General features: G+C 40.4%; 1 pseudogene; it reads left to right on the forward strand.

The window, feature by feature from the left end:
- Window positions 1–21,152: 21,152 nt before the first annotated feature.
- On the forward strand, window positions 21,153–57,361 carry LOC148041221 (transcription factor TGA2-like; annotated as a pseudogene).
- The last annotated feature ends 14,728 nt before the right edge of the window (window positions 57,362–72,089 follow it).

Genomic DNA, 72,089 nt, shown 5'->3' on the forward strand with positions numbered 1-72,089 from the left:
TTTTTAGATTGTGAGGTACTACCGATAGTCATATTGAAGTTTGAAGAACAAGAATCATAACGTGGCTGTCTACACGGAAGTTCTCCCACTTAGCGGTTGGCTAAACGGTTCCTTAATTTGGGATCATGGATTATTTAGCAAGAAGCACATGTATCTCTTTACTCTGGTTACATATGTCTATGACGGCTTTGAAAAGGTTGAAGCAGAAGGTATTGAACATAATGTTTTAACTTGTGTGTACGATCAACAACTGGTATTTTTGGGAGAGTCGTTACGGTGGTGTTTTCTGCAACTTGCCGCAGCTCATTGAGCTGGTGCTTGTGCAATTAAATTGCATAATAGTATTCATCTGTTCAAAAATTGAAAAGGCTTTTTCTTTAGCTCAAAAGCACACTGAGGTCAAGTAAGATGAAATATTGGTGTTTATGCAAGCAAATTGGAGTGCTATCATCTAGATGCAGCTTTCTAGATGGTGTGGTGATCAATTTTGCATCAATAATAGAGAGCCAGAAAACTTGCGCCAAATAAGAAGACTAGCAGCAGACACAGACATATGAAGGGGAGGGTAGCAGCCTTATAAGAGCAGTAGATAACATCCATCAGCAGCATACACATATATAATACAATGTATCACTGTCTATATATAGCGTCCCACAGGTCCCCTCTATATATTCCTATCATGTGTGCTCAGTTGACACACTTACGGGGTTCCACTTTCAGTGTCTCGTGTCTCTCTTTGCCTCTCTCTTCATCCATTCCTCGTCTCCCTCGCGCACTGTTCAACACAGGACCTACCCACTGGCTAACATAGACTCAACATTGGCATGGATGCCTCTAATTGATGCTATCAACTTCAATTGAGTGGAGCTCAAGTAGCGACAATACTCCATGGGAATTATAGTTAAAGGATGATGCATTTGTCTCATAGCAAGATTTGAAGATAATAGGGTTTTGATTGTAGTGTAGAGAATTCATTATGTGCACATTGAATTTGTCTCATGTAAGGAGTCATCATAAAGCCTTATTGCCAGTTTAGTGTTGATTTTACTTTGAATCTCTTTACAAGGAGTTTGGTAAAGCAACAAATCTTTGCACTTCTAAGTATACATTGCCTATGTCATCTTTCTTCCTTCATTCTTTCTAACTATGAGTGCTAATGTCTATGAGTGTAAATTTTATATATCAAGCTGGAATACAATTTGTGGAACTGTCTAAGCCAAGTAAGCATAAGTCTCATGCTAAGGAGTTGTATCTAGTGCTCTATGTGAAGAGTCTTACTCTGAAATGGAATTTGGAAGTTCTAAGTGATAGAAGCCAAGGTTCTCACAAAAAAGTCCTCTACTAGGATTGATGCAAGTTGAATTGATGTGTGTCTTCCTAGAGACAGAGTTCTCTTGAAAGTGAAATGCTAAGAGAAGAGTCAAATTACAAGCCAATCACCGAGAGTATTTCCTATGTATATTGAGTTTTGGCTTATAGGATCTGACATGGTACATAATCTGGTGTTTATCTAGCTTTATGATCTTATTTTTCATAGGTACCAACTTCTACCTTACTGTGCCTCCTTCATGAGACCATGTGTCTTTCTGACCATTGTGTGCACAACACATCGACACATTGTCACACAAAGCCTTTCAGAATTTTTATGGAGCGTTCCAAGTTCAACACCCATCTAGTGTATGGATCATTCCTAAAATCTTCACTTCATCCACAAGATATATTAAGAGGTGAGTCTATATCATAAGCATACTCATGGGTAAGTACTTCTCAAAGAGATATACTATCTAGGCTGCTCCTTGCCTTATGGATGTAATCAATGATGTCTTGATCTCCTTTTGCAAGATCCATTGCATTAAATCTGATAACTTATAACTTTCCACTAAAGTGAGACACTTATGATCACAATCAGTAGTATAAACTACCATAAATCTAATGCATTAAGAACTATAGATTGACATAGAGTAATGCAATATTGGACGTACTTACTATTACGGCCCAAAAAAAATTGGCATATCTTATGCTAATCATGGGATTTTAGTCATGTTAGTTGGTCATCTTCAAAAAATGTGGATTTGAGAGAGTGCATCATACCCATTGGCGTATTAATAGATTTGATCCTTTAATTCAGCATGCACTCCTCTTTAGTGGATTGGACCAAGGGAGTATAAGATAGTTGCACATGACCATTAGAGCTCAATTGTGGCCAAAGTGCCTCTATCTTTCCTACCTCCTTCAAATCCATTCATGTCCCTAGAGTATTTTGCTTTTCTACAATATGGTTCATCATCAATTTGTCAATATTCTTGAAAATATATATGGGATCCATTGATATCTAAATGGGTCCAATATGCAAACTCATAGAAAACTGAAAATTGTTGTTTAGAGTTCCTTCACACTCAAAGATTGTTCATAATTAGGATCCTTTGCATCTAGGTTTGGAGTCCCTTCAAGATCATTTGAACTTAAGATCCTTTGAACTTGTTGTTAGAGTTTCTTTGCACCTAGGTTTAGAGTTTGTTCATAGTAAAAGACCATTCACACTTAGGATCATTCACTTATAGGACTAGTGTTCCTTTGCCACCTAGGTTTAGAGTTTCTTTGCACTAAAAGAGCATTCAATCACAAGAAGGACAGATTGGCGAAATCGTGCGCATCCCGATCGCTGTAAACAGGCTGAAAACTGCAAATTGAACTAAAAGAAGAAGAAAGAGTGATCTGGGAGATTTGTGATCAGGTGTCCTCGAGTTTTACCCCCCTTTCAGAGCCAATGGAGCTATCAGATTTGGGTTCCAAGCAGCAGAGAAAGAGCTGATTTTTCTGATCCACCTTTTTGGTCTACAAAGGAGCTCGAGGAGAACTAATGCTTGGAGATTGCTTCTGAGTAGAGCAAAGATTCCAGGTTCTTTCAATACATATTGTTTCAATTCATTGTGATTTTTTTTTGTCGTGTTTACCACTTGGGTATTCTCTATCTTCTCTTCCATCTCCTATCTCTACTTCCTTCTACTTCTGATCCCCGGTGGATTTGACATTTCGATAAAAATCCCTCCGACAATGGGTAACATAGACAAAGAGAGATGAGGCCATGAATTTTTTGAGAATGAAGTAGACTCCTTCTATGGTGACCTATCTATAGACCTTCTAGTATACAATGTAGAGTTGTGCGAGGAGATTGACATGGGGCCATAGGCCGGGTCATATTTGCATCCTCTTACTCTACCTAGATATTTATATTCATTATTCTAACATCATTTTATGTCTGTACAAGTTACCTTTCATGACACTTAGAGAGCACGATGAGTCGAGGGATAAGCAATGAGGATTTGCAGGAGATATTCACACGTATGTTTCTGGATCAGATGGCTTGATTTAGAGATATGGTAGACCAAGAGTTACCTTGGACATCATTAGGTCATTCTATGAGATCTACTTTGGTATGCTCTGATGCTTCAGTTTCAACAAGGCCGTCGCTCTAGACTGGCCCCGAATGGAGAGACTAGTTCTCGGAGGGTGCTACAAAGTTGTAGATATTGTGAGCTCACAATCGGTTCCAAAGAGGAGTGCTACTCCTTCCTCTCATATAGGTTCTAGAGAGAGTTTCTTAGGTGGGTATTGTGGAGGCATCGATGTGATGCCTTCATCTCATCAATCTGGTGGATACTTGTCACCTCCAAGATTTGTCGCACCTGTAGAGACATCTACTCCAGTGACTCTGGGTTTTACTCTTTCGTCCATATATGTGGCACCCCTATGGGTGCTACTTCAAAAGATACTACCCCTTGTAGATAAGACAAAAATACAAGGGTCTCCTAGTTATACCTAGGAGTGCGATCGCAGGTGGGAGAGGACACACCTTAGATGTACCCTAGTAGGGTATGGATATCTCGTAGATGACAAGACAAGTGCTGTGATCGTAAAAGATGAGAGGAGGAGGGCGATGTCTCGCATGAGAGAGTTGTGCCAACAAGTATTTAGGCACAACGTTTTGCACCATTGGAAGAATATATCATAGGGGAGCAAGGACTATATAGTGGCATCTTTGTATGAGGAGTTTCTGGTACTTACCACGATAGAGAGGTTTTTCACTAGGTGGATGATGGAGTGTATACATACATACATGTCACATAGAAACAATCGGACACATGCAACAAGGCACTCAAGAGTGGCACCTCAAAGCTAGAGTGGATAGATGCACATGATTAGCATAGACTTAGGGAGGAGGCTATAGTTTTTCCATGATGATGGTGATAGGAGCAGGAGACAACGATGACATGATTGGAGGCAGGGGTTGTGCATCATCTGGGGAGTGGTGGCCATAAGACTTATCTAGAGTAAGTTTTCTTTTGGTTTTTCTCATTTCTTTATTTGCAACATCACTAACAATCATGTTTTTTATAATTGTATTTTGTTTTCTTTGCAGCAGTCCATCACAAACTGAAATTCCACAGGTTTAGAGACAATATGTAGAGAGACACGCATTCATTGCACTCACCGATAGATTGTACGCACGCGACGAGCCAGTAAGTTAATCATCTTTCTTGTCTGTAGTCACTATTTTTAAAAAAATTGCATTATGTATGGTGGACTGATGTGTAGTTGTTCATTTTGCAAATTTTATTTGATTCTTCTTTGCGTCGGGACGAGCTTTTCGATGGTGAGGAATTGTAGCACATGCTTGGATTCGTGGAGTGCGCACCCTCTTCTTTTTTGGTCATGTGATCTGTGCAAGCATCTTCCATGTACTATTTCTTAGATTTACTTATCATCCTTTATATAAAATCGCATCTTGCGATAATTGCAAATAAAATTTCATGTTTATTTTGGCTCTTCTCTGTCTCTCTATGGTTCCATGTAATGTTATGAGTTGTCATCACTAGCCTTGTACTTATTCTATGACTTATCATTCTTGTGGGTTTAAGTAGTTTTTGTGGTTTCCTTGACGACCATTACATACCCAACATGTAATTTCTTTGCAAAATATTATACAACATATGGTGCTATATGTGTCAGGGTAGCTTGTTACCCTACCACAAATTTTTTTTCCTCAAGTTACCCTGCAATAATTTTTTCTTCCTCTGTAACTGTCCCTATTAGCATCACTCATTTTCTACATGCATCACTATTGTGGTTGCTATGTATGTCGCAAATCATTGCTATCTTTGTCGCTATTTGCATTGCAAATGGGACACAACTAGTGATAGTTTCTATGACAATTTTGTATAGACATTTATAATTTTGTGAACATTTGTGTCGCTTTGAACGTCGGTATCAAGCATGTATCTTGTAGTGAATGGGGTGCAGGACTATCCATAACCTTGTTGAAAGCTCTCACTTTTATAGTACTCTCTTGCATATCTCTCAGCCAACTCAATTGCATCTACTAGGGAAGTAGGTTTTTGAGCCATGACATTGCGGATGGGCTTTGTTCCAAACTATAAATGTACTTATGTACTTTTGAATCATCACTAATACTCTCCACATACATGGTCAAGTTCATAAACTAATTTGTGTACTCTCATGATGTAAGATTATGTTGTTCAAGAGTATACTATCATCTTGCCAACGAGTCTTTTTCCATGGGGGATGCACATACTTGAACCATGTGCATTTAAAGTCTTCCCAATCAATAAACTAATGATTCTCTTGATTGGTGAGCAAACCCTTTCAAGTGGAGAGATACAAATGTTCTGATCATCCATGCAAGGGTACATATTGAAATAAGACTCTTATTAGGAGGTCCATTCTTCCAAATCCGATAGTGATGGGAATGGCCCATTGTACTTAGTGAGAAGGATTTTGTCTCAAAGATAATTGGGGCCTTGTTGCCCACCATTGAAGCCTTGTTGTCCATATATACCATCATGGCCATACATACCATGCTATCCACACATACCATGTTGTGCATTTATCCCATGCTACCCATTATTTCCCTGTTATCCATGATGGGAATGAGCCATATAAGTTCCATTAGAGCTTCTAGGAAGAGTAGGGGAGCTTCTATCAATGGTAGGTGAGGGTGTCACTAGAGGGTTGGCTACATGGAGATGATGGGGGAGCTCAAAAGAGGCTCCTCACTAGAATGAGAGGTTTTTCTGAATTCATAGGTGGAAGGGGGACTATCCTTGGATTGGAAAATGCCATGTGGACCATATAGTTGCTTCAGGATGGGAGGTCATTGAGATTCACACTTGGACTCATTTACCTTTTCTTAGCTAATTAGAATACAAGTGTGGTGAGCTACTCTATGATTAATTGAGTCCAAGATTTTGAAAAGGCTATATTCTCAATTGCAACATCAATTTTAGACAGCATCTGGTGATGGTTGGCAACCATGTTTATTATGCCTCTCCATGCAATGAAGGTCATGCCGACATGGAGAGGAATTGAGTAGACTGTAGGAATCCATATTGGATATTTTCTCATGTATATCACCATGATAATTTGGTGCCAAGCTAGTTTCATAATTCATTGAGGCTTTGGGGTCCCTAACCTCCCTTTGGACATTCTCATGGGCCTTACTTTTGCTCTTTTGACTAGCCATTTAGTTATAGTCTATAGGCTATAGGCTCCATTGTCAATAAATGGGTCATAAATTCTAATAGAAAAATCTAACTAGTGATATTTTTGTAACATTCGGAACTTCCAAAAGCACATGTGAACTGCCTCTATAAGTCGTAAGGATAATTGAATTGGATAATGGCTTTTTTTTAAAAAAATTCCCCTTACCCCCCAGCCGACAGTTGTGCTGGAGGGGAGGGGAATAGGATGTATGAGCAAGCTCCTTGCTGGAGCTTGCTGAAGGTAGGAGGCCATGCATTATGGCCGTGTGGGGGTGGGAAGAATCCCTCCCTTAGCTATAAAAACCATGGGACATGATTGTCGAGGGGAGATGGATACACTGTTGCTGCCATAGTGGTGAGAGAGAGGGAAACGATTGTTATGCTACGGCTGAGGGACAGCAACCATGAGGGAGAGTGTGGGTGTGGAGTGAGGTGGAGGGCTACCATGAAACAAGGGGAGAACGTCGTCCGACGTCTATCGAGAGGAGGAGATTTCTAATGCTGCCGTCGAAGCCAGCTATTGTGCAATCCGTTCTACCACCAAGTCGCTGCCATAGAAAACACGTCCCCATCTGCCGCCTTTCTCCCGCCACATGGGGCTTCCACATTGTTCAGAAGCTTCTTAGGAAACTTCCAAAAGCCTCCTAAGAAGCCCCCCCTTTCTGTGGCTCTTGAAGACTACCCCCCCCCCCCCCCCCCAAATTCCCTCCTAAGGGTCTTTTACATCCTTTCTCCCCCCACAAATCCCCTCCTAAGGCCTCTTTAAGCCCCTTTTTCCCCCACACACAAATCCCCTCCTAAGGCCTCTTTAATCCCCTTTTCCCCCACACACACAAATCCCCTCCTAAGGCCTCTTTAAGCCCCTTTTCCCCCCACACACAAATCCCCTCTTAAGCCCTCTTTAAGCCCCTTTTCCCCCATACACAATCCCCTATATTCAAAAGGGTCTTCTACACCTTTTTCCCCCTTTGTTTTGTGGGTCTTCAAAAGGCCTTTCAAAGTGAATCCACCTACCCAGGACTTAAAACCCTCCTCGTGGGTTTACCCCACCCCTGCAATCCAAAGCCCTTAATCCTTTCTTGTGGGCCTTTTGCAAAAGCCCTATCATGGTTCTTATACCCCCTGGTCTCTGGAATTTTTCCACCCAATTCCGTGCGAATTCCACCTAATCCCCTTCCCGTAATGTTTCCCCACAAGTCCTCAAAGCCTTCTTGTGGATTTTTCCTCCCCTAGCCGGTTTTAAGGCCTTCTAAAGCAAATTCACAAAGGGAATTCGCGTACGAAGGAAACAGACAAGATCGTAACTCTGCACCCAAGGCGAAAAGGCTGAATTCGCAATGGCTCCTAAGAAAGCACAAGGTGCAACCGCAGGAGGATCGTCTCCTAACATTCACGTGGACATCTCACCACAAGTTTAGGTTTTTATTCCTAATTTTTATTTTACGTCGTTATAATTCAATCGTGCGTGGATGATTTTGGGAGATAGGATGCATTTTTTGTCTCAAATACTTTGGTTAATTTAAAATAATGAGCTCACCACAGAAGAGTTCGGCCACTGGTATTTTCAATAAAACGAACAAAATAAAGTAAGCAGAAGATTAATAGGCATTTCTAGCAAGTAGTTTTTGTGCATTGCAATGAATTGAAATTAGATTTATGTCCATATTTACAAAATGGAATTATGAAAGTACACTCCAATTAAGAATGAAAGGAATAAATCACATATTGCATTATTGAACATCTTTTTCAAAATGATTCCTAAAGAAAGTTACTAGCAATCGTAGGAAATTGCTAGGGTTGCATGAAGAAGATTTAACTCTAGGCAAGTAGCCTTTAAAAAAAACTTAAACCAATGAAAGGGTGTGTAAGTTCAGGATACGACAAATTCATTCGGAAATGGAAGTAGTAAAAGGCTGCATGTTTTAGCATGAATCTTGTTCGCAGGTTATAGGATGATTGATTGGAATTAAGGCTATAACCTAACCTATGCTTGATCTTAAACCAAAAATTTAGGGTTTAAAAATCAACTAATGCATAGACAATGAGTCATGTGGTTATGGAAATGATAGCATAATTATCTTCAAGAATAGACAAGTTAAATTGGCATAAACCTAAACACCTAAAACCGTGGAGTACTTGTTTAGAAAAGGGTTAATTCAATGCAACCTATCCCAAGGAATTGACTAGGGTTAGCACGGTGAAGACATTTACCTAGTCGCACGTATTGCCAAAACTGAAACTCCTCTATCCTAGATACTTGCCCATATTCATGGAATGTAGGGACAATAGGACATACTTGCGAAAAAAGATCCAGGGTTTTTTCCTAATAATCTCTCGCTTAAAAAAGATGAAACTCGGAACCCTAGGACTAAAAATATCAGCCTAATGCAATCAGGAACGGATTGTTGTATCTAATCATGGCACCGTGATTAGAAGACACCGTTGATGGATAGAATAGTCCCATAGTTTGATGTGAGACTTGTGCAACAAGTTGCAGAGTCGCATGATCTTGTGATTGGAACACAAGGGAATGGCCAATTCCTCGGAATGAGGTTGGCAAATTCTTACGCAAGTTATCTTGCAAGAGGATGAATAATCGTCCTAATATAGTATCTTTCTAGGGTAAAGATAATTTCTTGGAAGCAAAGGACCAATCAATCAATTGGAATAACATATGAACTTAAGGTATTGATCAAGTTGGGTTAATAGGGTACGCCCTAACCCAGGATATAGGGGATCTTACTAAGTTGAAATTAATCCCGGATCGAGTGCTGGATGAATTCGGAAAGAAGGATTCACTCCTTAGAAATTGGCCAACCAATAACGACCAATGGAAATGATTGTGCTTGTTACAGATTTAAGAGCACTGTTTAGCTTTATTTGATCAAAGAATTAAAGGATAAATGGACATCTAATGCTTCAGGATGAAGGCTTGAAGGGAGAGGCATCTTCAGTTACCCCCGACTGCCTACCTGACCCTAGCCAAGGGGGTTGTTAACCGCTCCCGGAAGGTGGACCGAACCCGCCGCGAGAGGTCTCTCCGTTAAGCGCTACTTGGAGCAGGAGAACGCTTGGGTGCTAGGGGGGTCTCTGGCCATATATCCCTCGCCTTCCTCCGGGCCCTGCATAAGAGGCTAATGTGACTTGGGATTGGATCTTGAGGCCTGCATACTAGACTACGGCCGGAATCTTGGATTAGTGATCCCTTTGGATTGCTGGATAGCCTGCAGGTGGATTGTGGATAAGCCTACGAGCTGGACTTTATGTATTTCAAAGATAAATATGTTTACCTATTAAAAAGGAACTTGTTTGACATTACTTTTCTTTGTCAGGTGCTATGATTACGTAAAGAAACCAGTGCTTAACGGGTTAATTAAGGAAGCTGATTGATACATGTCCAACTAAATGTGTTAGGTAATTAAATAACTAAAACAACCTGAGAAAAGTGCAGAGGATGGGCCATGGGTCTGCCGTCCTACGGATGGGTGGTTTCCATTGGCCGGGAACTTTTCTCAAATCACGATGGACAGCAAGAAGATCGTTCAAAGGACACGAACAACAAGAGTGTTGACGTAGAGTCTAAGTTATAAATGATCTCGATTTACGTTGTTTTAGGGGAACGGAATGGGACTATGCCTTATGGCAGAGAGGTTGAGCTTCGCACCCCTCTTGTTTCCCATTCTCCTTGAACCAAGTGTAGCGTGAATCTGCTTCGGACCTGGAGTTTCTTCGTAAAGTAGTTCGCTTGGGTTCGACGGTATCGTAGAGTTCATGCAAGAGCTGCTGAACACGAGGTTCAAGATGCAACAAGGAAAGAGGCTAACAAGAAAATCTCAAATTTTTAATGCCAAAGATCACTATATTGCTTGTCAAATTCGTAGAGTTACAATAAAGAAACTGAGCAAGCCCATGTTCTTTATATGCTGTCATGAACAGTTTTGGTATCTCAACAAGTGAGCCTCACCTTGGTAACCAAAGATCTGTCAAATGGAGAAACCTTGTCAAAACTTTTCTCAAAAAAATCATAGTATGAAAGCTTTACCCTTCTACTTTATTTCTACTTCCCTATCTTCACTCTTCTTTAGGTGTTAATAGAGATTAGGGTGATCTGTAAGCAAGTTGGACAAAATGTTTCTCCTTCTACAAGCTCTGGTTCATCCTCATCAACAACTGCAGCCTTTTACCACAATACATTTGAGCAGAATTGGAGATGGATTTCACACGACTCAGCAGAACGTAGCACATCCAGTTCTTCAAAAACAATAGATGGTCAAAAGCAGCAGCAGCTAACTCCCTAGGCAATTTGATTATGTCAGACAAACAAGTTTCCCATAGTCAATCTTTGAGTGAATATTGGCAAGATGGCTCTCACAAGAACATCTTCCTCTCATCTTGGATAATGTCGTGTTGTTGAAGGTCTATGGTACAGTAGCTGGAGAAGGTGGACCCGAGCTGGATGACACACGAAGAGAAGCTAGCATTCTGGATCAACATTTACAACGCCTTTATGATGCATGTAAGGCATTGAGCCTCCGTGACAAAACCTGTTTCTTGCGCCATGTGCTGCATCACAAAGCTTTGAAGTACTTTTTTGCAGGCATATCTTGTGTATGGGATTCCCTGGAACCATCTCAAACGTGTTGCTTTGCTGCCTCAATTGCACTTGTTGCATCATCCAAACTCTCTATCCAGTCCAATCCGGTTGATTCCATCGATTCCTCAGTGAGCCTCCGCATCGAAAAGCCGCCTTCCGCTGTGTGATGGAGAAGAAATCCAGAACTCCTCTTCCCTTCAGGAAGGCTACCCACTCATGAAGAATAAGGCCCGCCCGAGAGAGAGCTCCCAGTAAAGGTGAGAGAGATCCCAAGCGATGGCGTAGTCCACCGATAATAGCGGATCCCGAACAGGGGCGAGGCACTATGCCTCCTTTTGTACTCTAAAAACCAAACACTTTGCTTTTTTTAGATTTCCCTGTCCAAACCTCTCTTTTCTAGTCTCACGTAACTTCCAGGTCCTTTCTTCACTACCAACTACAATGTAAAGTCCAGTGGTCAGGTCTCATTCTCATCAAGCTCCTCATCTGGAACATCTGCAGCCTTTATGGCATCCTCTGCAAGCATGGACCAATGAAGCTTCACCGGAGGCAAGGCCACGTGCTTGACAATATCACTGTTCTTGATAGTCACCACATCGTCCATAACCCTTTCTTTAATCCATTCAGTAGCGACAGATGACGAAGCAATGGCAGAGCCGCATCTGAAGGTCTTGAAGCAGGAATTCCCCCCTTTGATGTCCCACAAAGTTCCTCAAAACTGAAGCATGCCATGCCACCAGCTGCCTTAGGAACTTTTATTGAGTGAGAGCCTTTTCTCAAAACAGTAGGCTTTATAGGCCTTTTTCCTAGATCCATCCGGATGGGCACCTTTAAGTCAATAATCTGGAGATCCTCTGTGGGAGCACGGTTTGATGACATTACCATCACAATCCCAAATTTATAGAAACTTTCTAAGAGTCTTCTTGTAGACATCCAAGAGTCCATTGAATTGACGTTCCCCTCCTTTCTTTGCAGTCTTGACATCATTGGCAATGCGAGTTCTAGCATAATTAAGGGAATACACAAGAAGGAGGGGCCTCTCTACCAGAAGCCAGGTTACTAGCAAACCAGGCTCAATAGCCATCCTTAACGAAGCTTGACACGTTCTATGGGAGGAGTTGCAGTCTTTGAGACAGCTGCAAAGATTCCTCCCATCAAAGGCAAAGGCATATGAACCCTTCTTCTCCATGGCATGTAGTGCTAGTGTATCTTCTTCAAAAAATGCTTTGTCCCGCATATTACGTTGGCCTTGTTCACGTGCAACCTTTATCTTCATAGCTTAAATGTCGGCTTCTACAAAGCTTCCTTTGATTCCACAGTTTCCTGCACTTTTCTTGGAATTCATCATTGAAATTGACAACATAATAATATTCTTTGGCATCAGTTTTTCATATTTTTCTGACACACACACACAACATGCACACAAACACAAACACACAAGTGGAGTATGTACATTGGATACGGGTACTGAAAAGGATGGAAAGATAATGCAACAATCAAACACAATGAAACACACGCAAAAAGATAACACAGATGCACAACAAAAATGGAGGTGTTTACGGCTCGGATGCGCAGCAGCACGACATCCACCCCCTCTAAACTTGCGTATCCTCCGGATGAGCCAACTATCCAGGATCATCCAAGTCCACAAACAGGTCCAGTCCTTCATTAGTTTCCGGTATACCCAAAAGAATGGGTTCCAAAGGAGAGGATACCCTAAACTTTCAATGACTTATTGATTCTTGAAGATACATGACCCGAAACCATACTGTTATCCAGTTCCTGTAGATAAATGTAATACAACATTATTCTCCCCAAACTAAATGTAAACAGTTGGCTTATCATCCCAAGACATGTGGCATTCCGAAAGGGCTATGCCCATATAAATATAAATAAGACTTCTTTTTATCAATGTCTCATTGTGCATAAGAATTGATAAAAAGTTAAGTGGTTAGATTGCTTGGTTGATAACGAAAATGGAGATGAAATATAAATCATAACGATTATCGTGTAATAACATTAAGAAACCTTTATCTAGGCACAACCCGAGGTAAAAATCCCAATTCGCCTCCTATATCAAGTACTGCTGTAATCCAGGAGAAGAACTTTCTTATCAAGTAGATTAAGCCGCCCAAATTTGACCGGAGAGGCAGGTTCGTCCAAGCAGATGCTAAAATTTGGATTGAATCCATGGAGGATTACTTTGAAGCAGCCGAGACTGCACTCGCCAACCACGCTATGCTCACCAAGCTAAAGCTCACCGACGAAGCAAGGCTTTGGTGGAAGCAATGGTGCAGAGATCAAGGGATCGTGGAAGGATCCGTTACCTGGGAGAAGCTAAAGAAATCCGTGCAGGGAAAATACTTACCACTTGTGTATCGCACGCAGAAAATGAATGAGTTCTACGAGCTAAAACATGTGGGACTCACTCTTGACGCATACTACTCCAAATTTGTCTCACTTCTTAAGTATACGCCACAGATGGACATGACACAACAGGTGTCAAAATTTTGTGCTGGTTTAAATCCACCAGTAAATACCCATCTTGAATCTATGCATCCATCAGATCTTCAGGACACAATCATTCAAGCTGCCTCTATAATTCAGGAGGTGCAGGCTAGACCAAGAGGTAACAAAACTTGGTCTTATAATGACCCGAACAGAGGAACATTCAAACCTCAAATGAAGAGAGTTCAAGGTCAGAATCAGGGACAAAGGAAGAAAGAAAGAAGTAACAATGTCAACGACTTTGTTCCTACTCAAAGTAATGGCCGAAACGTTCGTTGTTTCCACTGCAACGAGCCCGGCCATTTCAAGAGGCAATGTCCCAAGCTTGGAGAAGGACATCGCCAAGCACCTTTCCAAGGAACTGGCCGTGGTCAGGGAGCCGCTACCTGAGGCAGAGGAAGAACCGCCTGCATTGCCAATAGGCAAATGTGCGAAGAAGAAGAAGATCTGACCATGGAAGTAGAGTTTGAAAGGGCGCCAGTCCATGCCGCTCTTCACAAGAAAGCCCCGAATCGCTAGTTCTCAGTGATTCAGACACCGTCAGACTACCAAGGTAAAGGTTTTAAAACCTTGATTCATTGTGGTAGTACACATTCCTTTATCTCACTAGCTTGTGTAAAAAGATTAGGAATAGCCACAGTAGAAGCAGCTATTTTGCTTGTGGAATCGGCAAATGGTCATGAGGTTACTTGTACCAGGAAAATTGCAGTGGAATTCTTTCTGCGAGGAAAGACGACTTTGGTCAAATTCAGAGTCATGAGCCTAAGTATCCATGAGTGTCTACTCGGAATGGATTGGCTTAAACCTAATGATGCCACATTCATTGTGGAAAGGGCCAAATTTCATTTCGAAACCCTGAAGGGTATTTGGTCACAACTCAAGGTAAGGTTGGAGTGCCAAAAATTCAGTTGGCCAAAGCATCTCGGATTATGAAGGGAGTCAGAAAGGAACTACTTGTTTACTTGATTCAGCTCAACAAGTTAGATCAAAAGCAGGAGTCTAGGGAAGGACCTTCTTGGCTAAAGGAATACGCAGATATATTTCCTGAAGAGTTGACTGAATTCCCGTCTCAAAGAGAAGTGGATCATGAGATCAAGCTAGTACGAGGGGTTGCAACAATTGCGAAGAGACCTTATAGAATGTCTAACCCAGAAGCAATCGAGTTGAAGGAACAACTCAAGCAACTTCTAGATCAGGGCTACATCCTTCCTAGAAGTTCACCATGGGGAGCTTCACTACTGTTCCAGAAAAAGAAAGATGGAATACTTCGACTATGTATTGATTACAGAGGATTGAATCAATCAACTATCAAGAACAAGTACCCTATTCATAGAATAGATCAGCTTCTTGATCGTCTTCAGGGTGCGAAGATCCTCTCCAAGATTGATCTCAGGTCTGGCTACTATCAGATAAGAATCAAGGATAAAGATATTCCAAAGACGGCCTTCAACACAAGATATCGGCACTTTTAGTTTCTAGTTATGTCATTCGGGCTTACGAATGTGCTTATCACCTTCAACAGGTTAATGCATGATATCTTTAGGCCATATCTTGATGACTTCGTGCTCGTCTTCTTCGACGACACTTTAGTCTATTCCAAATAGGAGGAAGATCATGAGACCCAACTTCGGATTGTCCTTGAGACAATGAGGTCACATAAGCTGTATGCTAAGATGAAGAAATGTGCATTCCTCAAGCGTCAGATTGAATATCTGGGATTCATCGTATCAGCGGAAGGAATCTCAGTGGACCCAGCCAAGGTCAGGGACATGCTAGAATGGCCAATACCAACAACTCTTAAAGAAATATGCAGTTTTCTTGGATTGATAGAATGGTATAGGGTCTTCATCAAGTACTATGCTTTGATTGCGACACCTCTGACAGACTTACTGAAGAAGCAAACATCCATTGCATGGTCAACTCCCAAACAAACTAGCTTTGACAGATTGAAGCAAAGTTTGGTATCAGCACCTATCCTAAAGCTTCCAGACCTCAGTAAGGAGTTTGAGGTAGTAACTGATGCTAGCACACTTGCCTTAGGATGTGTACTCATGCAAGAAGGTCATCGTGTAGCCTACTCTTCAAGGAAACTGAAGAGTCATGAGAAGAATCATGCTACCCATGATTTGGAATTGTTAACTGTCATCGATGCTCTAAAGCTTTGGAGATACTACCTATTGGGTAACAAGTTTACTTTAGTGACTGATCATAAGAGTCTCAAGTGGAGCTTTACCCAGAACGAGCTCAACATGAGGCAATGTCGGTGGATTGAAGTGCTGGAAGAGTATAACTTTGAAATCAATTACCGACTTGGAAAAGAGAATGTAGTTGCCGATGCACTCAATTGCAAGGAATTCCTTAATTCTCTAATCTTGCAAAATCCATCAACAACTAGATCTCTAGCTATAAAGGTATCTATGCCAAACAATCCAATACTTGAGTTAGCTGGAGAGGAAGCATGCCATGATCCGGCCTATCAAAAGATGCTAAGGGAGATCTCTATCAAGGATCAAGATCAAAAGCTGTAGGCTAAGTATCATGAATTCTCTGTCAATAGTGGACTTGTCTACTATAAAACGAGGCTATGCATACCGGCAAGCCAATCACTTAAGCAGAAGATATTGTGGGAAGCTCATGATTCCCCTTTCTCATGACATCCTGGCTATGCCAAGATTCTCAATGCAGTTAGGAAGAGCTACCATTGAGAGAGGTTTAAAGGTGACGTTCTCAAATATGTCACCGAGTATTTGTCTTGTCAACGTATCAAAGCCGAACATGTCAAAATGCCAGGGAAGTTGCAACCGCTTGACATTCCCCAAATGAAATGGGAATTCATCAGTATGGACTTTGTTGTTGGCCTACCCCAAGTTTAGGTAGGATACAATTCCATCATGGTTGTGGTTGACATGCTGACTTTGCACACCTTATTCTAGTAAAGACAAAATATAAAGCTTCAGACATTGCAAGGTTGTTTATCAATGAGATATTCAAGATACATGGGCTACCTAGAAGAATCATTAGTGATTGTGACTCTCTCTTCACATCACACTTGTGGAGAGCTATCTTCGAAGCCATTGGGACTCAACTGTGATTTAGCACAGCTTATTATCCCCAAATGGATGGCCAAACAGAGCGAGTCAATCAAGTTATCAAGGATATGCTTAGAGCACACTGCTGTCGTGAGCCAAAAAGGTGGATTCAATACATACCTTTGTTTGAATTTTCCTACAATGCTTCTTACCAACAAAGCATTCAGATCACCACTTTCCAAGCATTGTATGGTCATGACTGTCGAAGTCCCCTAAACCTTGAGGGTTGAAGCTTCAAGAAAGATGTTGGAAGAGATGGATGACCAACTAAAGTCAATAAGATAGGACATCCAAGCCGCCAAGGATAGACAGAAGGCATACGCAGATTTGAAGCGTCAGGATAGAATATTCGAGGAAGGAGATATGGTCTTCATTCGCGTACGTCCAAAGAAGAGTTCTCTATCCTTAGGAGAATGCAAAAAGCTAAGTCCAAGGTATTGTGGACCATACAAGATCCTTAAGTGCCTAGTACCTAATGCTTATAGACTACAACTCCTTGAGAACCTAAAGGTTCATAATGTATTCCATATCAGCCTATTGAAGAAGTATGTATCTAATACTAATCATGTACTTGATGACCAACAAGTTGTAATGCCTAGTCAAGGAGTCCTTGAACTAAGGCCTGACAGGATCTTAGATGTTAGGGAGAGACAACTGAGATCCAGAACCTTGAGAGAATGCCTCATCCAGTGGAAAGATTATCTCCAGGAGGATGCCACTTGCATAAATGAAACCCTCTCAACCATCAATATCCCCAGTTTATCTCGAGATGAGGACATGTCGATTCCTCAAAGGGGGAGAGAATGTAACATTCCGAACTTCCAAAAGCACGTGTGAACCGCCTCTATAAGTCGTAAGGATAATTGCATTGCATAATGGCATTTTTCTTAAAAATTCCCCTTACCCCCCAGCCGACAGTCATGCTGGAGGGGAGGGAAATAGCATGTATGAGCAAGCTCCTTGCTGGAGCTTGTTGAAGGTAGGAGGCCATGCATTATGGCCATGTGGGGGCAGGAAGAATCCCTCCCTTAGCTATAAAAACCATGGGACACGACTGTCGAGGGGAGGCGGATACACTGTTGCTGCCATAGTGGTGAGAGAGAGGGAGAAGATTGTTACGCTACGGCTGAGGGACAGCAGCCGTGAGGGAGAGTGTGGGTCTGGAGTGAGGTGGAGGGCTACTGTGAAGCAAGGGGAGAACGCTGTCCGATTGCCGTGGAGAGAAGGATATTTCTAATGCTGCCGTCGAAGCCAACTGTCGTGCAGTCCGTTCTGCCACCAGGTCGCTGCCACAGAAAACATGTCGCCATCTGCCACCTTTCTCTCCCCACGTGCAGCTTCCACGTTGTTCAGAAGCTTCTTAGGAAGCTTCTAAAAGCCTCCTAAGAAGCCCCCCCTTCCTATGGATCTTTAAGACTACCCCCACCCCCCAAATTCCCTCCTAAGGGTATATTTCACCCTTTCTCTTCCCACAAATCCCCTCCTAACGCCTCTTTAAGCCCCTTTTTCCCCCACACACAAATCCCCTCCTAAGGCCTCTTTAAACCCCTTTTCCCCCCACACACAAATCCCCTCCTAAGGCCTCTTTAAGCCCCTTTTCCCCCACAAACAATCCCCTATATTCAAAAGTGTCTTCTACACCTTTTTCCCCCTTTGTTTTGTGGGTCTTCAAAAGGCCTTTCAAAGTGATTCCACCTACCCGAGATTTAAAACCCTCCTCATGGGTTTACCCACCCCCGCAATCCAAAGCCCTTAATCCTTTCTTGTGGGCCTTTCCCAAAAGCCCTATCATGGTTCTTATACCCCCTGGCCTCCAGAAATTTTCCACCCAATTCCGTGCGAATTCCACCTAATCCCCTTCCCGTAATGTTTCCCCACATGTCCTCAAAGCCTTCTTGTGGATTTTTCCTCCCCTAGCCGGTTTTAAGGCCTTCTAAAGCCAATTCACAAAGGGACTTCACGTACGAAGGAGGCGGACAAGATCATAACTTTGCGCCCAAGGCGAAAAGGCTGAATTCGCAATGGCTCCTAAGAAAGCACAAGGCGCAACCACAGGAGGATCGTCTCCTAACATCGACGTGGACATCTCACCACAAGTCCAGGTTTTTCTTTCTAATTTTTATTTTACGTGGTTATAATTCAATCGTGCGTGGATGATTTTTGGAGATAGAATGCATTTTTCATCTTAAATACTTTGGTTAATTTAAAATAATTAGCTCACCACGGAAGAGTTCCGCCATTAGTATTTTCAATAAAATGAACAAAATAAAGTAAGCAGAAGATTAAAATGCATTTCTAGCAAGTAGTTTTTGTGCATTGCAATGAATTGAAATTAGATTAATGTCCATATTTACAAAACGGAATTATGAAAGTACACTACGATTAAGCATGAAAGGAATAAACCGCATATTGCATTATTGAACGTCTTTTTCGAAATGATTCCTAAAGAAAATTGCTAGCAACCGTAGGAAATTGCTAGGGTTGCATGTGTTGGAAACTATGAGGAAGACGAGAGACAAAAAGAAGAGAGGAGAGAAGAGAGATAGGAGACACCAAAAGTGGAACCCCAGAAGTGTGTCAACTGAGCACACATGATAGAAATATATAGAGGGGACCTGGGGCGCTATATATAGACAGACTATATATAGCTAACACCCCCACTCAAATAAAGGTCCCTTACTATGGATGAAAAAACCCTTGGGGGCTCAAGGGAAAAACCCATAGCTCTATATAGGCCTACTGTTATATTAATATTCAAAATATAAAATTACAAAATTGAACTTACAAGAGCCTATTCATAGGCGTCAAAGGAGCTACATCACTCGTGAATTACAATATCAACAGAGAAGGAGCTACATCACTCTTGAATTACAACAGCCTATTCAGAGGCATCAAAAGAGCTTTATCACTCCTAAATATACAACATGTAAAATAAGGATAAGCGACATCACTGCAAAAGATTAAATCTCCAAGAAATTCCTTCAACTGAACTTGGGATGTAAGCAGTATATCTATCACATCAAAACTTAAAGAAAAACGTTACAGTGACATTAGAACAACACAAGGTCTATAGAGACGGTTCGCGACGCCGCTCTATAGACAACATAACACATGCGGGGCCCCATGAACAGAATATAAATAAAACAAATTGTCATCAACTAGAATATAGACTCTCATCAGCTGGAACGAATATAAACGAAATAATGTGTCATCAGCTGGAATTTAGACGAAACAATGTATCATCAACTAGAATATAGACGCTCATCAATGGAATAACGAAGAAGGATGATCGTCATGAAGCACGGCAATATCAACATCCAAAAGTAGGGAATGAAGCATCAATAGAATAATGAACAAGGGCAAGCATCATGAAGCATTGCAATACCAACATACCAAAGCATTGAATGAAATAATAATTGAATAACATTGATTGAATGAAAAATATAAAATATAAGCTATGAAACTTATGAAACAATGACATGACAAAGAATCCATAACATAAGACATGACATTGCTATTATTGGTTCTTTTCGTAATGTCGATGCTATTGATACTGAAGCTTATTAACAATAACCTGGATATATTAACATTATCGCCTGATAAGGAGTATCTTGTCGAATCTAGGTAGTTTATACGTAGAAAGACAAAACCATAATTATAATCACTTTGGTGATACACTGATGTAAAGCTTTGGATAAAGCTTTTGAGAATAAAGATTTTGAATAATAAGAAGACGAAAAAGATGGACGATCTGTTAAGGACACAAGCAGCACACATAGATGGAGGTGAAATGCCCAAGACTCCCTGGGCTTCACACACATAGGTGGAAGCCAAGCAAAGTGATTTGGACGAACGACAACCAAGTCATATGAGCGAATGACGGGATTAGAGGAGTTAAAGGCAGAGGCCTGGATAGAAGTCTCCACCACCACAGTCAGCTGGTCGAACAGCCTGCAGAAAGGGCGGGCATGTGCGGCCATGGAAGAAGCACTAGGCCCTTCTCCTTCTCCCTTGCCTTCGCCTGCTGCTCCTCTTCCACAAAGCACGTCACGATGGAACTGATCAGCCGAGCGGCTGACTCACTCAAGCTCGAGAATCAGCTGGAGGTTCAGGGCGATCGTTTTGCAGGCACCCGCCTGATGCATCGAGCCCTTGGCCATGACGTGATTGGCCATGACGTGATTCAAGGCAATGCCAAAGAAGCCAAGCTACAGCGCGGTCGTTAGAGTGGCCGTGCGGTCCCCGAGCGACAAGGCGTCCATCTGAAGGTTAAGGTCGTAAAAGGAGCAGCAGCGCAAAGAAGCCGTGAGGGGGACTTTGTTCCTTTTGCTGGCGAAATAGGCTGGATGAGTCGCCAGCGAATTAGGCTAGCCGGAAGGAGCCACGACCACAGACACAGCCATGCCCAGCATGACAACGCATGAGCCAGCTCAGCTGCATTCAGATGCTATCAAGGAACCTCTGACCTCAGATGCCATCCTTTCACTGGCGAAACTGTCCAGTTTGCTCGTCAGTTTAGCCATAGGAGCAGAAGCAAGCACATTAATAAGGCTCCACGCCTGATAAGCACAGATCAATCAAGGAAGCAAAGCTCTAGAAAGGTCAAAAAACACACCAAAAAAGGAGAAGAGGCAAAAATAGGAGCAGGATTAAAGCTATGCCTCGCAGCAATAGGCTAAAATCGGCATAAGATGTGAAAATAGAGATGCTTTTCAAACTGTCGTGCCATGCAAGCAAATTAGTCGTAATCCTGAAAAGTCCTCCAGAGTGAAGACAGGGCTCGGGCTCCAGAAACCAGGGCAGATACCAAGGTTTTCTTACAGAGCACTGATCATCCAGCCGAGCAAAGTGATGAGCAGGCGAAACAAGATGAGCCTACCCAGAACTTGAATGCTAGTGATGAGAGGGACCGAGCCTACTGGCAGGGGAACTGGGTGCACACAGAAATCCTTGTCCTCCTTGAAGCCAAATGCAAGGAGCAGGAAATGTTCTCCAGTTCCAGGAGATCATTTCCTCGTCCTCTCTCTCTCTTCCATGAATGTCCTCTCTCTCGCTTCCAGTAATCAAAGCATGAGGCATAAAACATCTTAACAATCTCTCGCTCTTCCACGATTCAAACCATGAGGCATAAAACATCTGAACAATCAGATGGTGTGGGTAGAGAAACTATTACCTCAGCTTGAAAACAATTACCATGATCGAAAGTGGCACGACCCATCAACGAAATTGGCAAAATATCATGAAACAGAGGTCTACTAATGAGCAAAGAAATAAAACAATAAAGAAAACTTATCTTTGTGATGTTGTAGAACCTCGCTCTGATACCATGTTGGAAACTGCGAGGAAGACGAGAGACGAAAAGAAGAGAGGAGAGAAGAGAGATAGAAGACACCAAAAGTGGAACCCTAGAAGTGTGTCAACTGAGCACACATGATAGGAATATATAGAGGGGACCTGGGGCGCTATATATAGACAGACTATATATAGCTAACAGCATGAAGAAGATTTAACTCTAGGCAAGTGGCCTAAAAAAAAAAACTTAAACCAACAAAAGGGTGTGTAAGTTCAGGATACGACAAATTCGTTCGGAAATGAAAGTTGTAAAAGGCTGCATGTTTTAGCATGAATCTTGTTCACAGGTTATAGGATGATTAATTGGAATCAGGCTATAACCTAACCTATGCTTGATCTTAAACCAAAAAGTTAGGGTTTAATAATCAACTTATGCGTAGACAATGAGTAATGTGGTTATGGAAATGATAGCATAATTATCTTTAAGAATAGACAGGTTAAATTGGCATAAACCTAAACACCTAAAACCGTGGAGTACTTGTTTAGAAAAGGGTTAATTCAATGCAACCTATCCCAAGGAACTGACTAGGGTTAGCATGGTGAAGACATTTACCTAGTCGCACGTATTGCCAAAACTGAAACTCCTCTACCCTAGATACTTGCCCATATTCACGGAATGTAGGGACAGTAGGACATACTTGCGAAAAAAGATCTAGGGTTTTTCCCTAATAATCTCTCGCTTAAAAAAGATGAAACTCGGAACCCTAGGACTAAAAATGTCGGCCTAATGCAATCAGGAACGGATTGTTGTATCTAATCATGACACCGTGATTAGAAGACACTGTTGATGGATAGAATAGTCCCATAGTTTGATGCTTCACTTGTGCAACAAGTTGCAGAGTTGCATGATCTTGTGATTGGAACACAAGGGAATGGCCAATTCCTCGGAATGAGGTTGGCAGATTCTTACGCAAGTTATCTTGCAAGAGGATGAATAATCGTCCTAATATAGTATCTTTCTAGGGTAAAGATAATTACTTGGAAGCAAAGGACCAACCAATGAATTGGAATAACATATGAACTTAAGGTATTGATCAAGTCAGGTTAATAGGGTATGCCCTAACCCAGGATATAGGGGATCTTGCTAAGTCGAAATTAGTCCCGGATCGAGTGCTGGATGAATTCAGAAAGAAGGATTCACTCCTTAGCAATTGGCCAACCAATAATGACCAATGGAAATGATTGTGCTTGTTACAAATTTAAGAGCACTGTTTAGCTTTATTTGATCAAAGAATTTAAGGATAAATGGACATCTAATGCTTCAGGATGAAGGCATGAAGGGAGAGGCAGCTTCAGTTACCCCCGACTGCCTACCTGACCCTAGCCAAGGGGATTGTTAATCGCGCCGAGAAAGTGGACTAAACCCACCCCAAGAGGTCTCTTCGTTAAGTGCTACTTGGAGTAGGAAGACTCTTGGGTGCTAGGGGGGGCTTTGGCCATAAATCCCTCGCCTTCCTCCCGGCCTTGCACAAGCGGCTAACATGACTTGAGATTGGATCTCGAGGCCTGCATACTAGTCTATGGGCGGAATCTTGGATTCGTGATCCATGTGGATTGCTGGATAGCCTTCAAGCGGATTGTGGATAAGCCTACGGGCTCCACTTTATGTATTTCAAAGATAAATATGATTACCTGTTAAAAAGGAACTTGTTTGACATTGTTTTTCTTTGTCAAGTGCTATGATTACGTAAAGGAACCAGTGCTTAACAGGTTAATTAAGGAAGCTGATTGATACATGTCCAACGAAATGTGTTAGGTAATTAAATAACTAAAACAACTTGAGGAAAGTGGAGAGGATGGGCCATGGGTCCGTCCTATGGATGGGTGGTCCCGGTTGGCTGGGAACTTTTCTCAAATCACGATGGACAGTAGGAAGATCGTTCAAAGGACACGAACAACAAGAGCGTTGACCTAGAGTCTAAGTTATAAATGATCCCGATTTATGCTATTTTAGGGGAACGGAATGGGACTATGCCTTATGGCAGAGAGGTTGAGCTTCACATCCCTCTCGTTTTCCATTCTCCTTGAGCCAAGTGTAGCATGAATCCGCTTTGGACCTGGCGTTTCTGCGTAAAGTAGTTCGCTCGGGTTCAATGCTAGTTGCCATTAGGAAATGACCAATAGGAAAAACCCTAATTCAGGTGGTCCTAAGCGGAAACGACCGGAATACTTCCACTACGTGGCAGACGCGGAAAGTCTTTGATCGCAAACCCCGTAACATTCCATGGGAGTGCAGGGGGGAGCTTTCTAGACATCCTTTCCGATAGACTTCTAAGACGTGTCATGAAGATAACAAGTGGACACGTTACATTTGTCATCAGAGCGAACCAACAAAGGATTTGTTTTTATGAAATCCAAATAAGGTGAAGTAAAGTAAATGTTGCTCTTGCAAACATTTCCTTACTTTCAGTGCTATCTTGTAGAATTATGAAGCATGGAACAGGTTCTTAGTATTCCATGTCTTGTTTATGACTGCGATACATTCCCTGATAATCAACAAAGGGTTGAGATGATGAACATCCTAGAACGTATCTATAATCCATCGCCTTTGTACATGGAACAAAGATGGACGGGTATCTCAGGAATCTACTATATAGCTACCCACGAGTTTGCATACCTTCAAACCAACCTAAAGATGATCAAATGGTTGGAAGACCTGAAAGTCGTGAAGCTGTTCATTTTTGTGGAGGCTCACATGAACTCAACTTTACATATTCAAGGTCGGAGGGTTGAGTTGAACTCATATGTATATGAGGAAGTAACCTGTGTAATCCCCGCCGACAGGATTAGAGTGTTGGGGCTCTATGAGAAGAATGGGTTCCAAAGGAAAGGATACCCTGAACTTCCAATTACTTACCGATTCCTGAAGATACATGACCCGAAACCATACTATTATCCAGTTCCTGTAGATAAATGTAATAGAACATTATTCTCCCCAAACGAAATGTAAACAGTTGGCTTATCATCCCAAGACATGTTGCATTCCGGAAGGGCTATGCCCATATAAATATAAATAAGACTTCTTTTTATCAATGCCTACATAAGAATTGATAAAAAGTTAAGTGGTTAGATTGCTTGCTTGATAACGGAAATGGAGATGAAATATAAATCATAATGATTATTATGTAATAACATTAAGAAACCTTTATCCAGGCACAACCCCAGGTACAAAATCCCAGTTCGCCTCCTATATCAAGTACTGTTGTAATCCAGGAGAAGAAGTTTCTTATCAAGTAGATTAAGCCGCCCGAATTTGACCGGAGAGGCAGGTCCGTCCAAGCAGATGCTAAAATTTGGATTGAATCTATGGAGGATTACTTTGAAGCAGCCGAGACTGCACCCGCCAACTAGGTTATGCTCGCCAAGCTAAAGCTCATCGGTGAAGCAAGGCTTTGATGGAAGCAATGGTGCAGAGATCAAGGGATCCCGAAAGGATCCGTTACCTGGGAGAAGCTGAAGAAAGCCGTGCAGGGAAGATACTTACCATCTGCATATCGCACGAAGAAAATGAATGAGTTCTACGAGCTAAAACAACTGGGAATCACTCTTGACGTATACTACTCCAAATTTGTCTCACTTCTTAAGTATGCACCATAGATGGACATGACACAACAGGTGTCAAAATTTTGTGCTGGTTTAAATCCACCATTAAATACCCATCTCGAATATATGCGTCCATCAAATCTTCAGGACGTAGTCATTCGAGCTACCCCTATAATTCAGGAGGTGCAAGCTAGACCAAGAGGTAACAAAACTTGGTCTTATAATGACACGAACAGAGGAACATTCAGACCTCAAATGAAGAGAGTTCAAGGTCAAAATCAGGGACAAAGGAAGAAAGCAAGAAGTAACAATGTCAACAACTTTGTTCCTACTCAAAGCAATGGCCAAAACCTCCGTTGTTTCCACTGCAATGAGCACGGTCATTTGAAGAGGCAATGTCCCAAGCTTGGAGGAGGACATCGCCAAGCACCTTTTGTAAGGAACTGGCTGTGGTCAGGGAGCCGCTACCCAAGGCAGAGGAAGAACCAACTGCATTGCCAATAGGCAAATCTGTGAAGAAGAAGAAGATCCGACCATGGAAGCAGAGTTTGAAAGGGCGACAGCCCATACCGCTCTTCACAAGAAAGGCCGGAATCGCCAGTTCTCGGTGATTCAGACACCGTCGGACTACCAAGGTAAAGGTTTTAAAACCTTGATTGATTGTGGTAGTACACATTCATTTAGGGCACCAACTTGTGTAAAAAGATTAGGAATAGCAACAGTAGAAGCACCTATTTTGCTTGTGGAATCGACAAATGGTCGTGAGGCTACTTGTACCAGGCAAACTGCTAAGATGGAATTCTTTCTCAGAGAAAAGATGACTTCGATCAAATTCAGAGTCATGAGCCTAGGTATCCATGAGTGTTTACTCGGAATGGATGAGCCTAGGTGCCCACAGTCATTATGGAAAGGGCCAAATTTCCTTTCAAAACTCTGAAGGGGATTTGGTCACAACTCAAGGTAAGGCTGGAGTGCCAAAAATTCAGTTGGCCAAAGCATCTTGGATTATAAAGGGAGTTAGAAAGGGACTACATGTTTACTTGATTAAGCTCAACAAGTCAAATCAAAAGCAGGATTCTAGCGAAGGACCTTCTTGGCTAAAGAAATACACGGATGTATTTCCTAAAGAGTTGGCTGAACTCCCGCCTCAAAGAGAAGTGGATCATGAGATCAAGCTAGTACGAGGAGCTGCGCCAATTGCAAAGAGACCTTATAGAATGTCTATCCCGGAAGAAATCGAGTTGAAGGAACAACTCAAGCAACTTCTAGATGAGGGCTACATCCATCCTAGCAGTTCACCATGGGGAGCTTCAGTACTATTCCAGAAAAAGAAAGATGGAACACTTCGACTATATATTGATTACAGAGGATTGAATCAATCAACTATCAAGAACAAGTACCCTATTCATAAAATAGATGAGCTTCTTGATTGTCTTCAGGGTGCAAAGATCCTCTCCAAGATTAATCTCAGGTCTGGCTACTATCAGATAAGAATCAAGGACGAAGATATTCCAAAGACGGCCTTCAACACAAGATACTAGCAGTTCACCATGGGGAGCTTCAGTACTGTTCCAGAAAATGAAAGATGAAACACTTCGACTATGTATTGATTACAGAGGATTGAATCAATCAACTATCAAGAATAAGTACCCTATTCATAGAATAGATGAGCTTCTTGATTGTCTTCAGGGTGCGAAGATCCTCTCCAAGATTAATCTCAGGTTTGGCTACTATCAGATAAGAATCAAGGACGAAGATATTCCAAAGATGGCCTTCAACACAAGATATGGGCACTTTGAGTTCCTAGTTATGTCATTCGGGCTTACAAATGCGCCTATCACCTTCAACAGGTTAATGCAGGATATCTTCAGGCCATATCTTGATGACTTCGTGCTCGTCTTCTTCGACGACACTTTAGTCTATTCCAAATAGGAGGAAGATCATGAGACCCAACTTTGGATTGTCCTTGAGACAATGAGGTCACATAAGCTGTATGATAAGATGAAGAAATATGCATTCCTCAAGCGTCAGATTGAATACCTGGGATTCATCGTATAAGCGAAAGGAATCTTAGTGGACCCAGCCAAGGTCAGGGACATGCTAGAATGGCCAATACCAACAACTCTTAAAGAAATATGCAGTTTTCTTGGATTGATAGAATGGTATAGGGTCTTCATCAAGTACTATGCTTTGATTGCAACACCTCTGACAGACTTACTGAAGAAGCAAACATCCATTGCATGGTCAACTCCCAAACAAACTAGCTTTGACAGATTGAAGCAAAGTTTGGTATTAGCACCTATCCTAAAGCTTCCAGACCTCAGTAAGGAGTTCGAGGTAGTAACTGATGCTAGCACACTTGCCTTAGGATGTGTACTCATGCAAGAAGGCCATCTTGTAGCCTACTCTTCAAGGAAACTGAAGAGTCATGAGAAGAATCATGCTACCCATGATCTGGAATTGTTAACTGTCATCGATGCTCTAAAGCTTTGGAGATACTACCTATTGGGTAACAAGTTTACTCTAGTGACTGATCATAAGAGTCTCAAGTGGATCTTTACCCAGAATGAGCTCAACATGAGGCAACGTCGATGGATTGAAGTGCTGGAAGAGTATGACTTTGAAATCAACTATTGACCAGGAAAAGAGAATGTAGTTGCCGATGCACTCAGTCGCAAGGCATTCCTTAATTCTCTAATGTTGCAAAATCCATCAACAGCTAGATCTCTAGCTACAAAGGTATCTATGCCAAACAATCCAATACTTGAGTTAGCTGGAGAGGAAGCATGTCATGATCCGGCCTATCAAAAGATGCTAAGGGAGATCTCTATCAAGGATCTGGATCAAAAGCTATAGGCTAAGTATCATGAATTCTCTGTCATCAATAGTGGACTTGTCTGCTATAGAATGAGGCTATGCATACCGGCAAGCCAATCACTTAAGCAAAAGATATTGTAGGAAGTTCATGATTCCGCTTTCTCAAGACATCTTGGCTATGCCAAGACTCTCAATGCAGTTAGGAAGAGCTACCATTGGTAGAGGCTTAAAGGTCACGTTCTCAAATATGTCACTAAGTGTTTGTCTTGTCAATGTATCAAAGCCGAACATGTCAAAATGCCAGGGAAGTTCCAACCGCTTGACATTCCCCAAATGAAATGGGAATTTCTCATTATGGACTTTGTTGTTGGCCTACCCCAAGTTTAGGGAGGATACAACTCCATCATGGTTGTGGTTGACATACTGACTAAGGTTGCACACCTTATTCCAATAAAGACAAACTATAAAGCTTCAGAAATTGCAAGGTTGTTTATCAAGGAGATATTCAAGCTACATGGGCTACCTAGAAGAATCATTAGTGATCATGACTCTCTCTTCACATCACACTTCTGGAGAGCTATCTTTGAAGCCATTGGGACTCAACTATGTTTTAGCACAGCTTACCATCCCCAAACAGATCGCCAAACAGAGCAAGTCAATCAAGTTATCGAGGATATGCTTAGAGCACACTCCTATCGTGAGCCAAAAAGGTGGATTCGATACTTACCTTTGGTTGAATTTGCTAACAATGCTTCTTACCAACCAAGGATTCAGATGACCCCTTTCCAAGCATTGTATGGTCATGACTGTCGAAGTCCCCTAAACTTGTCAGATCCAACCTTCAGGGTTGAAGCTTCAAGGCAGATGTTAGAAAAGATGGATGACCAAATAAACTCAATAAGACATGACATCCAAGCCGCCAAGAATAGACAGAAAGTATACGCGGATTTGAAGAGTCAAGATAGAATCTTCAAAGAAGGAGATATGGTCTTCATTCGCATACGTCCAAAGAAGAGTTCTCTATCCTTAGGAGATTGCAAAAAGCTAAGTCCAAGGTATTGTGGACCATACAAGATCCTTAAGTGACTAGGACCTAATGCTTATAGACTGCAACTCCTTGAGAACCTAAAGGTTCATAATGTATTCCATATCAGCCTATTGAAGAAGTATGTATCTAATCCTAACCATGTACTTGATGACCAGCAAGTTGTAATGCCTATTCAAGGAGTCCTTGAACTAAGGCCTAATAGGATCTTAGATATTAGGGAGAGACAACTGAGATCCAGAACCTTGAGAGAATGCCTCCTCGAGTGGAAAGATTATCCCTAGGAGGATGCCACTTGGATAAATGAAAGCTCTCTCAACCATCAATATCCCCAGTTTATCTCGAGATGAGGACATCTTGATTCCTGCAAGGGGGAGAGAATGTATTCTCAACTTCCAAAAGCACGGGTGAACCACCTCTATAAGTCGTAAGGATAATTGAATTGGATAATGGCAAATTTTTTTAAAAATTTCCCCTTACCCCCCAGCCGACAGTCGTGCTGGAGGGGAGGGGAATAGCATGTATGAGCAAGCTCCTTCTCGAGCTTGCTGAAGGTAGGAGGCCATGCATTATGGCCGCGTGGGGGCGGGAAAAATCCCTCCCTTAGCTATAAAAACCATGGGACACGACTATCGAGGGGAGGCAGATACATTGTTGCTGCCATAGTGGTGAGAGAGATGGAGAATATTTTTACACTACGGCTGAGGGACAACAACCGTGAGGGAGAGTGTGGGTGTGGAGTGAGTTGGAGGGCTACCGTGAAGCAAGGGGAGAACATCATTTGACTGTGGTCAAGAGGAGGAGATTTCTGACACTGCCATCGAAGCCAACTACCGTGCAGTCCATTCTACTACCACGTCGCCGCCACAGAAAACACGTCACCATTTGCCGCCTTTCTCCTGCCACGTGGGGGTTCCACGTTCTTCTTAGAAAGCTTCTAAAAGCCTCCTAAGAAGCCCCCCCTTCTTGTGGCTCTTTAAGACTACCCCCCCCCCCCCCCAAAATTCCCTCCTAAGGGTCTTTTACACCCTTTCTCCCCCCACAAATCCCCTCCGAATACCTCTTTAAGCCCCTTTTTCCCCCACACACAAATCCCCTCCTAAGGCCTCTTTTAGCCCCTTTTCCCCCACACACACAAATCCCCTACTAAGGCCTCTTTAAGCCCCTTTTCCCCCACACACAATCCCGTATATTCAAAAGGGTCTTCTACACCTTTTTCCCCCTTTGTTTTGTGGGTCTTCAAAAGGCCTTTTAAAGTGAATCCCCCTACCCGGGATTTAAAACCCTCATCATGGGTTTACCCCACCCCCGCAATCCAAAGCCCTTAATCCTTTCTTGTGGGCCTTTCCCAAAAGCCCTATCATGGTTCTTATACCCCCTGACCTCTGAAATGTTTCCACCCAATTCCGTGCAAATTCCACCTAATCCCCTTCCCGTAAGGTTTCCCCACAAGTCCTCAAAGCCTTCTTGTGGATTTTTCCTCCCCTAGCCGGTTTTAAGGCCTTCTAAAGCCAATTCACAAAGGGAGTTCGCATAGGAAGGAGGCGAACAAGATCGTAACTCTGCGCCCAAGGTGAAAAGGCTGAATTCGCAATGGCTCGTAAGAAAGCACAAGGCGCAACCGCAAGAGGATCGTCTCCTAACATCCACGTTAACATTTCACCACAAGTCCAGGGTTTTCTTCCTAATTTTTATTTTACGTCGTTAAAATTCAATCGTGCGTGGATGATTTTTGGAGATAGGATACATTTTTCGTCTTAAATACTTTGGTTAATTTAAAATAATTAGCTCATGATAGAAGAGTTAGGCCATTAGTATTTTCAATAAAACGAACAAAATAAAGTAAGAAGAAGATTAATATGCATTTCTAGCAATTAGTTTTTGTGCATTGCAATGAATTGAAATTAGATTAATGTCCATATTTACAAAATGGAATTATGAAAGTACACTCCGATTAAGCATGAAAGGAATAAACCTCATATTGCATTATTGAATATCTTTTTCGAAATGATTCCTAAAGAAAGTTGATAGCAACCGTAGGAAATTGCTAGGGTTGCATGAAGAAGATTTAACTCTAGGCAAGCGGTCTAAAAGAAAAACTTAAACCTACGAAAGGGTGTGTAAGTTCAGGATACCACAAATTCATTCGGAAATGAAAGTAGTAAAAGGCTGCATGTTTTAGCATGAATCTTGTTCCAAGTTATAGGATGATTCATTGGAATTAGGCTATAACCTAACCTATGCTTGATCTTAAACCAAAAAGTTAGGGTTTAAAAATCAACTAACTCATAGACAATGAGTCGTGTGGTTATGGAAATGATAGCATAATTATCTTCAAGAATAGAGTGGTTAAATTTGCATAAATCTAAACACCTAAAATCGTGGAGAACTCGTTTAGAAAAGGATTAATTCAATGTAACGTATCCCAAGGACCTGACTAGGGTTAGCACGGTGAAGACATTTAGTTAGTCACACGTATTGCCAAAACTGAAACTCCTCTACCCTAGATACTTGCCCACATTCATGGAATGTAGGGATAGTAGGACATACTTGTGAAAAAAGATCTAGGGTTTTTTCCTAAGAATCTCTCGCTAAAAAAAGATGAAATTCGGAACCCTAGGACCAACAATGTCGGCCTAATGCATTCAAGAATGGATTGTTGTATCTAATCATGACACCGTGATTAGAAGACATTGTTGATGGATAGAATAGTCCCATAGTTTGATGCGACACTTGTGCAACAAGTTGCAGAGTCACATGATCTTGTGATTGGAACACAAGGGAATGGCGAATTCCTCGGAATGAGGTTGGCAGATTCTTACGCAAGTTATCTTGCAAGAGGATGAATAATCATCCTAATATAGTATCTTTTTGGGGTAAAGATAATTGCTTGGAAGCAAAGGACCAACCAATAAATTGGAATAACATATGAACTTAAGGAATTAATCAAGTCAGGTTAATAGGGTATGCCCTAACCTAGGATATAGGGGATCTTGCTAAGTCAAAATTAATCCCGGATCGAGTGCTGGATGCTATAACGTGTCCACTAGTATCATCCAGGACACATCTTAGCAGTCCATCAGAAAGGATGTCTAGAAAGCTTTGCGCGGCACTCCCATGGAATGTTACAGGATTTGCGATCTAGGGCTTTCCGCATCTGCCACTTAGCGGAAGTATTATGGCCGTTGCCACTTAGGATCGACTAGAATTAGGGTTTTTCTGATGGGTCATTTGCTAACGGCAACTAGCATCAGACCCAAGCGAACTACTTTACACAGAAACATCAGGTCCGAAGCGGATTCACGCTGCACTTGGTTCAAGGAGAATGGGAAACGAGAGGGATGCAAAGCTCAACCTCTCTGCCATAAGGCATAGTCACATTCCGTTCCCCTAAAACAAAGTAAACTGGTTAAGACATAACTCTAGGTCGTTGCTTTCGTTGTTCATGTCCTTTGACAATCATCTCGCTGTTCTTTGAGATTTGAGAAAAGTTCCCGGCCAACCGGGACCACCCAACCGTAGGACGGACCCATGGCCCATCCTCTGCACTTTCCTCAGTTTGTTTTAGTTATGTAATTATCTAACATATTAATTGGACATGTAACAATCAGCTTCTTTAATTAATCTGTTAAGCACTAGTTCCTTCACGTAATCTTATCACGTGACATAGAAAAACAATAACAGACAAGTTCTTTATTAACATATCATCATATTTATATTTGAAATACAAGGAGTTCCGCCCGTAGGCTTGTCCATAATCCGCTTGAAGGCTATCCAGCAATCCAGAAGGACCACTATTCCAAGTTGCCGCCCATAGACTAGTATACGGGCCTCGAGATCTAATCCTGAGTCACGTTAGCCTCTTGTGCAGGACCTGGAAGGCGAGGGATTTACGGCCAGAGCCCCCCGTCGCACCCAAGCGTCCTCCTGCTCAAAGTAGCGCTCAACGGAGAGACCTCTCGAGGTTCGGTCCACGTTCCCAGTGCGGTCAACAACCCCCTTGGTTAGGGTCAGGCAGGCAGTCAGGGGTAACTGAAGCTGCCACTCCCTTCAAGCCTTCTATAGATACTTATTTACTTTATAATTCATTGGTCAAACAAGTCAAACAGTGCTCTAAAATCTCTAGCAAGCACAAACATTTCCATTGATCGATCTTTGTTGTTGGCAAACTGCTAAGGAAGGAATGTTTCCTTTTGAATGCATCCAGCACTCGATTCGGGGTGTCTTGCAACTTGGCAAGATCCCTTATATATTCTGGGTTAGGGCGTACCCTATTAACCCAACTTGGTCAAACCCTAAAGTTCATTGGATACTTCAGTTTCCGGTTTTTAACCTTCCTTACTTAGAAGGATATCAAAGTATACATCGTTTTTCAAGATAACTTGCGTAAGGATCCGCCATCCTTGTTGCGGAAATTTAGCCTTTCTTCTTGTGAATCAATCGCAAGACCATATGACTTCGTACTTGCCGTGCAAATCCTGCATCGTACTATGCGATGATGGAGTTACAAAACAATCCGTTTCAGTTTCTTTAAGCTGACATTTGTCAGACCTAGGGTTTCCTAGCTTTTACTATTTCCTTTAAGAAACTCAAGGATAAACCCTAGTTCTATTACGTTTACGATTTACTGACCCCACAATCAGGGAATGTGGGCAAGTATTTAAGGTATAAACGTTTCTTGAATTTTAAATCATTCCCAATGAATATTTCGCAGCATAGGTATTTCTAAGTTTATATTAATCTGGTTAACTTTTAGAAGGTAATATCGAGATCACCTCTGCACGATTTGTTATCTATGTGACCATTGATTTTTCAATCCTAAACTTTATTGATTTGAGGTTAGGTAAATTCAATTAATCTTCCTTTATCCTTGCGAACAAAACTCATGCCAAATAAGCAATCTTTTCCTTGCTAAGTTATGCAGTTAGCAATGATAACTTCCTAGAGTTTAAGCAACGTAAGAAACCTTTCATGATTCGCACCTTCCATGATGACTCGTTATAAAAAGAATAGGGGTTAATAGTGCAAGATGCAGTTTTATATCTTCTAGACTTAACCGAAGTATATACTTTAGTGGGTAAATAATCTTGCTCATAATTCATCTCAATGCATAATGCTATTTTGAAGGAAAACTATGTTTATACTTTATTTATTTTGCATGTTCAATTAAACTAAATTCCTTCATCGTAAATAAATAGGACAAAATATATCTTATCCCTAACAATTCATCTTGCACATTGAATTAAAACCGATATAAAATTAAGAAGGAAAAAAAACCTAGGTTTGGGGTGAGATATCCACATGGATACCGGGAGATGACCCTCCTGCAGCTACTCCTTGGATTTTTTTAGGAGGCATCGCAGTTGTAGACCTTCGAACGTGGAAGCAGCTTTACACTCCTTTTTGGAATTCCACCGTTGCTTCAATACTCTTCTTCTCTTTTTCGAGGCAAGGATTCGTCAAGGGATTAACCATGAGGAGGGGGTAATAAGACCTTTAAGGCCTTAATTCATTTGGGAGGGAAAGGCTTACAAGGCCTAAAGAAAAGGGTCTATAGGGTATATACACGGTGAAAATGGTGTGTGTGAGTGTGGTTTCAAAAGCATATGAAGGGGCCTTGGGAGATCTTTGGGCAGGAGAGTGAAAGGTATAAGAAGGGGATTCTTGGAGGGGTTTTAGGACACGTGGTGAAAAGGCTTAGGGGTTTAAAACCCGGGGGTGAAAGGGTAAAAGGGGAAAGGTGAAGGGTGAAAGGGCTTATGGCACGGGGGAAAAAGGTGATAATGGTTCCAAGGGAATGGGAACGAGGTTTAAGCACGGGTATAAAAGGGGGCTTTAAAGGTCAAACACCGGGGGGGCACGAGGGAGGAAATTGGGTTTTTGGAGGGTTCCAATGGGAAGGGGCTTTATAGGGGTTCCACGGGAAGGGGGGCTTAGAGGAGCCCCCCCTTAAAAGCTTCAAGAATCTTCTTGAAGTTTTTGTGGTCAGGAGCCACGTGGGGAGAGAGGATGGAGGCGGTAGATGGGTTCGATGACGGCAGCGGCAGCAACTGATGGTTCCGACGGCGACAGCAATCACACAACCTTCCTTCAACTGCAGCAAGATTGTTTATCGTCTCCTCCTCTCTGTTCGAATCGTCCTTTCTCACACCCTTCCTCCTCTTTGTCAATCGGCAGTATGGTGGCTGTTCTTTTTTTTCTTTCCTCCCTTATTACTCCCCTCCCACAGGTTCTTTTATAGGTGAAGAGAGGGGACCTCCCCACCCCCACATGGCCCGAGTGCATGGCCATTCCCTCCCTACAAGCTCCAGCAAGACAACTTATTCATCCCCGTCTATTCCCTCTCCTCCAGCACAGCTTCGGCTGGATAATTAGGATTTTTTATTTGTCATAAATTAATCCTTATCCTCTTGAGCTCCTCCCAAAAGGAGGTTCATACGAGGATATTCGGTTCCTATGTTTATGCCAAATAGAGTTTGTATAATCGCACCGTCTGTTTATTCAATGCCAGCATTCCCTTGCATGAGTTTCATGTAGTTTAGAAATATTTTCTATGGAAATATTACAAATGCATTCGGAAAGAAGGATTCACTCCTTAGCAGTTGGCCAACAATAATAACCAATGGAAATGATTGTGCTTGTTATAGATTTAAGAGCATTGTTTAGCTTTGTTTGATCAAAGAATTAAAGGATAAATGGACATCTAATGCTTCAGGATGAAGGCCTGAAGGGAGAGGCAGCTTTAGTTATCCCCAATTGCCTGCCTGACCCTAACCAAGGGGGTTGTTAACCACGTCCGAAAGGTGGACTGAACCTGCCGCGAGAGGTCTCTCCATTAAGCGCTACTTGGAGCAAGAGGACGCTTGAGTGCCATGGGGGGCTCTAGCCGTAAATCCTTGGCCTTCCTCTGGGCCCTGCACAAGAGGCTAACGTGACTTGGGATTGGATCTCGAGGTCCGCATACTAGTCTATGGGTGGAATCTTGGATTAGTGATCCCTGTGGATTGTTGGATAGCCTTCGGGCAGATTGTGGATAAGCCTACGGGCTGGAATTTATGTATTTCAAAGATAAATATGATTACCTGTTTAAAATGAACTTTTTTGACATTGTTTTTCTTTGTCAAGTGCTATGATTACGTAAAGGAACTAGTGCTTAATGGGTTAATTAAGGAAGTTGATTGATACATGTCCAACTAAATGTGTTAGGTAATTAAATAGCTAAAACAACCTGAGGAAAGTGCAGAGGATGGGCCATGAGTCCGTCCTACGGATTGGTGGTCCCAGTTGGCCGATAACTTTTCTCAAATCACGATGGACAACAAGAAGATCGTTCAAAGGGCACAAACAACAAGAGCGTTGACCTAGAGTCTAAGTTATAAATGATCTTGATTTACGCTGTTTTATGTTGAGAATCAGAGTTTGCAGCAGTAGAATGTATGTACAAGAGGGAGAAGAGAGCTCAAAGTACAAGAATGAAATCTTGCTTACTAAGTTTCTTAGAGTACAACTTGGATACACTCTCTCACACATGATAGTGACCCATAGGCTGTTTATATAGCGCTTGCCAGCTAGGGTTAGGGTTTCCCCTGCCCCTAGGGCTATTCACACTCATCTTCCCTTATACTCCCTTGCTTACAGTGGGTTTCTATGCCGGTCTTCTAACACCCCCCCTCAATGCCAGGGTGGCATTGGATTACAAGGCATGTAAGAGATTCCCTCCCTTTTTGGGATGCCTTTATAAATCAGGCTTACAAGGTTGTTTTAGGTAGATGATTTAAATAGTCAAAATAGTCAATCTTCAAATGAATTGGAGACATAGTTGGCCACCAATTCTTTGGGTATTTCAGGAGTGTTGGGGCATTTACTAGTGATATGCCCTATCTTCTTGCATTTGTTACATTTCATCTTCTCGGGATACTTCTTCCAGCAGTTGTTTACAAGATGTCCTTTTTTTCTTACAGAAAGAACATTTAGTGAGAATTGTATGAACCAATACTTGTTCACGGGAATTTGAAGTTGCCTGACTATTGCTGCTTTCTTTGTGGTTTCTCTTTTCTTCATCCAAATAGGATTGAATGGTACTTGCCAAAGTAGGATCTGGAATGTTTGTGAGAGTGGTTACAAGAGTAGGAAACACATGTTTTACAGCTTTTAGGAGAATAGCAATAGCATCTTCTTCATGTATTGGAGCTTGTACAAAAGCAAGCTGTGCCATAAGTCCCTTCATATGAGAAATGAATTTTCCCAAATCTTCTCCTGAATGATATTCCAAGCTAAAGAATTAAATTTTAAGAAAGACTTTAATATTTTTGCCACTGGCTCCATAGAGCTTTTCAAGCTCATCCCATTTTTCTTTAGCAGTGTTTAGTTGATCAACATGATGAATCAGGGATTCATCTAAGCGTAGCATTATGATTGCTTGAGCACGTTGGTCATCCTCTATATCAATCATATTTGCAGAGTTTACAACTCTACTGCCTTGAATGAGAGGCCAATACCCTCTCTCCATCATTTTGTATTTTATAAGTACCTGCCATGGGTGGAAATCCTTACCATTAAACTTTCGAATTTGAGGATGGACATCAGTATATGTTGTGGTCATTGGGAAGGTCTTACCACTTGTTAGGACAAGGGCAGTGTCTAGTCCCTTACAAACTTTTTACTGAATGCGGAAGCAAATTAGACAAAGTAAAGTCAAAGTTGCAATGAAGAGAAAGGTTGAAAATCATATAAGTGTAATATTTCAAAGTATGACTTTGGTGGTTCTTTCTTATGTGCAAGCTTCTTCCGAGGTTTATGGTCTTTTTAGGTTTTAATGAAGTAAACCTAGACTGGACTTCAGGCTCCTCCTTGTGGTACGGCTTAGTGGATGAAGCTTGTGTTGGACACGGTTTGTCTATGATCTCAATGCTTGTTGCTGATGATTCCGAGGAGAGTACAATGACACTCATGCTATTGATTTCACTGACCAATGTACTTGAGACAAAGTCACTCACGGTATGCAATACACTTCTAGTGCATGATGGTCTATGTGTTAATTTTACACATAACCTTACAACGATATATGAAGAGGAATAAAAAAATCACTGGGTTTTAGTGAATGCCCAGCAAGCAATTAACCTGATGATTCATGATTAGTGTTAAAAAAACACTATTGTCAAGCTTGGTGAAGTGCTTGAATGGAACCCGGTTGGAAGTTGGCTTCCCGATGCTTGGTGATGTCCATTGAGCATGCCCAAGAGCTTTAGAAATCTGGAATGGCCTTCAGAGACTCTGCTTTAGTGATTAGAATCACTGTTAATGAAGCTCAGAGTGTAAAAATGACAAAATGTCAAGATTGGAGCTTCTTGGCTATGGCTGCCCAAAATAACACAGTTAGAGTTTGGCTTGTAGTAGCCATCAGAGGATGAATTTCTCAGAGCCCTCTTAGTTGAGGATAGCTCACTTGGGGGGCTATCAAAGCCCTATGGTGGTGGCTGAGATTGTGCCGCATGCAGCCCGCGCCAGGTCAAGAGACGCCACGCTGTCAGAAACTGCACCGTTTCTGAGATCTAGACAATGCTGGCCTCACACGTGGACAATGTCAGGGTTTGAACTGACAAGGAGCTGGGCCCTGATGTGGGAAAAAGATCTCCAGAAGAAAGCTCACGCTAATATGGCCTCCTTTGTCCTCCTCAAGTCCTCCAATGGAGGTAGGTTGTAGGCAGCTATGGAGGAAAGAAGGATAGGATGAAGAAAATGGTAGCTCATGTGCACTTAGTGATAACTGATACTGAGGGAAGCTGAGAAGATCAGAGATGGCTCTGATACCATGTTGAGAATCAGAGTTTGCAGCAGTAGAATGTGTGCACAGGAGGGAGAAGAGAGCTCAAAGTACAAGAATGAAATCTTGCTTACTAAGTTGCTTAGAGTACAACTTGGGTACACTCTCTCACACTTTGATAGTGACCCATAGGCTGTTTATATAGCCCTTTGCCAGCTAGGGTTAGGGTTTCCCCTACCCCTAGGGCTATTCACACTCAACTGCCCTTATACTCCCTTGCTTACATTGGGTTTCTATGCCCATCTTCTAACATTTTAGGGGAACGGAATGGGACTATGCCTTATGGTAGAGAGGTTGAGCTTCGTATCTCTCTCGTTTCCCATTCTCCTTGAACCAAGTGCAGCGTGAATCTGCTTCGGACCTGGCATTTCTGCGTAAAGTAGTTCGCTCGGGTTTGACGCTAGTTGCCGTTAGGAAATGACCAATAGGGAAAACCCTACTTCAGGTCGGTCCTAAGTGGAAACGGCCGGAATGCTTCCACTACGTGGCAGATGCAGAAAGTCCTAGATCGCAAACCCTGTAACATTCCATGGGAGTGCCAGGCGGATCTTTCTAGATATCCTTTCCGATGGACTACTAAGACGTGTCATGAAGATAGCAAGTGGACATGTTACAATTTTTTATTCAAATGGAAGGGGACAAATCCCTCTTTGAGATGGGATATTAAGATTTGTGGAAGAAAAGTACCAAAGAATTCTACAATTGGATTTCTATGCCTATCCTCTAAGAGTGGTCTGCACCTTGTCCATAGTGATCTCGATACAAAAAAATGGTCGTAACTTTTAGACCTTGTCGGAGGGGTTTTTGTCGAAAGGTCGAATCCACCGGGGATTAGAGATAGAAGGAAGTAGAGATAGAAGATGGAAGAGAAGATAAAGAATACACAAGAGGTAAACACAATGATGACAAAGCATGATGAATCAAATCAGTATGTATTGACAGAACCTGAAATCCTTTGTCTGGCACTACCTAGGAGCACTCTCCAGGCATTAGATCTCCTGGAGCTCCCTCATAGAACAAAACGTGGATAAGAAACAAGAGCTCCTCCTCTACTACTCAGAACCCAAATCTGATGGCTCCGTTGGCTCCCGAAGGGGGGTAAAACCTCAGGACACATGCTCACATATCTCCCAGATCACTTCTTCTTCCTCTTCCAATTCAAAGTGCAGTTTTCAGCTTGTCAACAGCGATCGCAACGCGCGCGATTTCACCAATATGTCTTTTTTGTGAAAAATCTCATAACTGACCGAAAAAGAAACTTACTTTTTGCATGCCATCCTGATCTAGACGTTTTTTTAAATTTTTCATATTTGTACAATAAATAATATCCATTATATCTAAAATAAGCTAAATTGTCAAAAAATCTAGTATTTCTGGATAATCCATGCCACTCACACTAGCACTAATGACTCGAATCACATTGACTCTCTTGATCAATAAGAAAGTCTAATGATGATGCATTCCATGCTTTTTCACACCATGTCGAAGGGGTTTTTGTCGAAAGGTCGAATCCACCGGGGATTAGAGATAGAAGAAAGTAGAGATAGGAGATGGAAGAGAAGATAAAGAATACACAAGAGATAAACATAATGATGAAAAAGAACAATGAATCAAATCAATATGTATTGATAGAACCTGAAATCCTTTGTCTAGCACTAGTCAGAAGCATCTCAAGGCATTAGATCTCCTGGAGCTCCCTCGTAGAACAAAAACGTGGATCAGAAATAACAGCTCCTTCTTTCTTGCTTGGAACCCAAATCTAATGGCTCCGTTGGCTGGGGGCTAAAACTTCAGGACACCTGCTCACGAATCTCCCAGATCACTCCTTCTTCCTCTTCTAGTTCAAATTGCAGTTTTCACCCTGTTAACAACGATCGCAACGTTGTCGTGACACTACGCATCTACCACTGCAAAACTAAGGGCAGAATTTTCTGCCATGATTTTAAACTTTTAAGTCAATGTCATTAGGGATTTATTTTTTGTTGTGTGTATCTTTTGCTTTTGCATGATGCACGAGCACATGTAGTTAGACTAGGCACAAATTTCTCAATGCATTCATAACTTTTTGGAACATCGTTTGATTGATTGCATAGCATGGATTTTAATTTGCAAATTGCACGAGTGATTGGGCACGACATTCTCTTCCAAATCACGTTCCTAATTAGGGCACAATGCGTGGAAAAACAAGTTTCTGACTCAAGAATTGAGGAAAAGATTGCAATATTGATCCTTTGTGACTTGTAATTCGGATGTTGCTAGTAAGAGGAGGCGATGGTAAAGCTGATACATGCGACTACCTCGAGTAATCTCTTGCAAGCTTGACCAACAAGCATGGGGCATAAATTCATGTGATCATGTTCTACTTACTAATGTGCTACCTTGGGCAATTGAAAACATGCCCCTGCACAAAATTTCCTTATATCTTGAGATAGTAATTTGTAATTCTCCTCTACAAATTAAAGATGCTGAGGTATAATTTGTTACTTGTTAAACCCACAAAAGGGTGGCTATAGCTCTTAGTAAAGTTTGGGAATGGCAAGATATCACAAAAGGTGAAGGGATATGGAGTCGAATACTTGCTCATGGCATCACAATACTACATGGAGATATGGCTCCAACAAATGATTAAGAAATACAAGTTAGTGAAGTCAGTGTTGAAAGGAATGCTAGTAATGCTGAGATTGGATCAGTTCGCAAAGTGCGGCTCACGACTACTAAAGTCTTAAGCCATTTTTTTAAAGAAAAAAAAAGGCCCCAGTTTAGCTGAGATGGGTAAAGAATTGAGATTACAAAATATCAATGATTGCTATTATGGCTATCATAACTTTTGTGAAGTTTTAAGGTGCATGGAAAGCGTAACGCTCAAAAAGTTAGGCATGATGACATAATCTAAGATGCCATTCAGAGATGAATGATTTTTTTGGATGCCTTAAGACAAAGAAATTTGAACTAAATTTGGATCAAAGCTTTTTTAGCTTTTTCGTAAGCTTGCAAGACATCAAACAGTTATAAAAACAACGGAAAGAAGAAGGCTTGGGGGGGGGGGGGGGGGGGGGGGGGGCAATATTGACGTCAAGGAAGGCACGGGAGGTGACGGGGGGGGGCAATATTGACGTCAAGGAAGGCACGGGAGGTGACGAAGGAAACGTTGAAGAAGAAGCTACAGTCGAAGACAAAATCGCTAGTCATCGTCGAGACAACGAAATTGAGAAGAAGACCTGAAGTTGCCGATGGTGTAGAGTACAAAAAGAGGAAAGCCGACGATGATCGATGCTGCTGTGACAGATGTGACGGAGGACGAGTAGTGACGATGATGCTGGACTTCCTTCAGATTTCATCTTGTTCCTTCGTCTGCGATCGAAGAATTCCCTTCAGAGCTACCTTGCCTAATTGGACAACGAGATTCGCATAGGAGTCCTTGAAGCGCTTACCAGCAATCTACACATCACATTGATCATACCATGGCGACTCGACTGTTGGGTCTTTTGATCCTTGCTGCTGCTTTCTTGTTTCAAGCGATGATGGAGGTGGCGCTGAAGCGTAAAACGTCTTCCTGACAATCTGAGATCGCTCACAAGACACTGCCACAACTACCACCCTAGTACTTTGTCTGCTTCTCTGGCCTCATCACTATGTTGTTATAAAGTTCGCTTAAGCCATCTTTTTTGCTGCCGACGTGGGGTGAAAAAGGTGAAGAACTTTGAGCATAGCAAGCTAAAGACAAGGGAACGACGACGGCGAACTGAAGAAACACGATGAAAGCTGATGAAGATCGACGAACCTGCAGTATCAACAATGGAAACAAACAAGACACGTAATCACATCCTCGACGAACCTGCAGTATCAACAACGGAAACAAACAAGACACGTAATCACATCCTGACTGTTTTCCCAGTCTGTTTCTTCTTCACGCAATTGTGTCATCACAAAGCTCTCCTTCATTCCTCCCCGAGCTCGCCGAACCGATGGTGACAAAGTTGTTGAACGTGGAGTATAACAATCTGCGAGAGACAGAAGTTGTAGCAGCTCAAAAGCTTATACAAGCTTCCTCATAATTTGACAAATAGATGGAGAATTAAGGGTGATTCCCCTACTATTTCACCCATGATATATTTTTGAATTCCGAATTCAGCATGGTCTAATATCCTTGTCATCAATTGGAATATCTTCAAGATGAAAAGGTCTCTCAATGAAGAGTTTTGAAGATGTGATATTTGTTGATCTAACTTTTAATATAAATCTCTACTTTGGAAGCTTAAATGTAATGCTTAAGCTGTTGAAGTGTTGAAGTTCCAAATTCATGCTTTAGTATGATGTGATGTAGCTTTTACCCTATCTCAAGAACTTTAATAATGGGAAGCTCCCATCTCAAAGTGTCCCTGTGACGAGGGACATTCACGATACCCCGCACGCTTGTTTTACCGAGTCACATCTAGTGAACCCGACGTGAAAGCGTCACTTTGATTGGCAAGATGGGAGATTCTTCAAATACTCCACCCACTTCATCATCAAGCGCTTCATCCTTTTCAATCAATGAGATGAAGAATCTATTGCAAACTGTATCTTTGGCTATTATGATACAAAATCAATAGATGCAGTTATCTATGCAGCAACAGTAGCAGCTACATCAACAACAATTGGATCAACAACATATGCTACATCAAGAACAAGAGTATACACATGGAGCAACCAAAGCAATCAAGGCCGTGGTAAGTGAACGTAAATTATTTGATGGCCGGAATGTCTCAGCTTATCTTAAAACTTTTTAAAGTCAGATGCGCTTTCTTGGTGTTCCTACCAACTGGAGCAATTATTTCTTACGAGTTGTCATGCCTACTTTGCAGGTTAGAGTGAATGATTTATTTGTGTAAGATTCAAATTGGAACATCTTCAAGAAGGCGCTTAAAGATGAATATTTTATGGCATCGCTACTCGGAAGGCATTCAAGGAGTGGGTCTATCAGCCTAATAAAGAACTTATTGCTTCCGAGTTATTGCATGAGTTTGAAGAACACTACAATCAGTTGGATACACTTGAATAAAGAGCCCTAAACTCGGAGAAAGTGGAGTTATTTTTGCAGGTGACTGATCTTGCACTTCAAGATGAGTTGGGAGAGCTTCTTGAAGATCGAACGTAGCCTATGGGATTGAAGACGGATTGGCAAGATGCACAAGGAACTTTCAATCGTTCCCCACATAGGCAATTTGGTGAAATATAGGAAATTCTCCAATATTTCCTATGTAGACAAGTACGTATTCCCCATCTATAACTAGGAAATTGCATTCCCTACATCTTATAATAGGGAATATAGAGCATTCCCTACATTCCTTTGAAAGTCCCTACGTTCCCTACATCTTATAATAGGGAATATAGAGCATTCCCCACATTCCTTTGAAAATCCCTACATAAGGAATTATAAGGATGTGATTCCCTACTTTAATGTAATAGGGAATTAAAGGTACAATGAGGATAAGATAAAGATGATGTTTATCACAATTCTCTATTTCTCAATTCAAGTTGATAATGATGGTTTCGAGAAGGTAAGGACAAAGGTCACAAGAAACTCTAAACCACTTACTATATAGAAAGTTCACATTATAACTAGGAAGATTACTAACCAAACTAGGAAGAATGTAGAATTTCCTAGTTATAACTAGATAATTTTGCCATCACTAGTCTCTTCTAACTAGTAGCATCCTTTTCCTAGATAGTATCTAGAAAATTGAAGCCCTATCTAGCAACATTATCTAGCAAGTTATTGTATAACTAGTAATAATATCAACCTAATTAGAAAATTTTACTTTTTACTAGTCATAACTAGCAAGTACTATCCTCTAACTAGGGAATTATAGATATTCTATCAAGTTAACTTGGAACTCATGATTTTCTAGGTATAATTAGTAAATAAATATTCATTGATTAGACATTTACATTTGTATAATACTTACTCATATCTAAGCTTTTCACATTGACACAAAAGCAAGACCACAATTGTTGAAAGGTAATCACAATTAAAAAAAAGAAAATTAAAAGAAAGATGTTTAGTACACATGAATAACACAAACTATGTGGCCCCAACAACAGAGTCATTGCATTTAGAAACAATAACACTTACAATGTTGAGCAAAGTACATGGCCACATTGACCAAGTATATATCATGGCCATGACATCCATCTTATTGCAAAGCTCATGATTATATTAGTGAGAAAAAAGCATATTGCACCAATGGATTAAATAGAAACTCCACACACTAACATCATATTCCCTACTGTCCAAATGAGCAACAAGAGCAAACATTCAAAGTGCATGGCAAGAAAACCACACAATCATATATACCCCATCATGAAAATTAGATAGCCATATTAAAAAGGAAAGCACATTACCAAGTGCATGACCATATTGGTCATGGAAGTGCACATGGGAAAAAATAACCACCAAGGCAAAGCGTGTAGCCATATTGAGAAAAAGCTAAATTGCATTGCCCAAAACATGTGGCTATAGAAAATAAAGCAAACTACATTGCTAGTTGTATGATGAAATATTATCACCTTTCAAACTAGCACTAAACTTATAAACTTCATGTCTTAACACAAAAATATAAGTACCAAGAATTCTAGTGATTGCCAACTATTGTAGCTAGCTCTATGTGGAAGCTTGCAACATGATAGATGGGAAGCTACTTTTAGGTTCACTATGAGGTGACTTGAATAACAAGAAGGCTACACCTAAATAGCCTTACAAGGGTGGAAGTATATTACCTTTACAAAGAACTAGTGCTCCAAAACAAAGAAATCCTCATTGGATATTCTCATTTTATTAGGGTTTGAAGTTGAGAAATTCCATAGAAAAGTATCGATGGGAGCATATCAAATTCTCACCAATCTCAAAGGTAGGTGAAATAATTCAAACAATGTAGAAACTCTTGCAAATTCTCAATGGAACATTGAAAGTGCATCATAATAAAAGGAAAACACAAGAGGAGTTAAGATTGGAAAATTTTTGAATTTATCTTTTGAGAAAAAATAAGAAAGCTAAAAGAAAAGCATGCTTTTTGTGCTAAGAACATGCTCAACAAGGCCAATATTAAAATAGAGTACTATAAAAAGCAAGGAGGGGAGGAAAGCATGTTGAGCTATTCTCTCATATACATCTTAAACCTTCCATGTTGGGTAAAAAACCATAGGTTTGAATCTCTACAAGAGAGGCTGAACCCCTAGAGGATCTTAATGTACTCTCCATGAGGATTTCAATCATGCTATGCATTTGGCAATTCAAAAATTATGATGTGTACAATCTTGTGTAGCAACTTCTCCTATAGGCACCTATTTGGCTAGTATCATCTTGTGGTTATAACAAACATCAAGTGTAATATCCATGACAAGTCTATTTATGCTACTCTCTAATCCCTCCTAACTTGCTCTAGTCCTTATTCCTATAAGTCAAGCCTTAGAGGTAATTCAAAGCTCCCAAAAATCTTGGAACAACTCAAGAAAATTCATGAGCACTATCATATCCCTTCTCTACCCTTAGAAATAATAGACACATGAATTTTTAGCAAGACCATTCATATATACTTGTGAAGATCATATCCCAATGACTATATTTATGGCCCCAAAAAACATTATTACAAATATTTTAAAATTACTCTATGAAATTATCATTTTGTCTAATTATAACAAATATTTTGAAATTATTCTCTAAAATTATTATTTTTCATGGAACAATTGGACAAAATTTTTATCATTGTAGTTCAAGCCATTGGCATTTCCATCCCAATATGCCTTAGCATCCTATAAGATGCCAAAATACTCACTAGTGGGTTGGGATCCCATGATCTTTTAGGAGATAGGTGTTTTTGATTACATGATGGCTTGAGAAGGCAAAAGGCCAAGTGACCCTATTATATAGGATACCTGTAATGCTGAGGAAAGCTTATCATGGCTCTAAGTTAATAAGTTCCCTACTTTGTGTTGTTGACAGAAGTAGTGTAATCACATACAACCCAATCTTATGGGGTTGGAAGCTCATATCCTAGGCTAGACAATTGTTTTCTCTGTAGTAGGGAGATGGATTTTATACTACTTCATGGAATGGTGTTTTTATATATTATCTTTTGTGCAATAGAATGTTGTTTTCCAAAGTGTTTGTCATGTGCTAGATGTTGTGTTAATGGACCCTATGTAACATGATAATAAAAGGAAGCTACTTTTTTATGTTGTAATAGTATGGTACCTTTGCTAATTAGATAAGTAAAATAAATCCCATCAAGGAACGTGAGAATACCTCAATCATGATGACCAATCATCTATGGCTAGATGGACCTAATAATTTGGGTAGCTTTTCTAAACATTAGATGGAGTTATTAATACATGATCCTCCAAATTCAGTAGGATATATATGAGGCTCAACTTCATTTTTGGGGGGCTAATGTGAGATGATGCCTTATCGGCAAGGGGATTGACATTTTATTATCTTCCACTTCTCACTCTCTTTGAACCAAGTGCCAAGGTCATTCACCTTCTTATGTGCAACCAGATGGTGCGAAGCTGCAGAGCAAGAAGGATGCAGTTCTTGATGTATATGTTGATTGCCTCTAGATTGTTGCCTCCAAATTGCTGAGCTGTGCAACCTCATCCAGAGTTTGGAACGTACCATACATCCATAGGCTTGTTGACAACAAATTATTCAAAGGCAGCATAGGTTGGTTGTATCTTTTGAGAAACTCTGCTACAATCTTCACGCTCAAGGTGTGCCAGTGGGGCCAATATTGAATGAAGATCATTGTAACTTCAGTTATGCTTTTGCTTGTCTTAGACATTGTGGATTTATGGAGCTATTGTGACTTGTACATTTATAGTCTATCATTCCTTTGTCAACATGGTTGTAACGTGTCCCCTACTATCATCCAGGACACGTCTTAGCAGTCCATCGGAAAGGATGTCTAGAAAGCTCCGCCCGGCACTCCCATGGAATGTTACGGGTTTTGCGATCTAGTTCTTCCTGCGTCTGCTACATAGTGGAAGTATCCTGGCCGTTCCCACTTAGGATCGACCGGAATTAGGGTTTTCCTAATGGGTCATTAGCTAACAACAACTAGCGTTAGACCCGAGCGAACTACTTTACGCAGAAACGCCAGGTCCGAAGCGGATTCACGCTGCACTTGGTTCAAGGAGAATGGAAAACGAGAGGGATCCAAAGCTCAACCTCTCTGCCATAAGGCATAGTCCCATTCTGTTCCCCTAAAACAACATAAATTGGGTAAGACGTAACCCTAGGTCATCGTTCTCGTTATTCTTTTTTATGATGATGATCATTCCGCTGTTCTTCGAGATTTTTGAGAAAAGTTCCCGGCTAACCGGGACCACCCATCCATAGGATGGACCCATGGCCCATCCTCCACACTTTCCTCGGTTTGTTTTAGTTATATAATTATCTAACACATTAATTTGACATATAACAATCAGCTTCTTTAATTAACCTTGTTAAGCACTGGTTCCTTCACGTAATCTTATCACATGACATAGAAAAAAACAACATCAAGCAAGTTATTTTAACATTTCATCATTTTATCTTTGAAATACAAGGAGTTCGACCTGTAGGCTTGTCCATAATTTGCCAGAAGGCTAACCAGTAATCTCCAGGGATCACTATTCCAAGCTTCCGCTCGTCAACTAGTATGCGGGCCTCGATATCCAATCCCGAATCACGTTAGCCTCTTGTGTAGGACCCGGAAGGCGAGGGATTTATGGCCAGAGCCCCCCCTGGCACCCAAGCATCCTCCTACACCAAGTAGAGCTTAACGGAAAGACCTCTTGCAACGGGTTCGGTCCACGTTCCTGGCGCGGTCAACAACCCCCTTGGTTAGGGTTAGGCAGGCAGTCGGGGGTAACTGAAGCTGCCTCTCCCTTCAGGCCTTTAACCTGAAGTATAGGTACTTTTTTTAATTTGTAATTCATAATTCAAACAGAGCCCTAAAATCTCTAGCAAGCACAAACATTTCCATTAATCAACCCAGTTGTATGGCAAATTACTAAGGAAGTGTTCTTTCCTTTTTGAGTGTATCAGCAGTCGTTCTCAAGATGTCTTGTAACTTGGCAAGATCCCTTATATTCTGGTGTAGGGTATACCCAACTTGGTTAACCCTAAGGTACCTTAGATATGCTAGTTTCTATTTTACAACTTTCCTTATTTAGAAGGATATCCAAAACTACGTCTTTTTGCAAGATAACTTGCGTAAGGATCTGCCGTCCTTGATGAGGGTTTTTTTTTCCCTTTTCTCCTTGTGAATCAATCACAAAATGATTTCATACATGTTGCGCAAGTCCTGCGATGGAATAATCTGTTTAGATTCTTTAAGCTGACGTATGTCATGCCTAGGGTTTCTTCATTTAGGGACAAACCCTAGTTTCTTATCTTTATGAAATTATTGTCCTTACGGTAAGGAAAGTAGTCAAGTGTTTAGGGTATGAATGTTTCTATGTTTAGATTGGTTTGGTTAGCTTTTGGAAGGTAATCTTACTCGTCTTGTCACGGTTTTACTATCCTTGTGACAATTAACTTTCCCAATCAATACAGTTTAATTTGGCATATAGCATAATGCCAAGATGATACAAAGACGACAATACTTCTTGGGACAAAAAGGCCTAGCTGAGAAATTGGTGTATACACACTTTATTAGTCCCAAGTCCTCAAATAGCAGGGGAAAAGTGTTAATAGAGTGTCATCCAGCAATTCCCCATTACATTTTCTTTCCAAATGAGTTCGTATATCTAATTTTTATACTTGTTAATTCCTAACATTTAACTTCCGTTTTCTTTAAAGATGAACTCATGCCAAATAACAACAGTTGCCTTGCTAAGATGTGCAACTAGCAAAGATAACTCCCTAGTAATTTGAGCATCGAAAGAAACCTTTCATGAATTTAGCCATTTTACCATGATTCGTTGCGAAAGGAATAATACTAATGGTGCAAGATATAATTTCTACTCTTTAGGAATATTTTACTATAGTAAATGGTTAATCTTGCCTATAATTTTATAATGCTTGATGCAATTTGAAGAAAGCTAATTTGTATACATTGTCATTCATAAGCTAACTCCTTTGTTAAAAATAACTCGAACAAATATATCTATCCTTAACAATTTTTCTTTGCATGATTGACTTAAAACCGAATTAACACCAAGAAGAAAAACCTGGCTTTGAGGTGAGATATCCACATGGATACCGGGAGATGACCCTCCCGCAACTACACCTCTGACTTTCTTCGGCGGCATCGTAGTTCGAATGTGAGATAGCCTTTTCCTTTTTCTTCTTGGAATTCCACCGTCTTCTCCTTCCTTTTCTTTTACCTTTTCCCCACTCTTCCTCCTTCACTCCCTCTTTTCACTCCCTCTACTTCCCTCCCTATCTTTTATCTCACGACTATTTCTCCCTTACGGAATACCATACGAGGCCATGATGAAGAATTGGATTTTTAGGACATGGGAGTGTGTGGTCACCAGCTTGTTTGATAAAACTAAGAACACAAAGCTCAATTAAGAGAGCACTTGCACAAGAAGATCTAAAAAGTGAGTGAAGGAATTAATGCAAGGGAATGGAAGTCTGCAAGGTAGCCTACGGACAAAGTAGGCCTATGGGTGTGACTTGAATAGTCTAAAGAGCTATGAGGAGGGGAAAAGGGCAAGGGCTTAGGGGGGAAGATTAAAACCGGGAGGGGAAACAAGGGGGCTTAGGGGGGAAATTTTAAACCCAGAGGGGGGGGGGAGGTTATACCGGGAGGGGGGGAAACAAGGCTTTAGGGGGGAATTTAAAAAAACCCGGGAGGGGGGGGAAAACAAGGCCTTAAGGGGGATTTAAAAACCCGGGAGGGGGAAAAAAAGGGGGTTTAAAGAAAAACATAAGGGGGGGGGGGGGGGGGGGGGTGAAAGGGGGCTAAGAAGGTTCTTTTAGAAGCTTCCACCCAGGAAGCTTCTAAAGCTTCCACGTGGGGGGGAAAGCTTATTCAGCAGAACGGCGGGACTGGATGGACTGCGACAGTCGATGGTGATGTGGTGGAGGGAAGATGTCGGCGTGGCAGTGGCGATTCGTCTTGCTCCCTTCAGCTCGGAGATATGGCAGCGCTTCCCCTTGTCTTACTTGGCCTCTTCTCTCACAGCCTAGCCTCCTTCTGTACAGCGGCCCCCTCCCCTCGTTTAAATAGTGGAGGGAGGGGGATCTTCTCTTCTTGCGTGTCGACATGCATGTCCTCCCTCCCTCCATAGGCTCCACCAAGGAGCTTAAAGCTCCTTCTATTTCCCTCCCCCTCCAGCTCATCAGTCGGCTGGAGGGATAAGGGGGGAAATTTTTTATTTAAAAAATTCGATTAGTCCCAATTATTTACTCAATGCGGAATATTACAATGGTGGTCATTTAATTCACTTTCAAAGTTCATGTTTTGGAGGTAGATATATTTTTTGTCTTATGCTATTGAAGATTCTATCTTATCGAATACTTCTTTGAGCACACTTGATTTTTGAATTTAGGAACTTTGATGTCATCGAGACATGAGATGATCATTCAGCTTCAATCAGTGCAACAAACTTTGCTTGTGGTGGTTTCAATTTGCTGAGTGCTAGTGCAGACAAGTGGTTTCAATTACTCATCGCTACCATAATCACCAACCCTTTGCTTAGGAATTTGGATTTGAAGATGCAACATGGAGTAAGCAAGGGGTTTCCTATACCATTAAGAAGACACTTGGTCTCCCAATTCTTTACCAACAATAACTTACCAATATTGCGCAAGTAGAGAGGCAACTAGTAGATGTATTTGATGAAAGTGTATGAAAGTTTTCTAGAGCTATCTGGGGTTGTGACTAATGTGAGCAAAAGCAAGCTTATTTACCTAAGATTGAATGAGTTAGCAAAGTTGCTAAGGGATCTAGGCTTCCAAGTAGTAAAATTGGAGCTGTAGTTGCTTGATTCTAAAGAATTTGGGTGTTTTCAAGATTTTTAGCATGAGACCTTAATTACTAAGCATATGATGGAGGAATTTATTTGATTATCTTGTACATTATATATGTTGTGAGTCAAGTAACATGTAATAGTGACCAAAAATACATGCACAGGAAAGGACTAATTTTGGCATCATGAATACAGTGAGATTAATGAAGGTTGAAGATCCATAGCCTAGATTATCATATAAGACACTAGAAGTGAAGTAGGACTCTTGTTTCACCATGGAATATGCCTCCTAGCATCAATGATCCTAATGTGATTGAGTTGCTAGTCAATGTAGAATTCTCTCTCTTCTTGGTTACATGCTTTATATGCAAAGAACGTGGGTGCTTTGTAAAGGAATGGAGCTAAGAAGCGCCCAAGGAGAAAAGAGTGAAGATAAGGAAGAACTTCATGCAACATAGTCACAAAAGAAGTAAAAAGAAAAAAGCTCATAGATTGAGAAGGGTAAATCCAAGAAAACAAACAACCCTCAAAAGGAGGAACCCAAATCCTAGAGATGTCAAAGTTAAAGCAATATGGAAACATAGAAATTACTTTCATAAAATTTTCATAAAACCCAAATTACTTTCATAAAACTTTTCAAATCATAAGTCAGGTTGGAAAAACTTAAAGCTTGAAATGAATAATAGGGAAAGATTAAAAGATGGAGTGCCATCAATGTTATGCAAAAAATTAAAAGAGATATGTTCAGGATAATTATTAGGAATATTATTTGAGTCCTTGAATATTGATGAGTTAACTACACTTTTATAATAACATACCAACAATGGATCGTTAGGTTACTTGTTGAGATTTAAAGGTGCCAATGTCAACAACTTGTGCTTAGGCATGCCCTTATCAAGAGAGCATGCATGTGTTTGGGTTGGGGGCTATATATGCTAGTAAGTTTATAACACTCCTTTACGATTGTTCATATCTATCATAGGCCAAGTAACATGCATGTGTTTGGGTTGGGGACTTAATTACTAAGCATATGATGGAGGAATTCATTTGATTATCTTCTACATTATGTATGCTGTGAGCCAAGTGACATGCAATAGTGACCAAAAATACATGCACAGGAAAGGCCTAATTTTGGCATCATGAATCCAATGAGATTAATGAAGATTGAAGATCCATAGCCTAGATTATGGTATAAGACACTAGAAGTGAAGTAGGACTCTTGTTTCCCACATTGTAACTAGGGCAATGGCCAACAATTAGAGAGGGATGGTCAATGCCAACTTGAGTTGATCCAGACCACCTATAGGTGGATACACATGAATTTGTGTGTTATCTTAAAGATAACAACTAAAAACATTTAATGACGCCCTTTATGTAGTGATTAATGCTTGCAAATCTAAAGCCTAACATGCAATTATCTATATCTTTTTCTATCAAAATAGCTTGAAGAAATTCTAGTAAATGACTAAAGCATGTGTACAATTCTAGATCACTAGGAGGAGACTTAGCCTCATTGCATAAATTCATGTAATTCATTGTTCACCACATTGTCCTCTGAACATAGTCCCCTGGCATAGTCCTTTGAGCTTGGTTCATGCAGGCTATCTAGTACACTCCTCAACTTATCCTCTTGAGAAGTTTGGTACAAGTAGGTTGTGTGGTAATCCTCTTGAGAAGCTTGGTACAAGTAAGTTGTTTTGGGTTTCAATAAGCATCCATCTTAAGTAGTAGCTATGCCCTAGAATCTCATGTCAAGAAGCATATTAGACTCAACTTGGGAGTGTATTCCTCATGCACCCCTCATGCATCTGTAACATACTTTGCTTGATGGGAAATTAGGAGCACCTTGATATAAAGACTCAAAGAAGATATATTCAAGAAATATAAGACTTGAAAAGGAAGTCAAATGGTACAAAGGATCAAAACAATAAATTCAAAATACCTTATTCTCTATTTTCTTTATTTTAAATGCTAAGGAAAAATCATCATTAGGAGCATTGGGTAGGCCCAAAAAAAGATATTAGAGAATTCCAAAGCCATGGAGAAGAAAAGTCTCAGAAGATGGTTAGAAATTTTAAACTCATACGAAGAGGAATTCAAGGGGAAGTCATAGCTAGAGGTAAAAAGGTGATTCAAGCTAAGCACAAGAAACATTTGGAATTCAGGAAGAATGATGTGTTCCTCAAGCAACAGTAGATGGAGTGGAGATCCATCTTCCCTAGGGAACATTGGAAGATATGGCATAAATGCACTAGAAAAGTGTGGTCTAGTACTCCATAAACAAATTGAACACCCCTCTATGTAAGGTGTATATGCAAAGGATAAACATGAAGGAGAGGCCCAATAAGTTTATAAAAATCCATGTATGGTGTGTCATGTGCCATCAATCTTGGGAGTCAATTCTCCATGTTCTCTGGCATTGCCTTGCAAGCAGGCTTTGTCTAAAAGAACGTGACAGGGTGGATTACAATTGCAGGCCTCAATGTAGAGGTTATGATGAAGATGGCATTGTTTGGGGACAAAGGTGTATTGGATGAAGACATATTAAACCTATGGAATGCCATCAGGGCATTAACATTAGCACCATTTGGGCCAATAAGAATGATCAAATATGATCTACTATCTAGATAGACTATAAGAGAAGTTCTTGCAACATGTAGAAAGATGAGGAGGAGAGAGCATGTCTTCAAAGTGGGGGTACAAGCTCCTTAGAAAGACAAATTTTTGAAGCCTGTGGTAAGGCTTTTTGGAGCCCAATAGCATATTTTTCCATGAACCTCAAAATACTTTGTGATCGAACCTTCACATTAAAAGAAGGAAAGAGAGAATAGAGTTCTCTTTTGATTTTCGCAACAGCACGAGTATTCATTTAGACTGTGCATAATCGAGGGCTAACAATGGGGCAGGGGCTCTGCTACTACATGCATCCAACATCCAATGCCCGGCATCGCAATCCGTCGCATCGAGCATTAATCGATCCCATGGAAGCCTAGGACTCATGGCAGCTCACTCAGGTCTGGCTGCAATGGAAGGCCAAGGTGCAGGCCCTCCGGTTCGCCCTCGTCTCCAAGAGCCCTGATTCCCATGTCAGGCAGCTTGTGAAGGGCTGCGTGAGCATCTACAAAGCCTCCCACAAACCTCCCCCCACCATTGATGGATTGCTTGCAACTATTTCAGGTCAGGCTTCACACACTTTTTATTTGTTGCATTGCTTGTGGATTGCATTAACTTGTATTGAATTGTTCCATTGCGAGACTCTTAGGTCCATAAGCCCATACAACAAGAAGAATTCCTTCATTATTCCATTTTTCCCATAAGTCCATACGATAAGAAGCATTCCTTCACAATTCCATTTGTCCCCATGGCCTGCATTTCAGCAAATGAAAACTTAGAAATTTTCTGCAACACATCCTATGAAAGACAACATAATAAACATATAGCGATGGTTGTCCAGGAGAATTCCCTTACACAAATGTACTCTAAGCTAGCATTAAAAAAGCACTAATAATATTCTATTGGAATTGGATATTGCATGACTTACCTTCATTGCATTAGGGAGCCATGTACAGAGTACTTTCAGTACATAGTTGGTAGTCATTCTATCCAAACATGCACAGAATACTAATCTAAACACGCTCAATGGCTTACTTTCATTGCCTCAAGATGGGCTTATTGATTGCTCAAACCATTCAGACACTCTAGCTTGTTTCTCAAAGTTATTCTTAGCACATATTATTTCTCTTCTTTCCAAAACTCTCATCAGCTTGACTAATAGCTTGGTTTACACATATTGTGTCTAGTAAGTAAAACCTTCAAGCTAAAATGATAAATTTCAGAGAATCTATTGTATATACGTGTGTAGGTGATAGAGTGAGATTTGAATCCACTTTTGGGTGGCCAAGAAGAGAATGCAAGTATTCTTTGGCTTTACTGTGTTTGATTCTTTCTACTTGCCCCCACTAAATAGAGTTTTGTGTTGAGGCATGTTTTCTGGTATTGGTTAAAGTTTTTTCCTACAGGGCGTCATTCCTCTACTCTTGAAGCAGCATTTATGTGGATAGGTGGTTGGAGGCCCACATCAGCTATAACACTCGTGTACTTGAAAATGGGTATTGATGTGCAAAAGCTTAATGGTTGCATAAGCCATGATGTGACATGCCTGTTGTCAAAGACACAGTTAGCTTCAATGGATGCTTTGTAGCATTACATGCACCAGGCAGAGATGGAGCTTTCAAATCAACTAGCAACCATGCAGGTGAACCTTTGCTTCTTGAGTTTTCTGTTGCAATTTATCATGTTTCTGCCAAGCCATTTTGAAGCTGTCTGCCATGGTCTGGCATGATGCGCACAAGAACTTTTCAACAAATTCTCACTATACTTCCCACATTGTGAATTACAACAACATCATGAGCTTCTGCAAGGGAGGGACCACATACCTAGCTCGGTGTGGTTGCTCCTTGCCCCCGACCAGGTATGTGGTCCCTCCCTCACAGAAGCTCATGATGTTGAATACTATAAGTAAAAACAAGGGAAAAGATCCCCTTTTCCCAGTGACATGGGAAAGTGTCTAAAGCTACTTGTGATTCATAATATTCTGGCTTTTCTAGGTTTGCTGAGCCTGACTACTGCTTTGGGTTCTTTCAGATGCTTATTGCAGATCAAAGCATGAAAGAAGCCATAGGGATTGGGAGCTCTTCTTTCATCATGTCACACAACATAGTGCAAGGACAACAATTAATGGAGTCAAAGCTTGAAACTTTGAGTTCGCTGTTAAAGCGATCAAACTCTCTCATGCTGCATACCCTCCAAGAGCTACAAAACCTGCTGACCCCAGTACAGGCAACCCATTGCACACTTGCAGCCTTTGAGCTGGTTTTTGCTTTGAAAACATTGGACCTAAAGACCAAATCAAAGATGGAGGATGATAGAGAGAACCACCAAGTATTTTCTATGTCTCCTCCCTATTCTCCAGATGCTGCTTTTGCAGACCACCTTATTGCCAAGGAAAATATCATGTTGATGGAAGAGAATCACCAGTGGCTTATTGCAAAGAAGCCACATTACTTGATGGAATCAAACACACATTAGCTGACTATGAAGAAACCATCTTACCTGATGACCAAGTATATACTTCAGCTGGTGTAGAAGAAAATGCATGTACCTGTGAAGGTGAAGACAGGAGAGGGACAGAGCATGTAGATTCGTTGAGTTCCATAGCTTGCAGTAAGCATGCATAAGTCCAGATTATAAGCTTGTGCATGGATGAGCTATCATGGGCTGCCATGTGTTTCAATTTTTTCCTTTTTACCAACCCCTGTTCCGACAGATGATTCTTAAGTTATTAATTTTTGAAGTAATTCCCGTGAATTGGACAGTTTTCCATATGAACGCATCATTATTGCTTTGGAACCCTGATATGATGTGTCAGGCCTATTCTACCCCTTCCCCCTAATATTTTTCCTTTTTACTTCGTGTCATTTCGATGCACGGTTCATCCGTTATTAATTTTTGCGGGTTTTCGAGTCTTTTTAGTGCTTATTTTTCACATTTTTCCATGTGAACCTACCCTATTTTCACCGGAATTCCAGCTTGATTTGACAGCCGTGTCCTGCCAGCCTTTCCCCCACTTTTTCCTTTTCCGTTCCCCCTCTTCTGACTATCGGATTTTAGTTATTAATTTTTTCGAGTGTTATTGAATGCATTTTTTATGTTTTTTCCACGTGAACCCATCCTAATTTTTCCCAAACTGAGTTTTGATGTGCCAGCCCTGTGAATTCTTTTTTTTTGGGCATTTTGTCTTTTAATCGCTTGCTATTCTGAAGCACGGTTTTTCGCGTATTAATTTTCGAGTCCATTTTCGGGCCCATTTTTGGGGATTTTTTCCACGTGAACGCGTTCTATCTCACTTGGAACTATGTTTTCTCATGATAGGTTGTCGGACACATTGTTCTACACACATTTCCTTCTTTTCGTACTTCATTCGGATACACGGATTTTTCGATATTAATGCCCGTATGTGTTTTCGGGTTTGTTTTTTGTGTTTTTTCCATGTGAACACCCTGATTTTGTCTCGGAACCCGTGTCGCATGTTTCCGACATTTTTCCCTCATCTTCCGACACATTTTTCCTTTTTACGGATTTTTGATCCGACAAACGGTTTGGATTTTATTAATTTTTCTTCATTTTTCCTATTAACCACGTTTCTCGCCTCGCGCGTGAATGTACTTGTTTTTGGTTTTATACACCTCGAGACACCCCCATGGCGTCCGCGGCTAGCGCGTCCCCGTCCCTGCCTGTTTGACCCCGTCATTGCAAAATTTTTTTACCCCTACCCGCGCATGCACACGGGCCGAGGATGTGTTCTTCTATTTTATTATTTCTTTTATTTTTCTTTTTTTCATTATTTTAAAAGAAAATACACACACAATTTTTTTTAAAAAAAATCAAATGAACAGAAAGAAAACCAAGCATTAAAAAAACCAAAAAAAAAGAAAAGAAGAAGAAGAAGAAACAAAAAGAAAGAAAAACAAAAAGGAAAAAACAAAATAACAAGAAAAAAAGAAAATGCATTATTTTTATTTTTATTTTTTATTTTTTAAAACAAAAAAAAAAGAAATTTCTTACCTGTCCGTTGCGCGCGTCTCCTCCCTGCTCCTTCCCCTTCCTCTTCTTTCCTCCCTCCTTCTTCCTCCCCTTTCTCTCCTGCTCCTTCTCCTCCTCCCTTTCTCCTTCTCCTTCCCCTTCTCTTCTCCTTCTCCCCCTTTCTTCATGTCTCCTCCTCCTCCTCTCTCTCCCTCGCCGTCGCTCGTGGCCGCCTTCCTACTGCCTTGGCCACTGCCAGACTCCCTCGCTCCGGCCGCCCTCCTGCTGCCTCGGTTGCCGCCAGACTCCCTCGCTCCGACCGCCCTCTAGCTGCCTCGGCCACCACTAGACTCCCGCGCTCTGATCGCCTGCTGCCTCGCGCCGCCGCCTGGACATCGGAGCCGCCCTCGTCCCATGTCGACCTTGACTGCACCTTTGCCGCCTGACGCCAGCACCGAGCCGCTGTCCGCCTCAACCGCGCCTCCACCTCCCCTTCCTTGGCTGCCTTCGCCTCAGCTTCCATCACCCTTCTCCACCAGTAGCTCCTCCTCCTCCCCCCTCCTCCTCCTCCTCCTCCCCCCACCACCTCACCTCACTGCCAGGTTAGAAACTAACTTAACTTAAGTTAAACTAACCTAACTTAAGTTAAACTAACCTACCTTAAGTTACACTAACCTAACTTTAGTTCAATTAACCTACCTTTAGTTAACTTCACCCCACTACAGTTAACCTATCTAACCTTAGTTAGTCCCCACTAACCTAACTAGGGTTGGTCCCAACTAACCTAACTAGGGTTAGGTCCCAACTAACCTAACTGTAGTTAGTATCACTAACCTCACTCAGGTTAGTTTCACCCCCCACTAACCTAACTTAGGGTTAGTTGGCCCCAGTTAATTGACCCTAGTTAGTTACCCCCACTGACTTTACCCCTAGTTAGTTTCCACCTTTACTAACTTCACCCTGGTTAGTTAGGACTTGACTAACCAACCTAGACTAACTTAATTGACCTACCTAGCCTAGACTAACTCAGACTAACCTAATCAACCTTGACTAACCTAGCTAGACCAGACTTGACTTACCTTGACTTAACTGACTTACTTAGACTAACCTGACTTAGTTTACTTGACTTGACCTTATTTACCCAACTAACCTAATTTACATCATTTAATTGATTTAGTTAATTTTAAAATTTCATTTAAATTTAGAAAAATTATCGAAAAATTTCTAAAAATATCCCCTATTTTTGTAATTATTTGGGATATTTGTCAGGTGGAAATTAAACCAAATAAATTGTATAAATTTTAATTTTGAAAATTCATTCAAATTTACATAAAAAATGAATAAAATTCATTACAAAGTAGTAAAAATACAAAAATACATTCAAAAAATCTCACGAAATTCCACACACCCCTTTGTCCTTTTTCTACTAAATTTTCACTTAATTTTTCTTTTATAAAAGGCAAAAATGTTTTTTGAAGCACCAAAATCATCATAAAAATTCATTTAAATCCTACAAATCATCTACAACTCCTGATTGAATTAATAGAAATTGTGGACATTTCCTACATGGCTATAATTCTATTTTTCTATATATCTTGATTTAATTATTATTATTATTAAAAATAAAATAAAACAAAAACAAATAAATCAAACTAAACAATAAATACAAACCAAACACAATACAAAATTAAAAAACAAATTAAAAATAAAATACAAATCAATAAAAACACTAAGGTTTTCTATTTTTTGTTCAGTTAGTGGTCTTTGATTTTGTTTGACTCGATTCATTGCTTTTGGGGGACTCCTCCGTGCGCCTCCAGGCCATTGCATACACACCCCTACCAGGTATTTATTTTTTTAGCTTTCTTTATTTTCATTACCCCCTTAATCACAATTAATTGCTAAAATAAACTATTTATTCACCCATATTTTTCACGCGCATTCGCGCCCAATACACAATTTAATAATTTTGAAATCAACCAGCCGTTCACTTTGCACGTACTACGTGCACTTAAGAGGCACCTTAATTTTTAATAAAAATGAACCAACTATCCGAAGAAGCACGCGCTGGCAAAAAAGCGCTCCACATCACTATTAATTTTTAATTAAGGAATTTGCATTTAGTGACTCAGTTTGGGAATCATAGTCCAGGTTGTGATAAAGTACCATTTCATCATAATAATTTGTAATTAAAATTTTAAAAAGGAACCGTCGTTTTTTTATTAAGATTTATAACCTAATAAAATGTCACCCATTGTTAATAATTTCTTAAAATGAACCCTTCATTAAACTAATTCTCCCTCATTGCACTTTTTTTCCCTTTTTAATAAACCCGCTTCGTGGAATGGACGCGTAAAGGTCTTTTAGTTGACACTGATGGTCAAGGTTATGGTCAAGTCTTGATGTACATTTTTTTGGTCGTCTGATTTGTCTACGTGTTACGATTACGGATGCGGTGTGAAGTTCTTTCTTTCTTGCCTGATACGGGGATTTGAGTGCATGTTTGTTGCATCACATGAAGTTTTCGATCGCATATGTATAGAGGTCATGTCGAATTTTTTCTAGGATGTGTATTGTCAGGGGTGGTAAATGGATTAGCTACGTCTATGTATGTGTGTCATTCTTTTTTATTGATTCCTTTTTGATAGCCCTTTGGTTGTTTTGCAGGCATTCTTTGTGATTGTCTATATTGTGGTGTGTGTGTTTTCCATTTGAATGGCGCCTCACGCTCCTCCTCCTATCCAGTATGTCCCACTGATTAGTAGGGATTACTCTTCCCTACTGACTTTTGAGCCTATCGCGAAAGTCGGACTTGCGACTTTCGTGGCTGCCTCATTTTCCTTGATTCTAGATGATCCATCCATGTGTGATGAGTTCCTTGCTTCATACAGCAAGAAGTCGGGATTGGTTCATGGTGCTTCCATGACATTGACACCCCGAGGGTTAGGGAAGGCTCTGTCTCTTCCCTACAAAAGAAGAGCCCTTTCTTATAGCTACACAACTATTCTCCAATTATGAGATTTTGAAGCTGTTACAGAAGCAGACCAAGGAAATTCTAGATGTTAAGAAAGTAATTAACACTTCAGGAGTTTCCTTTTCCATGATCACTGATCCTGTGTGAAAGTTGGTCTGCCAGTTCCTCCAAGACAGGTTTATGCATGCCAAAACGCCATCCCATTACTTGTTCAAAGAGCTTTTTACAGCTTCTAGGATGGTGTTGAAAGGAGTGGCTATTGATTGGAGCACTTACCTACTCACAAAGATGGATCAACATTTCCTCAAAGTAACCAGGGGCAATGTTACAAATGTTACCTATGGATCCTACCTGTATGCTTTCTTGACATATTCAGGCTTAAAGAAGGGTATACTTCCACCTCCTCCCTTTGATCCAGTACCTCCCCCTCCACCTTCAAAAGAGTCAGAACCTATTGATATAGAGAATCTGGATTCTCCTCCTCCCCTGGTCATTCATCGCAAACTCTTGAAGCGTATAGCAGATAAAGCTCCTTCAGTTCGTCCTTCAGTTACAATTCCTGCTACATCTAGCAGTGACCTCCCTGCTTATCTCACATGTAACAACCTGTTCAGGGCACATAGAGAGGGTTCCTTGGGCATATCAGTCCCTTCATTGAACAGTTTAGTATCGGGAGATGCCATTCCATTTCTTTGTAAAGACATCTAGAGCTCGGTTGAACTTTTTGACAGCCTGTGTTCAAGAGCTGTATGCTTCCTTTTATGAAGAACTAATGTAGTCCAAAGACTAGTTGCATATAAGGCAGCATCAGAATTAGCCTCTGCCAAAGACACACTAGCAAATTTGTTAAAGCAGATGGAGCAAAAAACCCAAATGATTGAGACCCAAAGAGAAGAGATATCTTCTTTAAAGATTCAGTTAACAGAAGCTCAATCAGAGGTCACTAAAATCTCAGAGAAGCAAGAGAGTATGTCCAAAGAAGCTCAAGAGTTTCAGACTCTTTTAGATGCAAAACTCTCAGCCTTACAGACTGCTCATGACACAGTGGAATCACAAGTTTCCTAAATCAAGCAGTTGCAAGACCAACTGGCACAGTCATGGTCTGTTCCTCCAAGCCCTAATGTTCCTTTGATCCTTTCTCTCTCAAAGCAGGGCTTGGCAGTTCTCCAGAGACAGGCTACGTTGTGTCCTTTATTTCAAGATAAAGTGAAAAGATTGCAATCCAGGATGGATCTACTATGGTCTACATTTGAGCATTTCCAGGAATATGTTCCTCCGGACCATTCTTTCTTTGTCCACTATCAATTGCAGAAGTTGGCCTTTTACATGAAGCTTTCAACGATGGATCTTCCTCTTCCAGAGGATAGTTGAAGTGGAGCTTGGTCTCCTGAGTTATTGACAGAAGTGGTCCGTATGGTGTTTGAAGATTCTGTGATGACGGATACCATGTTGCTGTCATATATGTATCTACGGGGAGATCTGTTGATTCCAGATGAAGTAGATATGGCCTGGTATGTGGGAGATGTAGTTTTACAAGTTGTTTTATATGTCAACTATTTGGAGTTGCGGATAGATGACATATTCTAGTGTTATCCCTCAAAAGTGGCCACTTGCCCTGATAATTCTTGGCACTCAATGATTGATTCTGTGATCTTGAATCAGCATCAGAACACAGCTTCTACATATGTACAGAGCACTAACCAACTGAGGATGGATCTCTTAGCTCACCTTTCCAAAAGCCATCCATTTGATTCAACCTTTTTTGATGCCTATCAGAGAAGATTTGTCTTAGGTCCTTCTATTCCTAGCCTACTGTACTATCAACAAATGGCTCATCCTTATGATACCTATCTTTCCCTTTATCAAACTAATTCAATAGCAATATTTTCCTCAAATTCCCATATTTACCTATTGCTCTTTTATCGAAGATAGAGTTTTTTCCCCTTCTCCACCATGCCCTTCTCAATCTATCCATGTACTTTCTACCTTTCCTATTTATCAATTGACACCCTTCCTAACTAATTTCCTAAAATTTTCAGCCACTCCTTCTTTAACTTATTCCTCCTTTTATGATTTTTCCTACCCATCTCTTCATCCTCTTTTACTTATTCCACTTCCATCTCCTGCCACTTCTATCTCTCAACCCCCTCAGTTGATTAGTGAAAATGAAGGGCTTGAACAGCAAATTCCTAGAAGAAGAGAATGGAGCTCGATTGAATCTCTTACGGGACCGTAAATTAACTAGCCAATAATTCCAGGAGATTGGATAACTACCAGTCAAGCATACCAAAACTACCTTCATTTTGCTCACCAATATTCACAATCTCTAGATCCTTCGGTGAGATTGACAGCTCATTTTGCTTGGTATTAGCATACATGCATAGGCATTCCCATAATGATCAAAAGGCCATTCCAAAACTTTGTATGAATGTCAATGTGAACATTGACTCCCACCAGTTGAATGTTCTGTAGTTTCATGCCCTATGTCTCCCTAGCAGATACCTTGTTTTGCTAGAAAGGATGTGCTGCTTACAGTTCTTTCAAAATCCTCCCAAGACATTTGTAGATGAATCCTTCTCCATGGATCATTTTTGAAACCACCAAGCCTTCAAAAAGAATCATCTTCATTGATGTCTTTGCAATGTATCTTGGATGATTCTTAATGATATATCTCTCTTTTTGGAGGTGTCATTCAGATGGTTGTGTTCGTGTTTGTGTGTATGTTGTAATAATTGTATGTGATATGTTCGTGCTGATTGAGAATAATTTGTTCGAGAGCTCTTTTCAAAAGATTTATGGTGGATGGAAAGCCTACGGTGGAAAGCTGAAGAGAACCTCTTATATCTTTTACAAATTTGTTATGGCTTTTAAATGATTAATCAGATGAGTTAATAAATAACTGAAGTTTTCCTTTAGTAGTATTTTTCTATCAGATACAGGTGATAAGTTGGGGTCGTGGTTTGGAGAGATTATTGAAGATCCTACGGAAGATAAAATTGAGCTCTTTAGTGAACTTATATTAATATTTTCCTTAGGTCGCGAGGACACTTCCTTTCTAAGTGTGGGGATATGTTGAGAGTGGAAAAAGACTGAATTTTTGACTGATTTTTGTTGTTTTTGAGGTCTGAATGATTGATTTTGATGGATTAAGAGTGATGTATGGTTGTTAATGGAAGTATTTGAGAGTGTTTTGGATTATATTGATTATGTTTTGGAAGTTCATGATGATTTTTAGTGGAGATATGAAGCTCTGTGATGTTCTAGTAGGTTTTGTTGAGGTTCTTATTGGTTCTGTATACCTTCTATATAGCTTCTATTTTGTTCTAATTGTCTTCTGTATGAAGCATGGATTGATGATTGATGAAGATTGAGATCTTTTGAAAGTTTATTGAATAGTTTTTGATAGTATGGAATGATTTGAGTATGAGTTATGAGGTTCTAATGACCTTCTGTAGACCCTCTGTAGAGCCTCTGTCTCTGATCTGTCTCTGTACTGTAACTATACTGTAGCTGTTCTAGTACTGTACTGTAACTGTTCTGTAGACCTTCTGTAAGTGTTCTATAGAATGTATGTGTGACTTTGGGAAAGTTTTCTAACATTTGGAAAGGATGAATCTAAGTTCAAAAGAGCTAAAACAAGTGGAAAAAACAGCTGATGAAGACTGAAGAGAAGACTAAGTGATAGTGACAGTAGTGAGCTGTGAAAAGACACTGTAATGGCTCTGCTGACTCTTCATATCAGACATACCTCTTGGGAGGTACATCCACGACCTAAGAAGGATTATTGAGGGTTATTATGAGAGTCTTTTAGTGAGGAGATGATGTACTATTGATAGAGAGAGAGAGAGAGAGAGAGAGAGAGTCAGAGATAGCCAATTCTATCAAAACAGTGTAACTGTATATGAGATATTGAGAGAGAGAACTATGAAGACATTGAAGATGAATACTATGTGATTGATTTCCATTCAAAGATGGGGTATTCCTTTGTGTTCTTTGTTCTATTGAAGAATTTTATGAAGATATTGAAGATTATGGTTGATTCTGTTAAATCTGTGGGAGATATCTACTATGATGTTGCATGAAGAATTGTTGTTTTCTTTGTTTTGATGATCAAAAGAATGAAATAAAAGCTTGTTGATGTTACAAGATAGATCTTCTTTCAAGAGAATTCCCTTTTCCTTGGTGTTCCTCTTGGGGCCCCAAGTCCACTTGCTTTGAGGAGGTTGTTGGTCATGTTCATTGGGATGCAACAGAATGGATGAGAAGATGGCTTCATTAGAGGGGCCAACAAGACTTGGGATCAAGTATCATTGCCCAAGGGTAAGAAAGCTATTGGTTTTTAGTGAGTCTATAAAATAAAGCATAATGCAAATGGCTTTATTAGCAAGTTTGAGTCGAAGTTATTTACAAAATCTATGCATAGACATATGGTATAGTTTATGAAGAGACATCCAATCCAATTGCTAGGATAATAATTGTTAGATGTGTGATTGCTTTGGTAGTAGCCAAAGGTTGGAGTCTACAGCAAATGGATGCAAAGAATACCTTATTGCATAGTGATTTGCAAGAAGAGATTTATATGGAGTGGCCAGTAGGTTATGAGGATTTAGAGCATTCCACATATGTGTGCAAGTTAAAGAAGACACTCTATGGGCTAAAACAAGCCCCTAGAGCATGGTCTCATAAGATCATAGAGAATCTTATCAACATTGGATTTAATATTCCATATGTAAATCACTCATTTTATGTTAGGAATAGTAATGTAGGTTTGGTTTTTCTAGTCATCCTCCATGTGGATGACTTGGTTATTACAGGTGTGATAGTGATAGTGGGATTGCTAATATTAAGGGCCTTTTGAAACAAAAGTTTGATATGAAGGATCTAGGCGAGCTAAGACACTTCCTTAGTATTGAGGTGGTCAAATGTGCTAATGGTATATTTCTATCCCAAAAACAATATGACTTAGATATGTTATCTAAGTATGGTATGATACCATGTAAAGCTCTTTCAATGCCATAATTAGAGAAAATGTAAAGTTGAGTGCTAATGTTGGGGATGAGATAGAAGACCCTACTATATTTAGAAATATAGTAGTGAGTTTGAAGTATATGATAATCACAAGGCCAGACCTGAGCTATGTTATTGGACTTGTAAGTTAGTTTATGTAGATACTAAGAAGTCTGATTTGGATGCACATAGATGCATATTGAGGTATGTGAAGTTGACCTTGTATCATGGACTTTTTTATGGGGCAAGTAAGAAAGTATAGGTGTTTGGATACATAGATGCAGTTTGGGTTAGTAACAAGTTTGATAGAAGATTTACCAATGGATTCATATTTTTCCTTGGTAGTGCAGCAGTTACTTAGAGCAGCAAAAAGCAACCAACATTTATTTTATTGAGTATAGAGGTTGAGTATAGAGGTGCTGCTATGGAAACATGTGAGGTGGAATGGTTGCAAAATTTATCAAGTGATTTAGATATGCAAAGGGATGGTCTAGTTGTCATTCACTATGTGGACATTATCATTATGTGGACATTGTAAAGAAGCTTCGAAGACTTTGAAGCTTAGAGTTGTAGAGATGTAGTTGAGCTTGAGAGGGAGTGTTGAGATGGCAAGCTCAACATATGCAGAATTGATGATGGACTGCTTGGTTAAATGGATTCATCCGCTGTCTCACAAGCAGTGTTTGATGATGAACCTCTCACACAACCCAAAAACAAGATGTCAAGGAGTGCCAGTAAAGTAGATGACATTTTTTAAATACTAACTCGGACGAGAAACTTTGACAATTTATGGCCAAAACATCAACACATCCAAACTACAAGCCAACATAGAAGCCTTTAAGATGACTATAAACACATTGAGATTACACAAAAGATAGTCTCTACAACCTCAAAAGAAATAATCAAAATCCTTTGAAGAAAACTTCACACAAAACCTTCATACCTCATATTTTGGTTGTGGCGATACATCGATCTTTGTGCAATAAGCTTGTAAAGAATACACAAATTGCTATAAATGCTTGGGTGTGACCATAAGGAAAACGCCCCTTCCTTCCATATTCTTCCTTCTTATATAGTCTTTTTCTTCCTTCTTACATGACACTAGGACATGAACTTTTTTAAAAGCTTTAAGTGTTTGCTTAGCTTTTTGACCTTAAAGAATTATTGCTTTTGTGTTTTGATGCTTTTGTTCTTCAAATTTACATTAGTTCTCTCCTTTTATATTTTTTTCTCAATTGTAGTTGCTTCCTTTGCCAAACATTCTACTTTTTCCTGCCGTTGTCTCACCCTTCAATTGATTGTATAGCTAGTTTCCTTGTATTATTTGTAACCTTTTCCTTCCTCCTCCTTAAGCCTAGTAATTAACTGAAACCTTCGTATTGCTTGCTTTTATCCTTATATGTCTTCTTCCTTCTACTTTTGTAAGTTTTCAAACTCACGTTAGCGTTCCTTCTCTAATCTTACAATGGATTATAGTGGAATACACGTAGGCTGTCTCTAGGGCCTCAACATGTCAATTGCAACAATAGTGGCATCATATATACCCACGAGCCTAACAATCATGGCTCCCTGAATGGAGAGTATCTCCTAGTAGTTTACGGTCGCAGTTCCCCAAAAGCCAATATCTCCCAATATAATGTCTCCAATATTGGTAAAAAATGATGGATGTCTATCCTTCACATTGTAGATGATGTTATCCTCATAGTTATCTCCTTCTCGACATTAAATGCCAACTCCAACTTGGATGAAGCATGCCAAACTTCCATCACATTGCGATTCTTCCACCTCTGCAAGTCTAACAATCTCTAGTTTTTTGACGATCGACAACATTTAAGATCCTCAATTTTGACGCTTGACTTGCTCTTCATACTCCCCTATTCTTTCAACCACACAACAGCTACTAAAATCATGATTTCATATTGATCTTTACGAGAGCTAATCCTCATTATATAGGCTACAATGTCAAGCAAATTGGCTCTACATGTTGCCACTAGCCAACTCATGTAGAGAACATGACAGCAATTATCACAAAAAATAGCTAACTAACCTATCTTTGAAACTCCTTTGCGATTGACAATATCCATGACCAATCAACAAAAGAATAGTATTGATCTTTAAATTGTGTCAAACCATGAGTTGAAATTAGTACTATGGTTCCAAGATGCATGCAAATTAGCATCCATTCGTCATTGAGCACACAAGTAGAGTTTCTCTTTTGAATGCTCATTCATGCTATCTTTTTTTTTTTTGCAATCTCAAAGGTACTCTAAATAAACTAGGCAATCAAGAACGATCCCCCTTTTGAAATAATGATAGATTGCAAGCCCCTTCATCTAGATGTGGACTTGTTTCTTTTTCATGATCTCCATAGCTCTAAGCCCATTGTTTATTAAACTTCATTTTAGCTTTCCCATTTGACTCTAACTAGTGAAGTGATAGCAGAAAATCCTCTACAAATTCCAACACCAAAGTAGATTATAACTCCATTCCATTCGGAGTCCTTTGAAAGAAAAACTTTTGGTATTTGAGTGGGGCTTGATAGCATCTCCTTCCAGTTAGCACAACTAACTTCAAACCCATTAGTAATCTTCTTGTCGAAAAAAACCAGATATCTCTTATTAAGACTCATTGATCATCCATTCCTCCATAGCACATGTATTCTCCAAAAGTGATATTAATAGCCAACATCATAATACCACATGAATAAAAGCTAGATGTATATAGCTACCAAGAAAAGAAACCCTTCAAGTCTTCTTTCTATCTTGATCTTTCATATGTACTTGCTTTGATACCATGCAATGTGTCCTAACTGAGGACATGCTTTGAAAATGTACTTTGTGCTCAATCACTCATGATTTGAGAAAGAGTGTAAAATTTGAGTGCATGCCATGCAATCATACAAGGAATGCTATACACAAAGATATGGATGCATTGAAAAGAATTTTGCCTTGCATGATCTATAAGTACCCATGCATCATGCAAAATGCAAACACAATTCCTTGATTATTTTTAATCCTTAACCTGGCCCTCAGCTCTCATTGAAACAAAGAAATCTTGCACTCCACTCCACCCTCCCAAAATCTCACAATCATACAAGAAACAATGGTCCTTCATGACCCTCAAACTCATCCAACCACCTTTTCTACTAATCATGGGGTTCCTAACTTGGTGATGAATATCTCTACTCTTGAGCATGTAAAAAAACTATGCATGCACGATGAAAGATGATCTCTCAAGTGCGTGCGCATCTAAGATTTACTGCATATAGTTGCAATGGGCCTCATGCCATGCTAGTGCTCAATGATGGTACAATAAGTGTATCAACCCAACCCATGGCATGTAAGTAGTTGATAGAATCAGGAGACCATCCCGGAGTACAATGTATTCGAGGAGTGCAATGTGAAGTTCTTGTGAACCCAAAATCTCTATGATGTGCAAAGATATCAGTAAGAAAATATACTTGTTTTAGGATATCCAGCAACTACAATCAAAGTCCTACTCCAATTTGTCCAGAAAAACACTAATATCGACTAAGGCCATCAAGTTTTCAAGCTCAACAAATCCAAAATAATGACAAAAACAATTCTCGATCTAAAAAAACACAAAAAATGTAGCTACAAAATAATGAAACAATTAGTCACACAAACAACTAAGCTACAAAAACTCTTACCTATCTAATGTTTTTCTAAGAGCTTTCAAGTTACACAAAAGCACTTGACATATTTAGCCCTCCCCTTAGTATGCAAGCATTTCAGCATAGTAGTTGCTTTCATAAAATGATGAAACATTTACAAGCCAATCAAAATCAAGTTTAACGATCTGTCCCTAAACTCCTTAAACTCAAAATTCAGGAAAATCAATGTCACATCTCTCTCAAGCAACTCCTTAGTGGCGAACACACAAAAACCATCCCTAAAATTCTCTTCAAAATTAGCAAAGTTTTCCAATCCAAATTCCTCAAGAAAACCCTCATTGTCAATGAAAACAACATTATCTACAATAATCCACATATCCCCCCATTCCCCTTAAGAGAAAGCATGACAACTCTAAAGTTTTTGAATAAGGTTTCAAACCTTAGTTTGTTGCCAAATTTAATTCCATCCACACAAACATTCAAACAATCAAAAAAGTCATTAGAAAATGCTAGAATAGGGTCTCCCATTACTAGAAGAAACCCAATCATAGTATTACTCACATCAAATTGAGTCCCCTCGACTCTCAACACTAAGGAAACCAATTTCATCAAGATAAAGGGTCTCTCAAAAACAACCATTGAAATCACTCATCTCTTCAACAAGACAAGAATCCAACTCATCAACACTACATAAAAAATGTTTAATCCCTTCCATAACATCCTCACTTACAATCTCAGGAGAAATCTCACAAGAAGTTTCAATAGGAGGCAACAAATTAGGGCTATAGACCTCATCCCAATACTCAACTCTCCAGTCCAACTTCCTCCTCACAATTACCTTTCATCTTCTTTTTCCTAGTTTTATATCTCTCTTTTCTCAATATTTCAATTCTTTGCAAAGCTTTCTCAAAATTTCTTTTATATTTTCATATGTGTCACTCTCAAGATCCTCAAAACCCCAATTAGAATCATCACAATCATTATCAAGAACACTAGATGAACTTAAAGAAACTGCAAGACTTTCAAACAAAGTTTTGTATTCTTCATTGTTGCCCAATCATCCACACAAATGTCAAGAAGTATGAGGTTAGGTCTACTTAAAATAAAATCATCAACTTCACAAACATAAGCCTCCCTAGGGCGACTCAAACCATCATCAACCATTTCACAAAATTCACTTGAGTCGTCATAGACAAAAACATCATAATAAATTGAGTTAGAATCCATAATCTCAATACTCTCTCCATCAACCCCTACATCTAGAAGCTCACTATCACACCACATCAATCCCTTTCGGCAACAAATGAAAATCCTCAACTTCATCATTAAATATTTCAATTTTTGAGCCTTCCCCCTCATGATCTTCTAAAAAACTCAAAAAATCCTCCTCATTTTTCTCTTAATTTCTCAAACAATCAAATCTATCATCAAGAAATTCTCAACTCTCTTATCTCTCTCCATCTCTCTCAAGATCTGCTAACTCTACTGTAATGGATGACACTTCTCGATCAATATCAAGTCTTCCTAAACTTTCATCCTCACTATGATCTTTCTCAAAACTATCACTCTCCTCCTCTTCTTCAATATCATCCTCATTCACTAGTTCTTTTCTTGAAGCC

Source organism: Lygodium microphyllum, chromosome 1 (assembly GCF_053477565.2).
Source record: "Lygodium microphyllum isolate KBCC chromosome 1, Lygodium_microphyllum_v1.1.10, whole genome shotgun sequence".
Classification (NCBI taxonomy): Eukaryota; Viridiplantae; Streptophyta; class Polypodiopsida; order Schizaeales; family Lygodiaceae; genus Lygodium; species Lygodium microphyllum.